Source organism: Cyprinus carpio, chromosome B2, assembly GCF_018340385.1.
Source record: "Cyprinus carpio isolate SPL01 chromosome B2, ASM1834038v1, whole genome shotgun sequence".
NCBI classification, from domain to species: domain Eukaryota; kingdom Metazoa; phylum Chordata; class Actinopteri; order Cypriniformes; family Cyprinidae; genus Cyprinus; species Cyprinus carpio.
In genome coordinates, this window is record NC_056598.1 from 6731988 (window position 1) to 6795545 (window position 63558).

Sequence of the window (63558 nt, forward strand, 5' to 3'; positions counted from 1 at the left end):
ACGGGAATCAAGCCATATGGACACCTAGCCTAGTACAGGGGCTGACCAGAGACCCGGGCTAGCTAACACCAATACTGGTGCTGTGAGCCAACGCATCAGAGGAGGTTACACTCTGTGTTGAGTGAGCCCTCACTCCCCGGGGGTGCCATCCACCATCCCATGGGCCAACATCTGCTTGGAGGCACCCTTCCCTTCCTGCTTACCTCCATAGCAGACACATAATTGCTCAGAGCTTCTGAAGCTCTGGATGCGGTCCACGTATATGTGCAGCTTTCTTACAGGACACAGCAACAGTCAGGAGCGCTGTCTTAGCAGACAGGAATTAAGCTAAATTGAGTCTAATGGCTCAAAGGGATCCCTCTGAAGGTCAGCCAGGATGGTAGAGATATCTCAAGAGGGCACCAGGGGTGGCCTAGGACAGTGGTTCCCAACCACATTCCTGGAGGCCCCCCAACACTACAGGTTTTCCATGTGTCCTTAATCAAACACACCTGATTCAGATCATCAGCTCATTAGTAGAGACACCAAGACCTGAAATGGGTGTGTCAGACAAAGGAGAGATGCAAAATGTGCAGTGTTGGGGGGCCTCCAGGAACGAGGTTGGGAACCACTGGCCTAGGAGGATTAAACCTTCTGGCACCCCTCAGGAACCTGACGATAAGACCATGCTTTCCCAGGGACGGCTGTTCACTGCATCGTTATGTGCTGCAATAGCAGCTACAAAAACTTTCAAGGTGGTGGGTGGCAGCCTACGCACCAACCTTCCTTGCAGGAAAGAAAGCACTACTCCAATCGTGCATCGCGAACAGACTCCACTTCAAGGCAAAAGCTCACCTCGCAGAGAGGGCTCTGGCCTGAGTGATAGTGTCTTCCACGACTGGTGGTAGATCACTTAGGTCTGCTCCGTCGCATGATCTAGATGTGGGTGCCAAGTCTCTAAGAAAGAAGGCTGTTACTCATAGGAATGCGCCAGGGAGGGGCTGTCATGAGGAGCATGAGATCCAAAAACCAGGTCCGGGTGGGCCAATAAGGCGCAACTAGCAGAACCTGTTCTTCCTCCTCCCTGACCTTGCACAGTGTCTGTGCGAAAAGGCTCACTGGGGGAAATGCATACTTGTGTAAAGCCTGAGGCCAGCTGTGTGCCAGTGCATCCAGGCCGTGAGCTGGCAGTGGGAGGACTCGTGGGAAACAAACAGGCCTACCTGAGCTCCCCAAATCGACTCCATATCAGCCGGATCATGTCGGGATGGAGTCCCCATTCTCCGGGGAACGTGAGCTGTCATTAGAGCGCATCAGCTGCATGATAGAGCTCACCCAAGAAGTGGATGGCAGGCAGTGACTTGCACCACGTCTGACTCCAGAGGAGGAGATGGCGAGTGAGTTATAACATGCGACGTGATCGTAGCCAACCCTACCAGCTGATGTACGAAACAGTCGCAGTGTTGTCTGTGCGGACCAACACGTGCTTGCCAAGCAGCAGTCGACAGAACCGCTGCAAGGCTAGTAGCACTGTCAGCAACTTGAGGCAGTTGATGTGCCAAAGCAGTTGAGGTCTTGTCCAGAACCCAGAGGCTGCCTGCCCATTGCATGTAGCGCATGTAGTGCCCATTGCAACAGCCTGCCCTGGAGGCACCCATCGTGACAACATTTGTTCTAAGGGTACTTCAGCCCGTAGAAAGACAAGGTCCGTCCAGGGGTTGAATGAGCATTAACACTGTACCACTAATACTGTACCGCAGCGCCACACCCATCTCGGGACTCTGAAAGTTTAAACAGTGCTGAAGTGGTCTCGTATGTAGCAATCGGAACAGCATGACTGCGGCTGCCTTTGAAGAAACTCAGGCAGTTCAGCACGGACTGGGCACGCTCGTTGGTGAGAAGCGCCACCGTACTCACCGAGTCTAACTCCATACTGAGAAAGTCAAGTCTGCTTTATTGTCAATTCTTCCACATGTACAGTACATACATACAGAGAATTGAAATTGTGTTACTCTCAGACCCTTATATAAACTGACAGAAGAGGTAGTTGAATGAGGTCAGTTAACTGCTGAATGAGGTAGTGAGCAGACCAATGCTGCACAAAGTGACTGGTGCAGGTCCCAGTGTGTAATGGGAGCTGGGGGCGGGGGACTGAGGTTCAGAGTTCAGTGGTGCCTGGGGAAAAAGGGAGGGGGGGTGCAAGTTTGGGAGGGAGTTCAGCTTCCTGACAGCCTGATGAATGAAGCTGTCCTTCAGTCTGCTGGTCCTGGCCTTGAGACTCTGCAGTCTCCTCCCTGATGGCAGCAGACTGAAGAAGCTGTGTGATGGGTGGGTGGGATCACCTGCAATGCAGAGGGCTTTACGGGTGAGAGGTTCCATTAATGTCCTGGAGGGAGGGGAGAGAGACACCAACGATCTTCTCAGCTGCTCTCACTATGCGTTGAAGGGTCTTCCGGCAGGACGCTGTAAACCCCGACACCATCTCGGCTGGAGGGACAGACTCAATTGCGTTCTTCGCCAATAAGACATCAATCTCCTTGCAAAGGACAGGGGCGTCTCGGATTGCCACCAAAGTCTCGAAGATGTCGCTGAACCTGGGGGGGAGGGTGTCGCCTGGCGAACTGAATCACTCAGGCGAGTCAGACTACTACAGACTACCGAGTCAGCCAGTGGGATGGGTTGGGCAGTGTGAGCCACGCTGCCAAACTCTGTGCGAGTGGAACCAAAGGGACAATTGACATACCCACAGTGGTGCAGCGTTGGGAAGTCGTGCTAGATGGCCCAGAAAGCACTGTGTTCTGGCCCATCATGGCAGGACTCCCCGTGTCCCCGGAGGGACCGGCCAGAGATGCGAGGGAAGGCATTGTGTCCCCAAACCGCAATCTCTTGGCCACTGATACTAGGGGGCATCGTGGGCAAGAGTGAGGAGGCAGTGTGTAGCTCACTGTCAACCCACGAGCCTGATGGCCCAGAGGAAAAGGAAACTGCTCTTTCTTTGAGAATGTGGTTACCGCTGGCTCTTAGCCAACAGCAGAACAGAACACATCAAAGATTCTCCAACCGGCCCTTCTCCGGGGAAGAAGTGGTGCTGTTTTCACCATCTCCGAAAGAGAAGCAGTTCCTGGGATCTTCGGGCTATCTGTGTCAGGGCCACCTTGTCGCCTTCCTGGGGGACTTAGGGGCCGCCTGGGAGACGGGTCTCAGCACAGGGTGGAGCAACTGCAGGAGGGCACCCTCGGCGATGGGCAGGCTGAGGTCCCGCAGCAAAATGGTGGCAGGTGGAGGATCACGCCGGGGCAGGATGTGCTGGATAGCCACAGTCTGCCTTTGTACTGCCGGCGGAGTCCTCAACAGGGTCGCTGAATAACCCAGCATGGAAGATGGGAGCGTCAAGAAAGCACGCTTTGTCAAAGTCACTCATCTCAGCAATGCTGAGCCATAGATGCCGCTCTGGCACCACTGATGTGGGAATCACCTTCCCGAGGGACCGCATTGTGACTTTCGTCACCTGGGAAGGCGAAGTCAGTCGCCGAGCACAGTTCCAGCATCAACCTTGGGTCGGTACTACCCTCATGCATTCATTTCAGTGCCTTGGCTTGGTGTACTTGCAGGATAGCCATGGCATTTGGCAGTGAGAGCCGCCGTCAGCTTACAGGCTTTGGACAGGTGATGAGGACAATTCCTCCAAGTGGCAGCATTTTGCGGGCACAGGTTCACCGCAACCACAATCTCCACCTAGGGAATGTCAGTGTACCCCCTAGCCGCCCCGCCATCAAGGGTAGTGAGGATGGAGGAGGCAGACGAGCAGCTTCCGGCCGAAAAAGGGGCCGTCCACGATTTCATCAGCTCCTCATGCACCTCCGCGAAGAAAGGAACCAGGGCAGGGCGTGTTTGCGAGCCACGGCCCATGCCGAGGAACCAATCATTCTGCCGTGATGGCTGGGGACTGGGAGGTATGCACGCCTCCAGCCCGATGCTCATGGTGGCCCAGGAAAGCATCACCATTAACTCTGGTCTGATTCAGCGGTGGCGACAACACCCGAGGGGGCAGCCCAGCCAAATCTTCATACTCAGAGGATACTCAGACTTCCCCCCCATCCCCCGATGCTTCTGTTGACATTTGATACTCTATCAATGCCCCGAATGAAACGCTGGGTACACCGTCTGATGGCACAGCAGAATCACAGGGGAGCTGCACAGAACAGCTGCTGCAGGAACTGGCCCGGTGAAGAGGCTTTTACTGTAGCCTTCAGATCACCCAGAGCACAAGTCGATGGTTCTCTGCTCATGGCAGAGAAGCCGAAAAGGTAGTGACAAAGGGAGCCCCTCCCATCCCCCTGAGTAGAGAGAGGTACGATCGCAGCACTGCCATGGTTATACGCTCACAGTGAATGCATAAATCATCCACAAGCGCAGCTTCAGTGAGGTGGATGCCATAACTCGAAGTGACCGCTTGGTAGGGAACTCAGTTTCCATTTGTATCACTTGGCTTTGTTATATCACTCCGCTTCGTTTTGGGTAAATCTAATAGGCAGTCTTTGGTCTCATTAATCTATTATTTGTTCCAGAGCAAGTAGCTTTGGTGAGGGCAAAATCTAAAGTTAAATTTTACATAACTTTATATTAGAGCACTGCCTTTGTACTTTTGACTGAATTGCCTAGCAACTTGATGATGAAAGTTGTTGTTGTTTATTAAATAATAAAAGTATTTATTAAATAAAAGTATTTCATAGTACATAGTATTTATATATTGAGAAACACATTTGTGATAGTGATTAGTAACATTATTCCACCATTAGATGGTGACAAGAGACTTTTATGAGTAAGTCAGCAGTAAAGAATTTTATATTGAAAGAGGCTGAAGTGGTTACAAACAAGGAAGTTATTTTTACTTTCAACAACACCTTAAGATGTAGCCAACAAATGCACTGAGCAGCTCTGTCATTGGAAATCACTTTTAACAGAGGAAACAGGAAAGGATGGACAAATATATCGCTTTCCATTCTAACTAATGTTTTATTGTAAATATGAAATTGAGGCTGAAGAATGAATGCTGTATCAGATGCAGGTAATTACACTCGCTTGGCCTATCTCTCTCTCTCTCTCTCTCTCTCTCTCTCTCTCTCATTACTCTATACAGTGAGCTTTTAATACAGTAATAAAATAAACTTTCAATACAATGCAAGGTTACTTAGTTACTAGTTCTAAGTGACCTTTTCTAATTAGTAACAGAGGCTTAGATGAACTGTCAAACTGCCCTCACGAAAATTACCCATGGTTTTATTGTAGTAAAAGTGTAGTAACCATGGTCTTTTGGTGTATTGATTTCCATTTGTATAACCAGTGTTTTACTACAAATACCATGGTTAAACTACGGTTAAATATTATATACCTGTGCACATGCAAATTTCCTTAAATGTAGAACTTGTTCAGTAAACACAGATTTTTTGTGTGTAAATATATATGAGTTTTATTGTGAAAAACAGTGAACTATTGTGTGAAAAGATTCTGCACTCTATAATTAAAACCTTCTGTTTCTCAGGTTGAAATCTGGGCTTTTGGACTTCCCCAGAATGGTGCTGACTGTATCTTTTTTTTCTCTCTCTCTGTTTATTTCTGCTCCTGTAAGAGGGTCACTTGCCCCAGCTGCTCATTTTCCCTCAGGATGCATCGTGAAGATGAGGAGGATTGTGTTTTGCTCAGAGGTTAATACTTTGAGGCAGTAATCTTTGAGTTTATGACTGAAGAAAGCGGTAAGTGTCACTTGTGTTTTGAAGGATGTTTCAGTTGGCTCTTTATATGTGATTATGAGATTGTTTCATATGCCCAACAAATCAGGCATGAATGATTGAGTCTGTGCTGGAAATTCCTTTCCATAATACCAATAATTCTGGGTAGTGTTAAGAAAATATCAACATATTTTTTCCTAGAGTTACAAAATATGTTATTGTTAAATGTTAAATAAATATTCCTAGGTAAATTTCTGTTATGCAAACTTTTCATTCAATAATACTCAATAATAAATTCTGGTTTAAAATAATTCAGTAAAACATATAGTTGCTTATACCAGAGAAGAGTTGATTACACATTGTTGTTTATGATTGTAGTAGATGGTTGTGCCCCATAAAGAGTGGCATTCTCTTGGTCACTGTACATACAGTACTGCTCTCCCACAGGCAGCTGACTGGAGCCATACGCAATATAAATAAACACCAGTCACATAGTGGACTTTGTATACAGGGAAAACTTACTGACCTGAGGGCAAATGCACCTACAAGAGCCACTTTGTTCCTCGTCTTTTGGGGTCATGGTGTGGCAAGCTTTTTTTCCCCCTCTTTTTTCGTTTAAGCATTATGAATGTGTTCATTGTAATGCAAATAAATTTTAGTGTCATGTAATATCATTATATGTATGACATTATTAAATTACTATTAGTTATTATTAATAACAACAACAACAATATTAATAATAATAAACATTAACAGATAATTTGTTAAACTACTTTCTTTTTTACAGGAATTAAGGTCATAAAATAAGATGTTCCAAATGAGACAATATCTTATTGTCCTTGTCCTGGTTGGAGCCGTGAAGTCACAGGTCAACCCAGGTAAGAGGAATGAAGCAAAATTAAAATAATTCACAAATCAAATGAGGAACAGCTTTTGATTCTTAATATTATATAGTGCAAATATGTCAAGTAATTTTGTCATATAGCCTTTAAAAGAAGTTGGGTCAGCATTAGGTTCACTGCAGCCTCATTCCAACGTGTGCCTTAAAAATTAATACAAGAGGGGAAAAAGAAATGTAGAATTGTGCAAAGGAAGCGCCAAGTGCAAAACGTTTTTGGGTTTAACAAGAACAAGAGAGAAATGGAGAGTACAAGCAAAGAGTCTTTAATCCAGGAATCATAGGGATAATCCACAGTAGGAGCACACGTAGCAAACAAGTTGACCTGACAAACACAGACTGAACAGACTAGGACCTTTAAACACAAGATAATTGGGGAAACACAGGTGAGTGGAATGATTAATTAAAGGGGACATGGCACACCTGGGGAGGGAAAACACAACACAATGAGTCCAGGGGCATGACAGTAACACACATGACACTAAGTTAATGCAATAAATATTAAATAACAGCATCAAATGTGACATAAACCCCCAATTTACATAACAGATGACAAAAAGTGTAGCTGACAAGAAGCTTAGTTATTTCAATGAAAACCCATGTGAGCTGTCAAATAGATTTTTCATTGCAAATTATAAAATGCTTTTTTCTTTTTCACTTCCAAAACTGTCAATTTAATAGTATCATAACATGAAGTGTCCCATTAGGTCTATTACAGTTTTTCACTGTCCACACTAAGGGAAATCATCAGTAACAAATTAACATCTTTTACTGTTAAAATGGTGATCACTTGAGCAGACAGCTGAAAACAGGCATGTCATTGACACTAGGTAGCGTCAGAGAGGAAACTATGCTGGGGGTCCAGTGTCTGTTTCATCTGCCAAGGCTAACAAATCAAATTTAGAGAGATGGGAAGTATTTATTCACTGGGTGACTGAGACTCAGTTTGTACTCCTCTACAGTGGAGTCTATTTATCCTTGTGCTGCTGTAAAGTTACTGCCAGGGAAAGAAAATTGCAAAAAATTAAAAGACGCCTTTGTCTTTAAAATTTTTTGATTCCCAGAACATTCTGAGATTGATAGTTTATGGAATCTGTTTAGACTCTGTTAACAGAAAACAAGAGTCTATAATGTTAGGAATTGGCTCCAATAAACATTAAAGTTAGGAGAATGTTCTGTTTTTTTTTCTGGTAAATATGTGACAAATAATAATGATGGATCATTCATCAACTTTGCAGCAACTGTTTTTCTACCTACCTTTTAAAGAGAAATAACTTCATAAAGCTGAGAATGTCATTCGGTTCCTGGTGAGCATGTCCTGAAATGAACATAAAAGTCTGTCTGTTTTCTGCTGAGGCCTCACGGATGGGGGTTGAGTGGTATTTTGGGTATTTGCTCATGGGGTGTGGATTCCACCTATTCGCACAACCTCCCTGGAGCAGAAATACAGAGTCTTGCTCCTGCAGCACAATGCCACCTACTGTGTAGTGAATCTTAGTCTGGTGTTTCAGTTTCTGGAGTGGTGGCAGCCTTATGCTTAAACTCTAGGATACAAACACAGATTATCGGTTCAGTCCCAAAAACCTAGAAACCAAGAACCTAGGATCATTTCACCTTCAAGGAAGATCCAGTTTCACTTAGCGAATGTCTGCTATTACATTACTGTGGCAGTAATCTGTCTTTTATGCTCACCAAGGCTGAATTTATTTGATCAAAAATGGTAATGTGAAATATTATTAACATTTAGAACTGTTTTCCATTTTAATATATTCTAAAATGTAATCTATTCCTAACGCTGAATTTTTCACCATCTATCTCCAGTATTCACATGATCCAGATATCATTCTATTATGCTGATTTCTGCTCAAGAAACATTTCTTAATATTATTATCAATGCTGATAGTGTTGCTTAATACTTTTTGTGGAAACCTTTTGGAAAGAAATCTTTTGTTACATCATAAATGTATTTGTTGTCACTTTTGGTAGGTTTAATGCATTCTTGATGAATAAAAGTATTACTTTCTTTCAAATTAAATACATAAATAAATGATTTTATTGACCCCAAACTTTTGAACACTAGTTTGTGTGTGTACTAAAATGTTACACTAGACGTCTTAGGGTCTTTTTATTTATTACTATTTTTTTATTGCATCTTTTTATCATATGGTTTCATTTATAATTATGATATCAAGATTGTTGTATCACCCTGTATCATCTTTTAATCCAGAAATTAAAAACATGTTAATTATAGAAAATTATAAAAAAAAATTATAGAAAATTATTGAAATTAATTCAAGTCATTATATGAATTGAATTTTTTTATGTATTTCTGAATAAATTAATTGATCTAAAAAAAAGGGTCATGTTATTGCTCCATTTGTTAAATGGCAAACGAGTAACATCCATATCCATAATCCTTACAATTTACAGACTCATTAACAGATAATGGATACTCTCACTTTTGTGCAAATGCACATAATTTTAATAAATGTCTGTGCTGCCAATATGTGCCATATAACATTCCTAAATTTCTTCATGTGATAGCTGTGTGTAGGTACCCACTGGGGATGACTGGAGGCCAAATTCAGGATGAAGATATTTCTGCTTCCAGCCAGTGGTCAGAGTCCACCGCAGCTCGATATGGCAGGTACATCTAACACACTGATCACACAACTGATCCTATTTTACTAATAATAAAATTTATTTTCTTCACCATATGCCTCTATTTTTCAGATTGGATTTTGATGATGGAGATGGAGCGTGGTGTCCAGATGTCATGGCTGAACCAGACAATCTAAAGGAATTTCTGCAGATTGACCTTCGCACCCTCCATTTTGTAACTCTTGTTGGCACGCAGGGACGGCACGCAGATGGAGCGGGCAATGAGTTTGCCCAGCGATACAAGGTTAAATACAGCCGGGACGGCACACACTGGGTCTCCTGGCGTGACCGGCAAGGTCGACAGGTGAGATGATGGCAATGTTATTTTTATCAGTTACACTGAGACTGAGATCTTTGTTTTGATTAGTTGATAAGTTTCAATTCTGTCATCATTTTACCATTGTCATGATGTTTCAAACCTGTGCGACTTTCTTTTCAAAAATGTTTCAGTGATTTTTTTTCCATACAATGAAAGTCAATGAGGCTCAATGTCATTTGGACCCCAGCATTCTTCACAATCTCATCTTTTGTGTTATGCAGAAGAAAGAAAGTCAAACAGGTTTGTACTGAGCCCCTGAGGGGACAGGGTGATGGGGAAATAATGAGATCGGAGGAAAAATAAAATTCAGTGCATTTGCATTCCCCCAAGAATCTTTGCGTTCACTCACAAAACTCTTGTGGTATAAATAATATGATTTTGGAAGAAAAAGTTTCTCAAGAAAATGTAGTCATTTTGCAAGAGAACTCAAAAGTTTTGAGAATGACTAGAAAATTTCTTGTGGCCATGCAATACTTTTTTCACATATGTGTCTCCATTTAGGGCCTCCGTTGGCCTCCGAGGGTGAGCAAATGGTGACAGAACTTTAATTTTGGGGGGAACTTTACCTTTAGGCCTCTAAGAATGATGAGGATTGTGAAATGTTAGTTCATTGTTTGTGTGTTCTCATTATTATTCATCTTTTTAGATCATTGAAGGGAACAGTAACACCTATGATGTTGTGCTTAAGGACCTGGAGCCTCCCATTATTGCTCGTTTTGTGCGTTTCATGCCTGTGACTGACACCTCTATGATTGTGTGTATGAGGGTGGAGCTATACGGCTGTGAATGGCTCGGTAAACTATAAAACATATATTTCGTGCTCAAATGTAGACTGCAGCATTAACAAACCTCACTTTACTCAGCCTTATGTCATTTCATTGACTTTGTTTCCTAGATAGACAGATAGATTCATATCGCTAACAAAATGTTCGCATTTTTGGTTGACTTTACCTTTCATCATTGCTGCAGATGGTCTTGTGTCCTACAGCGCCCCTGCTGGCCAGCAGATGACTTTCCGAGGCCAGCAAATCTACTTAAATGACACTGTGTATGATGGAGCCATTAGTTACAGGTAAAGCATCACACACTAAACACTAAAGTAAATCTCACCACCTAATTCACTTAAATGACACAACAAGGTTTTCTCCCAGCATGACAGAAGGCCTTGGACAGCTCACCGATGGAAGCTGGGGTTTAGATGACTTCACCAAAAGCCAAGTGTATGGGGTCTGGCCTGGCTATGACTATGTGGGCTGGACCAATGCTAGTTTCCCTGGTGGCTCGGTGGAGATGACATTCGAGTTTGACCGCATCAGAAATTTCACGTCAATGAAGGTTTGTCTGAAATACATCTGTGTCTACATGTCCCTGTGAAAAAGAAGTGTGCTTAATTGTATTGATTGTGCACTTGTAGTGTTCCTCAAATTTAATATTTTTAATACTTTATTTCCATACTATTTTAAAAAGTTCATTCAATTGTAGGTCTACTACTTTTTTTCACAAGAGTTAACATATATGTTATTATTACAATTATTAATTAATTATTTTGTATTATAACCTTCCATTTCAATAGGTCCACTGTAACAACATGTACACATGGGGAGTAAAAATGTTTCGACTGGCCGTTTGTTACTTCCGTTCGGATTCAGACTGGGAGCCCAATCCTGTGGTTTTCAAGCTGAAATCAGACCACATCAGTCCAAGTGCTCGGTTTGTCACGGTTGCCCTTGGCAACCGCATGGCCAGCACAATTAGGTGCCGTTTTGCATTCAATGACATCTGGATGATGTTCAGTGAAATTGCTTTCCAGTCAGGTAATAGTGGTTTAATCACACTGCATTTTCTTTCTTTCATCTCCAGCGCTCCTTTTCTTATCTGCTCACTTTTTCATGATTCATTTTAGCATATTAATAGCTTACTAAAAATACAGTACCTCTGCAGTTCAAAATGCCTTTCACCCAAATTTACCTTTCAGATACAGCAGTGTACAACACCTCTCTTGTTCCTCGTAAACGTAATCAAACTCCAGGGATTCACCCAGGTGAACATTATATTTGTTTTAGATACAATACAGAATTCTTTGTGAATAATGATCTGCTCTCACACAGTGCCAAATGGTTGCTATACGATTTTACAGTATAAATTTGCAGGCAACAGTGCCACCTGTTGTATATTGCTTCATGCAGAGGCCTTATGAATTTCACAGTTATACAGATAAAATATATATCTTATAGACAATAGATTGGTAGGCTTTTTGAGTTGTATGAAAAACAATAATTCTGCTACAACATGATAAAACGAAAAAAAAACGGGGGTTTGGGGCTGGGCATATATTTGTTATATGAATGGGGAAATCATAACTCTCATTATGGTGACTGCAGTCCCATCCACAGTTAAAAATGCCAGTCACTTTTTTGACAGAAGCATCCCACTGCTAAATGTTGCATTGATAGGATGTAATTTAACAGAAAAAAAATAAATAAAAAAATGATTCTGTAAAAGATAAAAATAGTGTATTGTATTTTCTACTCTAAACTTTCGGCAGGTGATGATCCCACCCACAAAATCGATGACAGCAACACAAGGATCCTGATAGGCTGTTTGGTGGCCATTATTGCAATTCTGTTTGCCATCATAATAATCATACTGTGGCGACAGGTCTGGCAGAAGATGATTGAGAAGGTAAGATTATTACCTTCAACGTCAACTTCAGAGACAACAATTATTAACTCGAGTTAGAGAGCCTGCTCTACTATAAAATGACTATGAATCTTGTGCTATAGAAAGCTGTATAACATGACAGTAAGATTCACCCCATCAGCAAATGTATATATATATATATATATATATATATATATATATATGTGTGTGTGTGTGTGTGTGTGTGTGTGTGTGTGTGTGTGTGTGTGTGTGTGATTTTCATTTGGATTTTAGTTAAAGCTTTAGTCATTTTCTGTAATTTAATTAGTTTTTTTAATGTTAATATAATAAAATGAGAAAATGAAAATGTAAAATGAGAAATGTTGCATTGGTAACTGGCTAATTGAAAGGTTTTTATGTTTTATTTTCAGTTAAAGTTTATTTTATTTAAAGTAACGCAAGTTTTTTTTTATGGTTTTAGTTTTTGTTAACTATAATAACCCTGCTGTCAGTTTGTGGTTATCAATGTAGAATGCTATGTATCACACTTTTTTGAAGGCCTCTCGGCGTATGCTGGATGATGAGCTGACCGTGCGTCTGTCTGTTCAGAGAGAAGCCTTCACCCACCGTCACTCCTCTCTGTCCAGCGATGTTGAGTCCAATTCCACATATGAACGAATTTTCCCCATGGGATCTGACTATCAGGAACCATCACAACTTTTACGGAAACTACCAGAATTTCAGGCTACGGAAAACCTTGGTAGGACCGCTCAATATTTACCCATCCTCATGTCATTCCAAACCCAATTTATAGGCATTTATAGTAACTTCATCTGTCTGAAGAAAATAACAGCAACATAGCCATATGAAATAGCTCTGTTTGATGAACAGCCTGAAATTAAGGGCATTATTCACTGAGAATCTTTTCATCTGCTATAACTTTCATTTCAAATATGTCTCCTTTCAATGAATCACGTGACATTGGATATCAAACTGGAGTTCTGTTTTTTTTTTCAGTCCTATCACCATATTGGTTTTAAAAATTATCATTGAAGAAGATTATCAATGAATAACAGCTTAAATTGTTTTCTCTTTGTCACACAAAGCTATATAAAAAGAGCTGGAGTATGGACTAGTTTTATGCAAACAGCTCGGATAAGATTCTTCAAAAAGGCAGTTTTGAAGGCAGCAACTAAGTAAGATTTTTATTTATTGGAAAAAAATGCATAATTTTAAGCAAGAACATATAAGGTTACAGTAAAGTCACTCAAAAATTCATATTTCAAATAAATGCTCCTATTTAACTTTCAGTTCATCAGAGTTCTGAAAAAAACTTCAGTTTCCACAACTTCGACAGTAATAACAGATTGTTTCTTGAGCACCAAATCAGTGAATTAAAATGATTTCTGATCATGTGATATTGGTGACTAAGGAAAATTTTTATTTGCTATCTGTCACGGAATGCTCTTGAGGCAATATTGAAGATCCAACAGCAACTTTATAGTTTCAAAACTGTAATCCACATCAAGGCAAAAAAGCAGAAAACATCACAGAAGGTAATCCACAAACACAGAACAAGTAAAGTCAAAGTAACAGAAGCAATGCAGCAACCACACAAGTAGAGTAGGCTTAGAAATGGACACCTGGACTGGAATGAGCTCAGGAGTGAACTCAAACTTGAGTGGGCTCTGGAGAGGACTCATAGATGGGAGCCAACTCTGGAATCAACTCATAGACTTAAGTGAGCTCAGGAGTGGATTCATAAACTGAAGCAGGCTCAGGAGTGAACTCATAGACCTGAGCAGACCCTGGAGCGGACTCGTTAACCGGAGCAATCTCTGGAATTAACTTGTAGACTTGAGCGAGCTCCGGAGCAGATTCATAGACTGGAGCAGGTTCTGGAGTGGACTCTGAGGGATCCTGGACTGGAGCGGGCTTTGGATTGGACTCTGAAGACTCCAGGATTGGGGTGGGTTCTGGAGTGGATTCATGGAATGGACCAGTCTCTGTGATAACCAATACTGAGGCCCTTAAGATACCAGCTGCAGGAATGATTCACGATGACTGGGAACACAGGAGTGGCATCCGTGATGGCTAAAGACAGTGGCATGACATCCATGATGGCTGTTGACTCTAGCATGGCGGCCATCTTCTGATGGAACTCTGGGTTGGCGGCCAACCTATGAAGGGACTCTGGAACAGCCGCCTCAAGAGCAGACTCTTGAAATGCTTCCTCTGGGGCAGGTTCTGAATGATCTGGTGTTACACACTGGCTATGAAGACGGAGAAATCTGATGAAACCCCAGAAATCCAGGAACCTAAGTCCCTCCATCTCCCACTGGGGCAGAGGGTCATCCAGGCAGGTATTAAAAAGATCCTTGAGCACTGCCTTATACTCTAGCCCCAAAGCAAAAGCCCAAAAAGTCTGGGCAAAGTCCTCTACCTCCAACACCTGCTGTCGAACCATCAAAGCCCGATGTAGAGCTATCTGCTCCTTCTTAGAAGCAGGAGGAGAAACCCAGATATACATACTGAAAAATGATTAAAAACTGCTGGATATTGAAATGGCTGCAGTATTCTGTCACAGAATGCTCTTGAGGCAGTATTGAAGATCCAACAGCAACTTTATTATAGTATTATAGTAATCCATATCAAGGAAAAAAAGCAGAAAACATTGCACAAGGTTATCCACAAACACAGAACCAGCAAACTCGAAGTAACAGAAGCAATACTCTGGAATGAACTCGTAGACTTAAACAAGCTCGGGAGTGGATTCATAAACTGGAGGAGGCTCAGGAGTGAACTTGTAGACCTGAGCGGACCGTAGAGCGGACTCATAAATCGGAGCAAGCACTGGAATTAACTAGCAAGCTCAGGAGCAGATTCATAGACTGGAGCAGGTTCTGGAGTGGACTCTGAGGGCTCTTGGACTGGAGCAGGCTCTGGATTGGACTCTGAAGACTCCTGGACTGGGGTGGGTTCCGAAGTGGATTCATTGAATGGAACAGTCTCTGTGTCAACCAGTACTTAGACCCTTAAGATACCAACTGCGGGAATGATTCACACAGGAGTGGCATCCGTGACGGCTGAAGACGGTGGCATGACATCCATGATGGCTGGTGACTCTGGCATGGCAGCCATCTTGTGAAGGAAATCTGGGTTGGCGGTGTGGGATTACAAATTTATAAAATGTTAAATCTAGGTTCCAATGTAATAGTATGTACATTGTGTTTTTACATATTGAGGTTAAGATGATGACATTCTGAGATGATCAAGTCAAGCAGCCCAGGTTTCTGAGACATTGACCTTTTGTTTGCTCTTCCTGACCATAAACTCAAGGCAAAGCTGTGCCTTTGTTTCTATGATAATGTGAAGGTATGGGTGATACTTTCAGGCACCTCTGTATTTAAATGACACTGTTATTCTGATGAGATCAAGGCTGGGAAAATGCCAGTGTCTGGCATTTTCCTGATTCCATTTGATTGCTTTGTTTAAATTGTCTCCACCTCTTTGTATCCCTCCCCCTTGAAATGTATACTAACTTCAAAGTATCACTGCTTTGGTTAGACTTTTGAAGACTGCAGTGCTAAGCAGAGCGTTCGCAATAAAGAATTCTGCTTAAGATTACCCAAGAGTCTCCTGGTCTTCGCTTCTGAGTTTCCAACAGCGGTCAACCAATGAAGGGACTCTGGAACAGCCCCCTTAAGAGCAGACTCTGGAACTACTTCCTCTGGGGCAGATTCTGAATGATCTGTAGTTACACACTGGCTATGAAGACGGAGAAATCTGATGAAACCCCAGAAGTCCAGGAACCTAAGTCCCTCCATCTCCCACTGGGGCAGAAGGTCATCCAGGCCGACATTAAAAAGATCCTTGAGCGCTGCCTCATTATACTCCAGCCCCAAAACAAAAGCAAAGTCCTCTACCTCCAACCCCTGATGTCGAACCAACAATGCCAGATGTCAAGCTATCTGCTCCCTCTTAGCGGTAGGAGGAGAAACCCAGATATCCATACTACAGAATGATTCAAAACTTCTGGATCTTGAAATGGCTGCAGTAATCTGTCACAGAATGCTCTTGAAGCAATATTGAAGATTCAATAGCAACTTTATTATAATCCCAAAACAGTAATCCACATCAAGGCAAAAAGCAAAAAACATTGCACAAGGTTAACCACAAACACAAAGTAACAAAAGCAATACTGCAGCAAACAATGACAAAGACCACAGGGTATTAATACAGGTGAGCTGAGTATCTCAAATCACACACAGCTAAGAATAATGAACCAGTAATCAGAGCAAGGGATGATGGGAACTGAAGTCCACAAGCACTGGGCAATGATCTGGGATGAGTGCCCTCAGGTGGTTGTCATGGGTACTCCAGCAGATGACTGTGACACTACCAGAGGAATAAATTACATTAAAAAAAAAACACTGAAATAGAAAAATTATTTTAAATTGTAATATTTCATATTATTACAGTTTTAACTGTATTTTTTATCAAATAAATGCTGTCTTAGTAAGGATAAGAGACATTTAAAACTCTTATCAGCCCAGTGATGTATCCTTCTGTATTTTTCAAGTAAATGCATATTAATAAAAAATAACTGAAATGAAGTTTAGAATGACATGATGATATAATTTTCATTTTTGGGTGAACTATACCTTTAACAACATAACATATCTATGTTAATATGGTTGTGTTACAGCAATGATCGATGCCCCTTCTGAACCCTCTATGACCCACCCTACAGATGAGGCCCCACACTACGCAGAGACAGATATCGTGAGCCAGCAGGAAGCCGCTGGTGCCCACAGTTACCGCGTCACAGTGGTCAACATGCCCCTATCTCCAGGAAGAGACGGAGCTCTGGAGGAATTTCCAAGGGAGAGACTGACTTTCAAAGAGAAACTTGGAGAAGGACAGTTTGGAGAAGTCAGTGAACAAATCTCTTCACTAAAACTTATTCTTGTTCAAGTTATTTGTTATACGTGTTTATTCCTGCCACAGGTTCATCTGTGTGAAGCTGAGGGAATGCAGGAGTTCAAGAAGGACCATTGTGGCGACATCAGCGATGAGCCAATGCTCGTAGCAGTCAAGACACTAAGAGAGGATGCAAACAAAAATGCAAGGTGACACACAGGTGCAGGTGTCCCGCAATCGATGTTATGTGCCTGTTGTTGCTGAGAAGCACTGCTTTTTGCTTTACAGATGCTGTCCAGCCATTTTAGGACAATTTACATTTTCCTCAAGGAAATCTACATTTTCAGGAACGACTTCTTGAAAGAGATCAGGATCATCTCACGATTAAGAGACCCGAACATCATTCGCCTGTTGGCGGTGTGCGTTGAGAGTGATCCGCTGTGCATGATCACGGAGTACATGGAAAATGGAGACCTCAATCAGTTCCTGTCCCGCCATGAGCTGCAGGAAGAAGGGCTTCTGGCTGGCATCTCAGCTACCATCAGGTATATCACAATGAAAAAAAAAAAAAGATACTTTGGAACGACTTTGATATAGCCATTTTTTTTTTCTTAAATTATATTTATGGTTTGATTCAAACATTAAGTTAACTAATTTATTTCATACAAAGTAGTTTATTATTATATTATTATTATAAAAATAATAAATATATTGTATTTTCTTTAGACTCAAGCCGAAATGTTACTTAATGTATTATATTTTGGGGGCTTTTTAAAACTTAACGTCACCTTAAACAAAAGTTACATTAGCAATAATATGAGAGTAGAATTTGTAAAAATAAATATAAAATATTCCTTTATATTTATACAATATAGCAGGGTCAGAAATTAACTTAATTTTTGCTCCCTGGAATTGATTTCCATAATTATGTTTTGTTTGATGAACAGACCAAACTTTAGGATAAAATATTTTTTTTTCTCTGCAGCTACAGAACACTGATCCACATGGCCTCTCAGATTTCCTCGGGAATGAAGTATCTGTCCTCCCTGAATTTTGTTCACCGTGATCTCGCTACACGCAACTGTTTAGTGGGCACAAATAACACCATCAAGATCGCCGACTTCGGCATGAGCCGCAACCTGTATCGTGGAGATTACTACCGCATACAGGGACGAGCAGTGCTCCCCATCCGCTGGATGTCCTGGGAAAGCATCCTACTGGTATGTCTTTCTGGAGTAAAATTTGTGGAGCCACAAACTCACATGCTGCTCTGTCATTCTGACCATCTGTGTTTCTACAGGGCAAGTTCACCATGGCCAGCGATGTGTGGGCATTCGGAGTGACCCTGTGGGAGATTCTGACCCTGTGTAAAGAGCAGCCGTATGCCCAGTTCACAGATGAACAGGTGATCGAAAACACGGGCGAGTTCTTTAGAGACCAAAACAAACAGGTGAGACTTGAGCATGCAACAGTTATAACCCTCATCTCTGCCAGTATCTGTGTAAATCATTTTTACTTTTCAAACTGTACAAGATCTAGGAAATCACCAGAGACCTCCAGAATAAAAAATAAATAAAAAATCTCAGTAACACTATTTTTAATTTACTTATTTAATAGCAATATTTTTCTTTAGTGCTTAAAAATATGTAATTTTACACTTGATTAGATTTTTAATGTTAACTGATGTACTAAATATTTTTTTATTTGTACATTGTAATGGCTAGTTTAAGAACATGTTAATGTACTTATGAACTTTTTACCATCAACCTGCCAGGGACTACAGATGAAAATTAGCCTGTATGGCTAAATCTGGCACATTAACATGATGGTCTTAAGTAGCCATTTTAATTGTGCGTTGTCTTTTTTAAAATAAAAATGGAAAAGATAAAAAAAAAAATTGCATTCGTTATTTTTTTAGTTTAATATTTATTATATTTTGTATTTTATTATGAATTAACATGTTCATTTTAATGCAGTTTTATTATTACTTTTAGTATTTAGATATAAATATAAAATACATTTAATTTTTTTTACATTTAAATTTGACTCCTGTTTTAAAGAGTATTTTTCTGCAGTATTTCAGTATATTTTTTAAACTGACAAATGAATGCTTTTTTCCCCTTGTGCCTAAGAATAGCTGGCACTGCAAGATGAGTCAGGAAAAAATCCATGTAATAACTTGGAAAAAACTAAAGGTGTCAGTGCTGAGCTGTATTTTGAACCCCTCAGGTCTATCTGCCAAAGACGCACTGCTGTCCTGATTCAGTGTACAGCCTCATGCTCAGCTGCTGGAAGAGAAATGCCAAAGAAAGACCCATGTTCCTGGAGATCCACAGCACCCTGATGGAATACCATGACTAACTGAAAATGTAGCTTTTCCCCACACACACATTCAGCAATTCCCAGACATGTAAGGGAAGCCCAGCTAAATATAATAGCAATATCCTTCTTTTTCAGTATAGATTAAAAATAAGAAAATCATAAATGTTGACCTATATAAATATGAAATATTATGTTCTAAAAATTCAATGGATGTTATTTTGTTAATGTTTTGTTAAATATACTCCCTTTTCCTTTTGTATGTTAAGTGATGTACTTTCTGTTCATTTTGCTGTTGTTGTCACTGTTTATTAAATATACATATTTGCTGACTTATTGGAGCAAAATGATTCTTCATTTGGGGAAAAAAAAGAATAATCTTATTGCCAAATATTTGTGTTGTCTTTATGTTGATAAATCTTGAAGGGAATCTGGGAAGTGTCAGAGTACATTGGAATATATTGGAAACTATTTCCATATCTTGTGTCATTTGATCCTTTTACCAATATTTAACTCACATTTAAGCATAATGAATTGCATAAATAAAATAATACATATATGCATACATACATACGTACGTTTTAACATACAAAACTGAGATATAGGTGGGTGAAAAACACTAGACACTAGCACTGCTTTTGTAGATTAAGCCTTCAGCTTTATACTCTATTGAGAAACATGTCACTCAGCCTAGATATGCTGTGACTGTCAATGATAAACAAGCTTGTGCAAGTGACACGAATTCAAATGCACGTTTGTGCGACGAGAAACGGTTTACCTTTAGGCCTGTTGGGTTAAGAATAACCTGCCCTTGACTTCACATGTCTATAATTCACAGTAATTATTTTAAGAGGCACGAGCGGTCACACCGCGAGCCGGAAAACATCCTCTGTGGTGACGTGCCCGTGACGTCGTTCTCCGACAATGATGGCGGCCGTTGGAGCCTCATCCTTAGATGTCGGGCAGAGAAAACCTCTGTCAAGAGCTCCTTCAGCCCTCTAAACTACCGATGCCAGCGTCCCGCAGCACTTGAAAAAACACCTGACGGGATAATGAGGAACACCGGGGACAGCTGTTTGAAAATATCGCAATATTTCCGCTGAAACGGTGTGTCGCGGAGCAGCGAATAACAGCCGTTAATCTGAGGCTGATTTTCAGCTCGCGATGATTCACTGGTAATTTTCCAGCAGCGCGAGACACTCCTCAGACAAAAAGCACCCCGAAATATTCATAAAAATGAAATTTACCGAGCACCTGTCTGCCCACATCACCCCGGAGTGGAGGAAACAATACATTCAATATGAGGTAAGAGCCGAAGAAAAGCAACCTTGAGCTATTTTACCTCAGACAGCTTCGCTTCAGCTCACAAAACCTGTCTAAAACGTCATCTGTCGTTATACTGTAACCTATAAACGAAAGACATTTGTTATCTGTATTTGTGTGATTTAAAATGTCTGTTATATCTGTTCAGAGTTAGTCTGTAACTGAAAGCTAACAGCTGATAGCTTTAAAGCTCTAATGTAAAGAGTCTAATGTAACGTTATGAACATCAGGGATGCAGGTGAATCAGTCCAGATGTTTCGTGCTATAAACATAAGACTAAATTAAAATGTCAAATTCAACATAATGTAACTCAGACGACAGTACCTGTTTCCCCCCTAAATTCCAGGATGCAGTTTAGAGAACAGAAATCTCTAAACAGTCAGTTTGGATATTAAATTCTGCTTCATATCGCGAATACAAGTTGAACAAGTTTATCAGGCTTATAACAATGACCAAAATCAAGCACACTCCTTTTTTCATCTCTAAGTTACTTATTGCTCACATAGAACATTTAGGAGTGGCAGTGCGATAAAATTGTTATTATTTTTGTCCCCACATTGCCATGCAGTTGTTTTCTGCATTGTTTTTCAGGTCTGTAGGGGTCATTCCTTCAAAACAAACATATATGATGGGGATACAGAGCTTCAAAATGCAGTGCTTAGCAGACTACATAATTGTATTATTTCACATGAGCGCATACGAGGCAGTTTTCTTTGTCTTTACACTGGACTGGGTTAGAGTTGACAGGGCTTTAGTGTACTGCAGCTCCTAGAGGGTTTAATGGCCTACACATAATGAGATTATTGCCTTCTCCTTGGACATTTGCTAATTAATTAGTCATCATCTCTTTTTGAGAGTAGTACACAGCGGATTGTGTTTGTAAGGGATTGCTGAATCAAATATAAATGATGTATGTCACACTTCGGCTTTATTATTCCCCCTCACCTGCCTTGAGGAGAGATCCGTTCTGATCTCGAAGATAATTTTTTCCCACTCTCTTTGGTAGCACATTTATTTTTGCCCGCTGTGACTGGGCACTATGAATGTGTTGATTTGTTATGTTCCTCGACCTTTCTTTTGTGTCACACAGTCTTGACAAAGCTGATGTCAGCTTATTTAGAGATATGAGCGTTTCTGCTGATTTTTGTGTTCTGAGTGAGCTATCACATGATCCCTGACGCTCGGAAAGAGAAGAAAAATGTTTCACTGTCTCAAAAAAAGCATGCTGAAGTCAAGACTAAAGGCAAGGCTGACTCAGAGTCTAAGACCTTTTTCTTAGTCATGGGAATGTGGTGTTTGCTGGCCGGGGTGTAGAACTGTGCAGGCCTGCTGCTAGAACAAGTAAACATCCTTGATGCAGCTGTCAAGGCAACGTTCCCTCTGAGCTCATGTTTTCTTACGTGATTCTGTTTTTGCAACAGGCTTCTTCAGAATCTGTGTTGTACTGTACTGCAGAACTGTATTTGCTTGTGAAATTGTCATCACTTGTTGCGATATTTGACCAGTCAAAGCATTCTGTAGTAGTTTTTTTCCAGCTCCACTCTAGGTATTTCATTTTCTTTTCTTCACTTAGGATGTGTTTAGTTCGGTTCTTTTGGTCCGGACAAAAAATTAAATCGTACATTTAGTCCTGATACGCTTAGCATTCACACTGTCATTTTTAACACCTGTCCTAAAAATAGAACACAGAAGGCACAAGGATACACTTTAAATACCCAGATGATGCACTTAACTAACTTAAAAATAAAAATAGATATTTATTTTTTATATCATGATCTTCCATCTTCTGGAAGAGGATAAAGAGTGTATTGCCCATCTTTAGATTTGTCTTCGTGAAAGGAATGAAAATATTTGTTACATGAGATGTGTTTGTTTTGTTTTTTCTTTGTGATGATATTTTACACTGACATCTAATAGCATTTAACAATAAAATGCTTTTAATCTGGCGCCCTTTCAGAGTGATCTTGGAGTGAGAGAATACTCTGACATTTCTCACATGCTCTGATTACAATGCTGTAGTTCAGGAGTAGCGTTAAGGTTCATGCTGAGGTCAGTGTCAAATACTGTGCTGAACATGGAATTTCAGTGTGTTTCTGCACTTAAAATTGTTCACATTTCATCTCTTTTATCATTTACTTTTTATTCAAACAACATTAAAAAAAAAATACTCAGTGCAGTTATAATACAATGAACTGTCTATGACTATGAGTTTAATTTAGCCCAGCTTGTCTAATTTTCTTATTCTTTATTTTATTGGCTCTGTTTAATTTGGAGGTCAGGTGATTTTTGTGTTGTCTTTCTCTATGATGTAACAGTGAGGCATGATAACTGATAGAGGGCAAGCAAAATATTGATGGGTTGTTATTGATTTGAGTTCCACAGTCAAAGTTCCTGCCTCTCTCACTCCTCACTGCTTCTTCACTGGATGTGTATGACCTTTCACCTAGTGTGATGCATAAAAGCGAGTAAAATACCCCTCTTTCCACAATATCATTGCAGTTTTTCATTTTAAATTAAATATAAATATTAATGCAAAGCATACTACCGAATAAAGCTAATTTTTGTCATAGTAAGTTAACATGCTTTTTAAAATAGCCTTATACGTTTTCTAGTGATTATGCACTTTTGTGCTAAGATGTGGCTAGACGATTGTCATAATTACTAGTGGTGCACCAATCAGGAAATTTGATGCTGACACCGCAATGACTGAGCTCAGCCCGATGCTACTTTTAAAAGCTATATGTAAAAAAAAAAAATACAAAACATGGCTCTATAAAGCTGTATATTACAAAAATTTACATTTTGTGAAATATGACTATTTATACATATGTAGAAAACTGTTATGAGTAGTTTTGTTATCACTGCCAAAGACCTTGAGTGATAACAAAAAACAGAGATACAATGTAAACAAGGGATTCATCATGTAGTGTAGAAGGCTACAATTATTATAATTGGAGTTTTCGTGATAAAACAGACATCACTGAGCTCATTCTTTTCTCACTTTGGTCACTTTCTGCTTGTCATCTATTCTGAATATTATATTTTGGATGCTGGAAAGAGCCCAGCATCCACATAGACACTGCAACGTTTTCTGAGTGAAAACCACATCTAAATGCAGTTGTGAATCCCATAAATTATAGTTCCATATAACACCATGAGTCACTCCTAAAATTGCGACAGTTAACAGTGATAACAATGGCAACGTCACTGTCTTGATTTATTGACGCATAAAATGGCAATAAATGTATTCACAAATCGTTCTCAGTTTGTGTTGGATTTGTAGCTACGTGAAGAATATGACATGACATTTCCCAAATTTTTTACGCTCAGTTTTTTTTTAAATTAGAATTATATTTCTAATTATGTAAATCTAATTAAATCTATCTATTTTAATTCTGTTAACCAACATTAATAATAGTAATTACAATATCAAGGGAAATAATCATCAATTATGTTTTTAAAATGATTTTTCAGTTTCTTTTATTTTCTCAGCCTCTATCTGTGCAGTTATTATTCTTGAAAATGTGCACATTACAGTTCACACACATTTAATATATATATATATATGTTATGTATGTAATGCATTTAGTAGGGATGAACTGATGTATCGGCCGCCGATATTTATTGGCCGATTTTTGATTATTTTAAAGCCATCGGCATATCGGAAATTGCATGAAAATGGCCGATAAAGATGGTTTATTAAGTATGGTTAATGGTTAATTAACTGCTTGGAGACAATGAGTTGCATTTCTGTCCCATAATCCAATGTTTTTCTCTGGGCAAAATAATTAAATACTTCCCAAAACACAATAAAATCTGTACAAAATATAGTTTGTCAGACAGCATAGTACGGCCTGTGCTAATGTGACGCTGGTGCATCCAACCAGTGAAACGCCCGCGCTCAGCTGTAAATTCATCATAGGTAACATTAAGTGTCAATGGCAATGCCCCGGAGTTAGTTTATCTGAGGATATGTCATGAACCGCCAATTAAGCATTAGGCCTACATTTAAGTGAAAAGTGTAGAACACGGATTCACACAAGTTCACATCACACACCTGCAGCGTTTCTGTGAACAGAAAAAATTTAATAAAACTATATAGGCCTATATATGAAATATATTTCACTTAAATCATTAACAGATTAATGAAACGAAAGAAAAATTGTGCTGAAAAAATGGAAGTGAAGAACAAAGCCTATAGTTTACATAATAAATAATATTTTAGCATCCAGATACATTGTGAATATGGAAACATTTGGATTCGTGCAGAATGAGAGAGGTAGGCTTCAGTTTCGGTTTTAAATTAATTTGTTTTGGCTTACAACTTTAGAGGATTTGTTGTGGAGAGAAGGGAACTAAAAATAACCTAATTGTGTTTGTAATGTTTGTAAATATTTTGCTTTATTTACCACTGTGTTAGAGCCTACATTATTTCTGAATGATAATGATAATATATTAATAATAAAATGTGACGTACAGCCTACTAATTTTGGCTGTTTTTTCCTCTCGAAATGCTTATAGGAGTAATGTTTTTTTTTTTTATCCATGCTGCAAACATTTTTAAATATCTTGAAAAAAGTAGGCCTACTTTAATGTATTTAAAACATTAACAGTATTTTCTTTTGTTTAATACATTTGGTCAAAATCTAGAAAAGATGATGCTGTATTGGCTATGACTAAGCGCAAGATAGGCTACCAGATCAAGACCCTCGTGGTTTTTTCTTTTTTAATAAAGAAAAAAGCTGTACTTCATTATTATTATTATTATTATTATTATTATAGGCAAAGAAAAAGTTTTAAAAATAACTTTATTAAGCAGTATTTTTTCTACTCAAACCTGTTTCAGAACGGTAATAATACCGTTTTCAAAGGTTTTTTTTTTTCATTTTCAACCCCTGCTTTATGCAATTGACCAATATCGGTATCGGTAAAATCGGTAATGTATCGGCCAAAAAAATTCCTATCGGTGCATCCCTAGCATTTACTAGAGTTGGAGTGCACATGTATGTGCAATTGTGTTATAATTTAAAGCATCAGTCACAGGTTTAAAATTAATATTGGCCAGTCGAATGGTGCATCCCTATGGAAATGCTGCAAAGTCTCCTATGCTTGTATCTATTGTAACCTATGCTTTGTCCTCGTTTTTTTTTTTATTCAAAGACACCTCTTATAGAGGGGATATCCAATTCTAGATTTGGACAAAGTTAAAACAGTCATTTCCGCTATGTTTCTTTTAGTTTTAGTACTTCCTGTTCTGTAGTCAAGAACTCATGTCTTTCTGTCTCAGTACATCTGCATCCTGGCAGGGCTTCCCTTGTCAGATAGAACAGGCACAGTGCCAGTCACATGCTGCTGTGTAATATGAAAGCCAATTGTCTGACCTCTGGAAATGGTGTTTCATGTTCTTTTCTTCTCCACAGGCTTTTAAGGAAATGTTGTACTCGGCCCAGGATCAGGCCCCATCAGTCGAAGGTAAATACATGAAATACATAAATACATGCAAACATACTCTGAAAATCAGCCCATAAAAATACAGTATAAATACCAGTTTACTGTTCGTTTTAAATAAATCAAGTAATTTAAAGTGGAAAATTTGGGGTTTTGTTGTCAAAGTAGTTAAAACCCTTTGTTTTCTCTAGGGATGGGCATTTTGGAAAATTTCTCATTTTGATCATCGTTAGGTTGCAAAAATGAGCACTTGAGTACTCGGGGGCTGGGCATGTCTGTAATGGAGATAATGAAAATATCTGAAGACTGTTATGAAAATGAATGTTAAAAATAAAGATATGACACAAAAACTAGGGATGCACGATATAGGATTTTTGCCGATATCCGATATGCCGATATTTTTCAACTCATTTTGGCTGATAGCCAATACCGATACCAATATATATGCTTTTGTTTGGAAACAACACCAAGTCTCTTCTATGTGGAAATTATAAGCAAATTATTTTTCATATAACATATTACACTTTAATGAATAAATCAGTGTATATAAAGATAAAAAAGGCCTAAACCAATGGGCATTAGGACCCTGGGGAGGCTGCCGCTACACATACTAATACTGTTTACTCTATCATACACAGAGCATCATTCTGTACATGAATTCTCAGTTTAAATGCAGCGATCCAAAACAGTGAATCTAATTACCATTCAGACAAACTTTTGCTTCAAGAATGAGCCACACTGCTGATGTTGTCTAATCGCTAGCACACCCTGAGCAGATGTGAGTTAACGTATTCCTCTTATCGGCATCATTTTTCATATCAGGCTGATGCTGATATTTACATTTAAAGCCATTATCTGCTGATTCAGATAATGGTCCAATAATATCGTGCATCCCTAATGAAAACCTTTCTATGAAAACATAAACACATGATTAGAACACTGTTAGATTATGATGCAGCAATGTTATTAAAAAAGGAGCATCTAAAAAGGAATAGCTGCCTGGGTTGAAGCTGTGTGACTTTATGCCAATAAACCGAAACCTGTTCTGACACATCCTATGATATTAATCAGATAACTTAAATACATAAAATACATATAGACGTAACATCACAACTTTTATCTGCACAAAACGATGCAAATGTCAGTGAACTTTTAAGTTACGCACTATAGTGAGAGAGTGAGAGAGAGAGCTCCGTAATGCGCTTTCATGGCAGCACGCTGAAACACAGACAAGGAAAGCATACAGAATTTACTATATATTTCACATTCTATAAATTTCTCATTATAATCCTATGTTTATGAAATGCAGTGAACTTTAAGTTACGCGCTATAGCGCGAGAGAGTGCTCCCACCATGATGTGCTTTCATGATGCGCTGAAACACGGGCAAGTAAAGAAGACAATTTACTATAGATTTCTCAAGAAGTCCTCATTATAATGCTATGTTTATGGAATGCCAGTGAACTTGTTACGCACTATAGCGAGAGAGAGAGAGAGCTCCAGCCATGATGCGCTTTAATAACAGCGTGCTGAAACACAGACAAGGACAGAATTTACTATAGATTTCTATAAAGTTCTCATTGTAATGCTATGTTTATGGCAGATTTGTGCTATATTTTCATCTACATTATCAAGTGATTTCTGAAATAGCCTGCACGTTTTCAAAGCCATTAAGTACAAAACAATTTGAAGTATGCCTACTGTTGAACAAATATGATGAAAAAAGCACTGCTGCATTATTAAAACATCAGTATTTTTTAAAAAGAAACATCAAAAAGCACGATGACCGTCTCAAATAACTCAATCTATCATGCATTGCATTTGAATATGAAACTAAACACCGGTAATATGCAGGGCATTCAGCATGTTAATAAATGTTACTATCCCAATGCATCCTATATTAAAATATTTAGATATGTATTTAGCTAACTCATACATCAGTATGTGACTTCAAAGCCATGTTTCTCTTTCTTCTCTCGTCTGTACTTTGGACCGTTTGCTGTGGCAAGCTAAACAATCAGAGCTCAGGGTGCCACCCAAAGTGCTGCTATAACAATCAGAATTTTTTTTTTCCATGATCATCGTTTTCATGATCGATCGTTGCTGTTGCGGCTGAGTACTTGAATACTCGATCGCTGTTGCACAGCCCTAGTTTGATCATAGAAGATCTTAGAAATATCATATACCTATTCTCCAGGGCTGTAGACTGTGACCAAAGTAGTTGCATATGCAAAAATTTTTTGAGAATGTGTGAGTTCAAATTTGATGTTGTCACATGGTCTCCTCTGCTCCAAAGTGTTTGCTCTGCTCCACACAGCGCATGCTGCAGAGCTGCAGCAAGAGTCAGATTTCACTGATCGTGTAAAGAGACTGAGAGGCGCTTTCAGTGCAGGTGAAATCTGAATAAAGATTTATGCTTTGTATACTTTAATTCGCTTCGTACATTCGCTGATTATGTAATTATTTTGTTTTTATTCATACAGTACGCTAACTGCAAATGTTTTAATGATTTTGATAACAACAGTCATTTTGAAATAGGTAATGATTTAAATGTTAGTTAAATTAATAATTAATTCAACATATAGCCTATGCATAAAATTTTTATTCTATGGAAATGATATTGCTAGTAAAACGCCACAGAATTTGTGCCATCTTGAAGAGTCTAAAAATAGATGTTGCTCCATCAGGACATAAAACAATACACGCATCATAAGTTATTTAAAGAAATCACTCTACGTATGGTATGGACTTAAAGACATGAATCTTGATTTTCAAACAATATTAACAGATTTCCAGCAATATTAATAGTCTTATATTGTAATATTTATTGTATATCCCAATCAGTTTCTGATACTAATATCATAGACATGTTTATGTTTAATATTTTCTGCATAATTATGTACATAAAGAACTATATTTTGTGTTGGATCAGTTACCTGTGTCAGCAAGTGTGCAGCAGACACACCCACCTTAACAATTTCAATATATCTCTTATCCTGCCCCAAAAGGCCATAAACATTGCAGATAACATCTAAAGTAACAATTAAGTTGCTTACACATAATATAAAAATTAATCCTTTGTGACTGATACAGTTCAAATTAGGTGATTTAAGGTCAGTGTTTTGGCTGTCAGTCAATGATGCTCTCTGCCGGTAAGGAATAGTATGATAGCGGCTCGAACACTTCCGGTGGCTTCACCGTAGAATGGCAGTTTAGAATGCAATGAGCAGTCCAGTCATATAGATAAGTGGTCTAGATCCCTGATATCTTACGTATATATAGAGTTCAATTGCAAAAACAGATTGCTCAGTTTTTAACGATTTTCAGAAATCGTGTTTTTTCATTGTGCATTCCAGTTAATGTCAATCAAACTGCAGTTGGGTTATTTTGATTAGGTAAAAAATAACTAATAAATACTAGCAAACTAACACAAAAAACAATAAAAACATAACATAATAAAAAACATGATTTTTGAAAAATTTTAAAAACTGATTTATGTTTTTGCAAAAACTCTTCATATTTATTTATTTGTTTGTTAGAATTAGTTGATTTTATCGAAAACTCTTTCAACAGGGTGTACTCGGTAAAAGAGGAAGGGCAACATTTCACCTCAGGTTTTGCAATATATTTGACATAGGTCACATCAGATCACAACAGAGCACAGAGATGAGTTTGCATTTGCATCTCTGATTAACACAGGAAACATTTTACAATAAGGTTCAGCAGTAACATTAGTTAATACATTAGGAATCATGCACTTACAATGAAAGAAATATTTTACAGTATTTAATAATACAGGTTAATATTGATTTATATAAGTAGTATATTTAAAAATATGTGGTATGTTTATATTACCAACAGTTATATTTAAAAATGACCCTGAATAAATGATGTAACACATTGTTGACCATTGTCCATACTCACATAAACTTCATTGTAAAGCCTCATTGTTGTCAGTTCAAGTTCCTTCAAGCTGCTTTTTTTTCATGTGTATGAAATTTACAATCCATCAGCCATTAATTTCTGAAATAGCTTTGCTTGCAATTCTCTGGTATTTGTACAAAAAAACCCACCTAAGGCTGTGACGGTCACCGTGACAGCCGTGTCACCGCAGTGGTCAGTTGCCACCACAGTTGTCTACTGCCACCAGCGGTAGTGCACGTGACGTCCGGCACTTTATAACAAGCATAATACAAAGTTTTTATACAAGTGTAATAACAGTAATAGTGAAAATTATTTTATTTAGATCATAAGTCTATGGAAATTCACAAATTACCTCAAACGCCATACACAGCGTTTCTTTTAGATTGGCAGTAGGGCTGTGCAAAAAATCGAATACGATTTTCATGCGCATCTCTTCAGTAAAGACGCTCCTGTGATTAGTAGTATATCTCCAGCACGTGCGTTAAGATCAGGGTTGTCAGGTTTTCACAACAAATCCTGCCCAGTTGCTTCTCAAAACTAGTCCAAAACTAGCCCAATCGCGTTTCCAGGAGGTTCCCCGATAAAAATTGCATCCCGGGGTTAAAATATAAGTTTTTTGTCAGGGTTGCCCTGGTAATATTCACATTTTAGGGGCTAAATATCACGTTATTGGTACTGGGGTCGCTTCAACCCGCAGACATGAAAAACAACCGCAGACTTGGCAACACTGGTTGGCATTTACTACACAGAGCCGTAATTCACTGACAATCTACACAAAATCGATTTTAAAATCGCAGGCGATTCTTTGTCGATTTTGAAAGCGATTTTGTGTAGCTTGTCGGTGGACTACGGCTCTGTGTAGTAAATGCTGCTCCACCTGAACCAGTGTTGCCAAGTCTGCGGTTGTTTTTCATGTCCGCGGGTTGAAGCGACCCCAATACCAATAACGTGATATTTAGCCCCTAAAATGCGAATATTACCAGGGCAACCCTGCCAAAAACGTATATTTTAACCCCGGGATGCAATTTTTATCGGGGAACCTCTTGGAAACGCGACTGGGCTAGTTTTGGACTAGTTTTGAGAAGCAACTGGGCAGGATTTGTTGTGAAAACCTGGCAACCCTGATCTTAACGCACGTGCTGGAGATATACTACTAATCACAGGAGCGTCTTTACTGAAGAGATGTGCATGAAAATCGTATTCGATTTTTTGCACAGCCCTAATTGGCAGATTTGAGCGCAGGAAAATACAGTTAATGCATTCAGTAAATTAATTTTGTGTTGGGCGATGGACCTTGTTGGGAAACCAAATACTACATCACTGATCTGGAGCCATCTCCATTCATGTCACCCATACGCGTTTGTACAAGTGTCTTCAAGTCCCCGCGATCACAAATGCCTGTCTGGTCAGGTTTGGTGAGGCTTTCTCCAAACTTTCCAAATACAAACAAGACCGCTATAAATGAAAGATGTTAACAAGAAATGTGGCAACGATTCCTATTTCAAAGAGAGGGCATGCCGACGAGGAGTTAATGCTTCTGCTTGCTTGGCTGCGGAACAGTGAATCGTGTCTACACAAGACATTTGAACTCTGTGTCGGTACCTCATAAATAGAACAAGGCAGTTTACTGTCAGGATTTGTCATGTCGTATTGTGCCGCATCACTGATTATAATGAGTTCTACAGTATTTTGTTGTGTCGTGCCGCTCGCATCCGGTAGACAGGGTGTATTTAACTTTCTTATTTAGGCTACTTTCTTGTTTAACTGTATTTCTTTTATATTTATTTTAGTGATTTGCAGGGTGCGTATAAACTGACGGAAGTGCTAAAATAAACACGCATGTTTGTAAATAGATGATTGAGCCTCATTTATTATTATTTGTTTCAAATATTTTTATATAAAATATTATAGATATATATATATATATATATATATATATATATATATATATATATATATATATATATATAATATAGTTAGTGTCTCTGCTACTTCTATGCTTGACCTCACCCACGTTTTCAGAAAAAAAGCTGTTTGGGTGCAGCTTGTGTAGTTTCTGCTACAACATGTTTTTCGATGTGGTGATAATTTGCTTTCTTTTTCTTACATGTCAGTAATAAACCCTGAAGAGTAGATCTAAAACAGAGCAGTTAAAATGTATTTGTAGTGTATACATCTTAAAAGAAGTGCAGAAAAAATATATCTCACAATGCAGTGTCTCTACAGCATGATATTGAATTACAAATGAAGTGGGCTGAAAATAGAATACTACTGTACATTTATAGGCATTATGTAAACAATACGGCATGTTACTGTTTTATAAAAATACAGTATAATACTGTTAGAATGTACCTGTATATTTACAGTAACACTTTACATTGTAGATACAAATGCTTACTAGCGCCTGGTGTTCTCTATAGGTAGCAGATTCAACTTTCAGATTAGAGATTTAATAAAAAAAAAAGTGTCTGTAAACAACAGTAAAACTCCCAGTGACATCAGAACATGCCATTGGATCTTCAGTACCATTATTAGGGTTGGGTATCGAAAACCGGTTCCAAATTTCTAAGAACCGGGTATTCGATAAGAAATGTGCATTTCGATTTTACTTAACGATTCCAGCGTTCACATTTTAATGTGATTTAAAATGATTTAATTGCAGTAATGGAAAGAACTTGCACCGTGTTTGCGTGCAGCGCACATGAACCGCAAGCACATGCACAGAGAGCACCTTTGTGGGTTTCTGGATTATGTCCGTTCTTGGACCGTTCTGTGTATTTCAGCTGTAGAAAACAGTGGTGTAGTCCTGAAGTGGTTTACTTTTCAGAGCGATGAGCTTTGTAAAAATCGATGTGTTTCAGAAGGCAGGGCATAGAGGAGAAACAATAATGTACAGTATGTGGAAAATAATGTGTTTTTTTAACCTTAAATACTTATTATGTGATTCCTGGCATTTTTCTCACACAGCATAGATGGCTCTTTATACATATAAAAAATATAGCCAATTTTATTTATTTTAAATTTTTACTATGTAGCGTGAAAAACAAGTTTTATACTAATAGGTCTATATGGATAACATAAATTACATATAGCCTACATAAAGTGTGCAAAGAAAGCTCCCTAAAATCCTGTCACTCGTCTTAGCTGATCGCGATCTCACAAAGTTCCGTTATAGTCAATGAATCTCTCTGTACTGCACAATTAATCTTTATTTGCATCATAATAATAAGATGGTTCTCAAGGTTGCAGAACTAAACACTGGACAAAAACTCTGGAGTTTATGGGTTCGAACTCTAACACCTCTGATTGGTCATTGCGTTCAATAAATCAACAGGTATGTATGTGATTGGCTACATTGCTGAACGCTGTAAAAATGTAAATGGACACTTGTTACGCTCTCCGGAGCATAAGCACAAATGCGCACTAGATAGCTTTCACTATCATATCCCCTTAAAACCAGGCCTGAACGGACTGGGACACAATTTAAGGCTGGGAAATCTCACACTCATCCAGGCCATCCTATACACCCACAACAAATTCTGAAACCTCTGACTATTTTTCACAAAGGTCTAAATCCTTATAGGCTGGAGCCGTGCAAAATAATTTAAGGTTCTTGAACTGTACCTTCACTTCCATTGTCCTTTTCTTCATTTTCCCCAATATCTCTGTCCATCCCTTGCGTATATGTATGTGTTTTTTTTTTTCTTGTACCTGTCACTTCTTCACCAGCAGGTCTACTGTTATGAACAGAACTGGGTCCACCTTGTTACAAAACAACTACCTCAATGTAATTTGTTAACACAGAATGTTGTTATTTATCTTAAAATGACTTAAATACCAAAGATTTAACAAACTTATATTTCATACAAATCTATAGAAAAAAATTGTGTTTAAAGTGCCTATTTATTAAAGTTAGTAGGGCTACAATACCTTTGAAAAATCCTAATACAGAACACACTACTGCATTACATATTTTTGTGTTCCTGACTGCTCTCCTTCCCTACCTAAACTATAAATCCACGTAAATATCTGACTGCTAAATAAATGTATTAATGTAACTTTACAATAAATGATGTCCTTTAGCATACAGTATTCTGACTTGTGATAATAATGGGGTGCTCCTGATAGCCTAACAGTTGCTAGCAGTTTAATACTCTGCTAAATTAACAGACAAAACTATAAGGGATTATATTTGGGGATCCGTGGCATTTATTGTTGGACAGCATGTTCTCTCTCTTAAACACACAAAGACTTTATCAGTAAAATAGTTTTGGGAAAGCCGGTCATTCTGTTCTCTCTCTCTTCAGTAACTGCATAGTCTACGGATCTCCATTTAAATCCATGCACACACTATATTTCCTTATGGCGTGTGTCCGCTGTTGCAGCACAAGAACTGTGTTCAGTGCCGCTTAAAACACCGAGCGCGATCGGCAATGAGCAGAGTTTTCTCGCTGCAGTGAGCAGACTCAGTCGATGATGGGCAGGAAAAGGTAGAATGACAGAAGTTATAATGCACCAATTACAAATAATCAAGAATTTCGTACAACAGAATGGGACATCATTAAAGGGGAAGACACATGACAATAGATTACAGACTTGCGAAGCAACAAAACAAGTGGGTATACCGAGGGTATACGCAAATATTGATCCTTAGAATTCGTAATACGCAAACAGCCTGGGAAAAAAGTAAGCATACGCCATATACTTGCCTATGGCCCCGACTACACCACTGGTAGAAAAGGTTGTTATGGGCCAAAACTGACTTTTCATATTTATCGACAAGTATGCAGAAAACTACGTAAGTATATCATAATAAACACAGGCATTTTTGTCTTGGTTTTTTTTTATTAGGTGAGAAGTAAATAGATGCATGTACAGTTTAGCGCTGTTTGCGTTCAGTGTTAAAGAGGCAGCAGCCTAATAAACGTGCTGCCTGTCATTAATGTTATTAAAAGAACAAAAGAAAATCATTCACTGATCTTGACAGAATATCCTTAATAACTTTAATTAATAATCTATATTTTATTTATAAAGAAAATAAATCTATGCACTGTTTTTAAACTTTTAATTAGTTTCTGTGCCTGAAATTTGGTTCATTTGTATTTATTTTATGCTATTGCTAATTGATTTGTTTGTTCTTATTTTATTACTGACTGTTTACTTGTCTGTAACACTTTAATATTTTAAATTTATATTAATCTAGTGTTTTTGCTGTAGTAGTATTTTTTTTTAAGCATAGGCAAAATTCCTTTTGCAGTGTTCTGTAGGCTGCTGATTTTTGCTCATGTTATTCAGCTCCAACAGAATGCTTTGTAAAAAGACACAGAATAAATGTTTGACATCTAAATGTTTGACTTGATTTTTATTTTTTATATATATGTTGGATTTTTTTATCTTATTGGATTTGAAACTAGGAATCAATAAGAATCGGAATAGATAAGCCGAATCGGAATCAATAAAATTCAGACGATACCCAGTCTTACCCATTATACTGGAATACCATCTGCCAGTTTTCACATTCACAGTCCACAGTACTTGTCAAAGAATAAAAATGTCTTTGTGTCTTTTTTGGTTTGTTCCATCCTGCCTTAATGGCAGTAACTGGAAATGACAAATCCTGACCTAAAATCAGAGTAAGGTTACCTCATCACAGTGAACATGTGAAGTGTAGTTATCCTTAGCATAGTGTGTAATTGCTTCGTCAGATTATAATGTCTAAACGTGGGTGATAAGGAAAACCTTTGTCTCGGTTGTAATGTCATGCTATCTGTTAGATCCCGGGGTTCAGCACGACCCACGGCTGATGAAAGCTTATGTAGGACGGCTCTAGCGCTCAGATAAGCAGTGATTTGCATCCAAAGGTTACAGCGCATGCAAACACACACATACAAACACATGTCTAAATGCACATTTTTTCCTACAACACTGCTAAAATTCCCAGAGAGCCATAAACCTGCATACTGAGTGTTTTTCTAAGCTGTGGGATGATGGTAGTTGTGATTATCCAGAAATAACTGTAATCTTCGGTCAAAGTTTGTGGTTTTTATGGGTGGTGATAAGTGTAGCTAATGGGATTGTTTAAGTAAAGCTATTATTTTGGAAGGGAACCTGCGTGACGAGGGTTTTTCGTTAATAAGATGCTTGATGACAGATATCGGAAAGGGCTGATGGTGCAGGTGTTTGAAGTCATAAACCTCTAATTTTAAGTGTTTGCGTACAAAGTTACATGAGTGATTATGACCGTCTTTACTTGGCAGTGCATCACAGTCTTAAGAATGAGATCATAGTCCCCAGATTTCTTAATGGAGATTTCGTCCAGGTATGCAGTTCTTTCAAAGCTGTGTAATATCTAAGTGCATTTTACCTAAAGCTGCAACTAACAATTAATTCAGTGTCAACTGTATTGTCATTTTAGCACAATGCATGGCAATGGATTAAAAGCAAAACACGGTTCCTTCAGGAAACTACACTGACGTATATATACTGACAGTCAGGAGGACTAAAGACAACAATAAAGACAGACAGTACTAGAACAAGGTATAGAGTAAAAGAGAGTTGACAATGATAAAGTGACAGGTCTGTTGATTTTATTATATATATATATTATATATATATATATATATATATATATATATATATATATATATATATATATATATATAATATTTTTCCTGACTTTATTAAAGAAATCATGATTCTGCATACTGCTCAGTGTTCTCCTCAAAAAAAATATTTTTGAAAGCTATAAAAAATTATAATATAATAATAAAATAAATAAATGTACCCTAATATATTGTGGATGTGTATATCTTTTGTAACCTTTTAAATGTCTTTAGTGTCACCTTTGATCAGTTTGTTGAAGGTGTTATTGTTGCATAAAAGTATTACTAACCCCCAAATTTTGAACAGCTGTGTATACATATCATGTATGCTATACTTCACATTTTTATTCCATAACAGTTACTGTTCCTATAAAAATATCCATGCTTACAATATGGTCAGTTTCAAACCTAAATATAAAAAATGTTTCATCAATGTATTTTGGAAAAATTTCTGGACCCTTGCACTGTTGCTCTGCATCTTTTTTTGTTGTTGTTTTTTGTTGTTGTTTTTTTTTTGTAGAAATGCATTTTTTACTACTGTAAAGTTTTTTTAATTGAAAAAGATTCTACATGCACAGGGCACACACCCAACTAATTAATAGTGACATTTGTTGTCAATTTTATTGATTAGCTGTTGCAGCCATAGTTTTGTGTGAATTTAATCACTGACGTGGAATGACAAAAGAAGCTGATACGAGCTTTTCAGTGACCGATGCAAAGGAGATACTGTTATTGGCCAGTAATGTAAAAATGACCAGGTAGCTGATACATTGATCAATCAGTGGTCAAAAGTACAAAAAGCAGCAAGAACTGTTGTGTGTTAGGTTTAAATAAACACAGAGGGTTCCTCTGTAAGGTCATGCATTCCCTGGAAGATTTCAGTTCACAAGTTCTCAAGTAGTTTATTTTCTCTCTCAGGAGCTTCAGCTAAGAGAGAGAGCTGTGTATGTTCATCCCTGCCAAGCTGATATGAAACTGAGCTGTATGCTTTCATAGCAGGCCAGACACATTGACCCAGCTGAAGGTCTCACTGGGGAGGGTTACCTAAACCAATGCAGAGAGGGACTCCCTGCTGTAGAGCTGGAGTAATCCAGTATTAACACAGGATCAGATCAGATCAAACAGTTTATCGTGAGAATAACCCAGAATCATCTTAACCCTTTCACTGTGAAGTGTTTTTAAAGAATAATGAACTCACTGAACCTCAAATGGCCATCATAACCCAAAATATTTCTTACATGTTTACTTGCGGGTTTTATAGTAACTGATATGTGACTTATCATGTGATAAGTCAACTGCTTACTCAGAGAGATTTTTGACCCATAAGGGATTTTTGAACTCTCTGTTGGTGACAGCTGTGGTTTAGTACTTTGATCAAGGAAGCAGTTCCTTATAATTCTTATGTACCTAATAGAACTTGCACATTAATGATTCTTGGCAGATTTAAACATGTGGCTAATTTATGAACAAAGCCGAATAGACTAACAGTGTTTGTTGTGGAAGTGTAGGATTGTGGGTTGTTTTATGAGTCTGGTGTTTCAAGGATCACAGCTGAGAGTCTTGTTTTAGTTTCGTCAGATGACACATGTTTTTCAACCACATACAGACCACATTACTTAAGCTTTGGTAGATGAAATATGAATAATAAGTTATAATGTGCGTTAATTAAACCTCCCTCTATTTCCTCCTTTTTCATTCTGGATTCCACACACTCATGTAAAAGTATTCTCCTCTCTGGCCTCTTTGTTTTAAGAGTTACTCTTAAATGCTTCTACTGTATATGCCAATGTGAAACTCCTAATTTAGGAGGCAATGCTCTTAAAATGTTCTTAGGATAAAGTGATGCAGGTATTTCAAGGCATGAGTCATTTTCCCAAGTCTGAGAGTCCTGAGATAGTGATTCATTGTCTGTCTGTCTGGACAGTATCAGCCAGACTTACTGTCATTGCGCTCTGTGTTTTTTTCCTCAGAGGGGAATATCATGCAGTTACGTCTCTATGGTGTCAAAAGTATTTACAGTCAACAGAAACTTCACATGCCCCCTAACTGTAAATGTTTGAAGTCACGACCTGTGAACTGTTATGATTATTGTGATTTAAGACCATGCTGACTTAATTAGTCTTGACTCTTGGTTCTCAGACTAAGGATCTTGGAAAGACGTGACGCAGAATAATTATACAGGGATTCCTTAAAGTGATACTTCAGCCAAAAACGAAAATTTTGTCGTCATTTACTTGCCCTCATGTCATTCCAAACTTGTCCGGCCGTCATTCTTGTGCAGAATGCTAAAAAGATACACTACTGTTCAAAGTTTTAATTAATACTTTTATTCAACAAGGACACATTAAACTGATTGTTAGAAAAAAAAAATCTTATTTGAATAAATTGTTCTGTTTTACTTTCTATTCATCAAAGAATCCTGAAAAAAGCATCAGTTTCCAAAAAATAAAAATTAAATAGTTAACTGTTTTGAGCATTGGTAATAAGAAATATTTCCTTAACACCACATCATTATATAGGAATGATTTCTGAAGGATCATGTGACACTAATGACTGCCGAAAATTCAGCTTTGCCATCACACTACTTTTTAACATGTATTAAAGTTGAGAACTGATAAAACTATTTAATTTGTAGTAATAATTCTCAGTATTACTATTTTTACTGCAAATACATAAATGCAAAAGATTTTAGAACATTTATATGGGTCTCTCCAATTCTGCAGAAATCTGTGGAGTTTTATGTGGAGCTCTGCTAGTGCAGATTCTGTGTGGACCTAATAACGATGATTCCTTTGCAGTTGAGACCACTGTTTCCTTGTGCAATTAATGCAACAAGATTATCAGATTAACTGATTATTGGTCCAAAAGGTGTCCTCAGTTGCCTCAATAGAGTGTGTTCCATTTTCAAACTTGATGGACTTATTCATGCTGTTTTTGACCCTTATTTTAATCAGATTTTACTTGCAAAAATGTTCATTTGAATCTTCTCAAAATTCTTGTAATGACTTTTTCTTGAGATATCCAAACTCCAATCCTTGAAATTTCTTTACAGAAATAAACAAGACTGATATTTTCTGTGGGCAGTGTGTGAACCTGCTACTTTTTAGCTAGTGATGTTTCAGACCCAGAGGTCATATTTACAAGCTCCAACAAATGAATCTGATGCACTGCTCTGCAGAAAGACCTTCACTGCTTTTTTATCTTTCCCACAAATATACACACAACCTCAGGCCTTTGTGAGAGAGAACAAAGTTTTCTACAAGTTTCTTTTCATTTTCTGTTCAGTATATTTCCCGTCTCCTCATTTTGTTTGTGTGTGTGTGCATTTGTTTGTGTGTGTTGTGTGATATCATTTGGTCAGTATAAATGTGTGTTTGTGTGTGTTTTCCTGAATAACTTTTTCACGCTTGCTTCATCCTTTAGTCACAGATGAAGACACTGTCAAGAGATACTATGCCAAGTTTGAGGAGAAGTTCTTCCAAACATGTGAGAAGGAGCTGGCCAAAATCAACACATTCTATTCAGGTAAGTGTGAACATTATACTTGTTTATTGTGAAGCTCACAGTTTCTGTCTGCTTTAGTATTTAGTTTCAGATTACCCAACACACAGAGATTTAACTTTGTAAGCGAAAACAGACATTAAAGCTCCTGAGCCAAAGCCAGGACTGGCATTAAACCAGGACTGCTGTTATTTTTTATATCCCAATAAATAACCACCTGCTTTCTCTTTCTCTCACTCACACGGTTCTGTTACTTTCATTTTGGCCCATGACCACTTGTTTATTGTCTAACCAATGGCTCATAGATTACTCAAATTCTTAATCAATTATGATTCTTTTTTTTAAAGTTAACATAAAATAGGGCTTTGTGGGTTAGCTTGATAACCATACCACAACAGTGATACAGCAAAACATTTTTGCACATATGAATGTTTTTGACATGAATATTTGGACTTGAGTAAAGGACAAGGCTTTGTTTACAAAATAGAAAAATAGTTAGCTGTCAGGTGTTACATTGTGGCCATGGAAACATTTGGATTCATGCCGAATGAGAGAGTTGTTTGATCCCATAAATTGGAATTAAGTCATATGCGTTTTTGTGGGCTGGTTACGCAGATTGTTACAGAAAGCTTTGTAATATAACTTTTTTCATTTAGTAAATGTCATTGATTTGTTGACAACTTAGACATTACTGGTCATGCTGTGTGCAGGAGAAATATTTCATCTGTGTGCAGGTTTCAGTCTTTTTTGAACATCAAATTCAATATTATCACAGTTTGTGCTTGTTAGACAAGGTAACACATATAAAGTTAATTTGTACGGAGCCCTGGACATGAAATTACATTCACAATTATACCAGAAATATGCATTCCATCTTTCCAGCTGCATCACATACTGATGATGTTTCCATTCTTTTGTGACACAGAGAAGCTTGCTGAAGCACAGCGGCGATTCGCCACACTGCAGAATGAGCTGCAGTCTTCTCTGGATGCACAGCGAGAGAGCAGTCGAGCCACGGATCTGCGCCGCCGTCGCACTGTCTTCCACCTGTCACAGCAGGAGCGCTGTAAACATCGCAACATCAAAGACCTGCAGCTGGCCTTCAGCGAGTTCTACCTCAGCCTCATCCTGCTGCAGAACTACCAGGTCTGAAAGCATGCAAAACACTTTTAGGCTACGGTTTACAAGCCTTAAGGCCCCAATATACTTCAAACAAAGTTGGTTTTCGTTCTTCGTTTGGGGTCAAAAAGAACTTTGAAAAGGCTGAGCAACGGTATATTGTTTCTGAACTTTCCAACACCCCTGTGCTGCCGGAGGCGGGGTGTAGATTAATGTAAACAAGTGACGCGACGCTCGGGCGTATCCCCTAAACACAACAACGATGAAATGAAGAAGTGTAGGCAATCTAGGTGTGAGACGGGCCCCAATGGTAAGAACATTATAGGCAAAAGAATAATGATTAGCAGCAGTTCAGAGTCAAGTATCATGTTTGCAATACAAAAGAACCATTCTATTTCCATAATCAGTCCGTTATGGGAAGTGTGAATGGCTCATAGTCTCAAAAATTTAGCCTGATGTGGAAAAAAATATTGGAGTCAGTTTGTTACTTTATTTTATTAGTTTTCATTTATTTTATTAAACTGGATAAATTGTTACACCTTTTCATATTTTATGCGGTGTCATGATTTACTTTTGATAAAAACAGCAGCATGGTGTAACATTTATTTGAAACACATGTATTTGGTACTTGCTACCTTATATCTTTACCTGTTTCCTTTCATTCTTTTCGTGGCTTTAGAAAACTTGTCTCGGATGCTTCTCTACGTCGCTTTTTGCATAACTCTGGGTTGTCGACACCAAGCTTTGTTGCAATTTCTTTCTAGGAATTAAATGCTTTCTCTGAATCTTTAATGTCACTCTGCGAGCGATCATACAGGTGCAGATATATTTGTGCCAGCTCAGCTATTCTGCACTCCAGTGTATTCAGGAGATGTTGTTCTATGCTCGGACCTCCGTAGAATGAGAAACAAACCTGGGGGGAGAAATCACACGTCAAAGAAGGTGGAGTTTCAGAACACACCCACCGAACTCCCCCAGAAAGTTTGCTTTGGTGAGCTGTTTCGAACTGCCGCAACAAACTCAAAATGAACTTCATTTCAGCCTGATTTTGTTAGAAATTATGTCATATCAGTTTGTTCTTCGATTTCGTTTGAAGTATATCGGGGCATTTAGTGCTCAGTTCTGATATTCAAATAGTTTTTTTTTTTTTTTTTTTTTTAAGAAATTGATTTGGCCCACTTTTACCTCCAGTCTGAATGTAGCTTTAGATGTTTTAAAAGGGTTTGAATATTGAAAATTGTCATGACATTTGCTGGATTGGACATGTGCACATGATAACTTTCTTATTCCCCTGGTTGTTGCTTTTTTATTAATTTCCATTTGATTATGATCCAGCTAAAATCTGTTTTTTTTTTTATATTCATTCCCAGTTGGCTGTTCTTTGAGATCAAACTTATTTAAAGTGTAAATGCTTTCTCTCTGTCAGAACCTAAACTTCACAGGCTTTCGGAAGATTTTAAAGAAACATGACAAGATTTTTGAGACAGCACGTGGTGCTGATTGGCGTGTGGCCCATGTTGAAGTGGCTCCTTTTTACACCTGTAAGAAGATCACTCAGCTCATCTCTGAAACCGAGGTACCATACACTCAAATGACTATTACCACTTTAAGTATAAAAAATTCAAAAAAGAACAATTGAATTGTAATTGTCTGGTCAAACCAGCACAGTGGTTAGTTATTCTGACAGTATGTTCTCAAACCCCCAGGCCCTTGTTACCACAGAGTTGGAAGGAGGAGACCGACAGAAAGCCATGAAGAGGCTCCGAGTGCCCCCATTGGGAGCAGCACAAGTAGGACACTCTGTGACTTTTACTAAAATACCTTTCATTTGTACTGTTTAAAGGACATGAACATCTCACCATCCTGTGCTCTTTGTCTTAGCCTGCACCAGCATGGACCACTTTTAGAGTAGGACTCTACTGTGGTGTCTTTGTTGCTTTAACAGTCACAGTCATCATCACAGGTATATAACCTCTCGTATGCCTTTTCGAAAACTGCTATTTTAATTAAGCTTTTAGTTACTTTGTAAGGTCTAATATTTCACCTGTGTCTAAAGTTAATTTACCAAATCAAAGATATATAACAACGTTAATGTAACCCTGCGATCAGAATCTTTATTAAGGATTTGGTTATTTTGACAATTATTTGTTTTGCTCAACTGCAGGTGTGGTTAAACTTGTTAGCAGAGAGGAGAAGAATGTTTGGCCCCTAGTGAGAATTTATCGCGGTGGTTTCCTGCTCATCGAGTTCCTTTTTTTATTGGGCATCAACACGTATGGATGGAGGCAGGCTGGAGTTAACCATGTCTTAATATTTGAGCTCAACCCCCGCAATAACCTGTCCCACCAGCATCTCTTTGAGGTAATTAGAAATCTGTGACTGAGGTTCTGGACACAATAAAATGAATGTTCCTTTTTATTTTAATTCAAGTTTTTTTTATTTGGTTAAAGATTATTTGTATGGAGTTTTTTAAGTTAAAAGTGGTTAATAAGCAACTTTACAGAAAATTAAGTTTCTACAATATTTAGTAGTAGCTTATCAGTGGTGATTGTCAGTTCATGTGCATATAGCAGAAATGTTCAGAAAAATCAATAAGAAGACGTAAACAAACAGACGATTAACACTATTAACAGCAATTATGCAATCAAACTTATAGCAAAATTTTTTAATTCCATAAAAGATAATTTCACAACTGCAAGAGATGGTTAAATATCATACTGTTGCTTCATTTTTTTAGTCCTTGATTCCATTTGACTTTTTGTATTTACAGATTTTTTTTTTTTTAAGATTTTGAAAAAAGAACAACTGTATGAGTGTTTAAAATAATCACAGATCCCTCTTTATTTTGACAGCTACTTCATACATTTAGAGATTTAGCAGTGCAGAGCTCCTGTCAAATTTCCTGCCAGGCTAAAAACAATATAAAATAAAAAGAACCAGATTTATACATGCATTTCTCTCTGTTTTTGTGCAGATTGCTGGTTTTCTTGGAGTTCTTTGGTGTGTTAGTATTCTGTCCTGCCTCTTCGCTCCGTACACAATGATCCCTATACAAGTGAACCCTCTAGCTCTTTATGGGTTCTTCTTCTTCTTCCTTATCAACCCTTTCAAAACATGCTACTACAAATCTCGCTTCTGGCTACTCAAATTACTGGTAAGAGCCAGGAGAATTTCATAACACACGAGCATTTGTCACACTTTTATGATACATTAATATTTCATTTGTATGTCGTTGATTAAGTTAGTCATCTCCTCTTTTCTCCTGCTTTAATGTCCACCTTTTTGTTTTCATAGTTTCGAGTGGTCACAGCGCCATTTCACAGAGTGGGGTTTGCTGATTTCTGGCTGGCGGACCAGCTCAACTCTCTAGTTGTGGTTCTGATGGACCTGGAGTACATGATCTGCTTCTACAGCATGGAATTGAACTGGTTCAAATCTGAGGGGGAGCTGTTGATTAAAGAGGGTATGCAGATGCACATTATTGTCTTTGCAGATATAAAATGTTTTTTATGGGGCAGTTATTGATGACAAGTTGTTTTTTATTTATTTTTTTCTTTCAAATCAGGTGGAGGGATATGTAACTCATATTCATATGGAGTACGAGCTGTAATCCAGTGTTTGCCTGCCTGGTTCCGGTTTGTGCAGTGCCTGAGACGTTATAGGGACTCAAAGCGTGCCTTCCCTCACCTGGCCAATGCTGGCAAATACTCCACTACCTTCTTTGTGGTCATCTTCTCTGCGCTCTATAAGACGCATGAAAGTAAGTACATGAGCTGTTACATTCTTTAACTAAACATCAGATGCTTTGGTTACTGTTTGAAATTCTTTGTTTAGCCAACATGACATTTTTTGTTTCCACTCAAAACAAGTCTAAAAGACATTCTTTGTCTGGTAGAATGTGGTTGATGATGTTTTTTACAAAGTAAAAGCGGACCGCACACCTTGAGGAGCACCATGCAGCTAAGCTTACAGTCCTGTGTTTTCAATTATCTCTAATGTTCTCTTATGTCACTTCCTCTCTGTTATCATTAGAACTTCAAGAAGGTCAGGTTTTCTTTTACCTGCTAATTGCCTGCAAGATCGTTAACTCATGCTACACCTTATTGTGGGACCTGAAGATGGATTGGGGTCTTTTTGACCGTAATGCAGGGGAGAACACCCTCCTCAGAGAAGAGATTGTATATCCACAGAAAGTAAGAATATACACACTGTTGGTTTTCACGTTTTATATTTTAAATGTTTTTTAAAGGAACAGTCCACTTCACGGCATTTACACTGTCATTGTGTTGATTTGTGTGCTCTCTTTGAACAGGCTTACTACTACTGTGCCATAATTGAAGATGTGATCTTACGCTTTGCATGGACCATTCCACTTTCTCTTGGGGTTGTGACTTCATTCCCAAACATTTCTGATATTTTAGCAACTGTCCTTGCACCACTGGAGGTCTTCAGGCAAGCACATCAACATATATCCATATATATGAATTTTCAGCAGGAAACGGTAAAGTAACCCATCCTTATAATCTGTTGTCTGTTTTAGGCGCTTTGTTTGGAACTTCTTCCGTCTGGAAAACGAGCATCTGAATAACTGTGGTGAGTTCAGAGCTGTGCGGGACATCTCCGTAGCACCTCTAAATGCTGATGACCAGACGCTGCTGGAGCAAATGATGGACCAGGAGGATGGTGTCAGGAACAGACAGGGAAAGAAGAACTGGAAGAGAAGCTACAGCATGTCCTTGAGAAGACCACTCCTCTCCTCCCAGTAAGCTCAGCCTCACAGACACAAATCCAGACATAGAATACATAAGAATGAGATTTGTTCAGAAAGATTGATTTAGTGCTTCTCATTCTTTTTGAACCCCCCCCCACCCCCTTTGTCCATAAAAATATTCATTGGCCGACATGCCTAGTTTCTGTTACATTTACATTTCAGGAGTCCAGACGTTTTAGGAAATTAAGGTTTTTTTTTTTTTTTTTTTTTTAGGAAACCTAGTCTTTATTCATCTGGCTTTTCCAGTTACGTACTGGATAAGAATTAAGAACAAGAAAAAAATATTTTTACTCATTCCTGTTTGATAAAATAGGTGATAAGTAAAAAGTTAATAAGATTTAATAGTTTAGTAGTTCTCTCTTTATTAAAAAGACAATTTTTAATCAAGGGTTTATGCCTTTATTAAAAAGTAACAGGACATTAGGGGCCTTGTTTGTGAAAAGTGCCTTTTAAGCCTCCAAGTGCAATCATACAAATGTCCACATGAGATTTCATTGAGTTTGAAGAAACTCAACAATTTATTTTCTTTTTTTTTATTTTCAGGTCGAAGGTCCGAGACACCAAAGTCCTGATAGAGGACACCGATGATGACACCTGACCCTTGCGTCCACAGTGGCTTGAGAAATTGTTTTTTACAGGACCATAGACCTCAGTGAGCCTCGACTTCAGAAGCTATCCAATCAATCCATCACAAAGCTGCCTGACTACACACACACACACACACACACACAAACACACACATTTCACACCGAGACCTCACTGACTCACACACGCAACAGGAGCAGCCACTTCTTAGTTACTGTACTTTTTATGATTCTTTTGTTACTGCCTTGTTCATTTTTGTGAAGATCCATTATGTGGAAAAAAACAAAAATTGAATTCAATGGACGGTGTATATATACGTCAGTTCACTAACTGCTTGATGGGACCGCACTCATATAAACCATGGACAAGTCATCGCAGCAGTCATGATTAATCAATCAGTTTGGATATTTTGTCTTTAAAGACTTTTATGATGAGGGTATGAAGACATTCATGTAGCAGACATATGGACTGGTTTACCCTCATTCATGAAAATGGCAATTTATACTTTTTTTTTTTTTTGAATGTACATTTCATTGTTATTTATGTGAAGGAGAGATGCCTTGAACGTTGCTTTAAAGGAAATCTTTTAAATATAGTAAGGATTTACCTTGGACCTTTACCCAGGACCTCTGCATGCTTTTGACCGACCCTCAGGTGGCTCTGAAGAAAAAATACTGATTTGAGTAATATTTGTTGAAATACTTTGCCACTTGGTTTAAACACAAACCACCAATGTAGTTACCTGCTCTAAAATGCCAAATGAGAGTGTCTACCTATGTTTGTTTCTTCTGTCTTAATGTAGATCCAGGTTGAAGAGGTGCTGCATTGTGGTACCAGATAGAGAGAAGAAAACCGCCCTTTGCTTTAACAGCAAGCCAAATATCAGAAGCATTCCTTGAGAACTTCAACTTAGCTGTCATTTTGCTTCCTTCAATCATCCTGAAAGCTTGTTTTGTTGTATCTTAAAGCTTGTTAAACACACACAAATCTTACTCAGCAATCACATTCCACTGAAGTAGCATTCCATTTCTGCGGTCTTGTTTTCATGTTTAATTTTTAGCCAGTGTCTTCCAGAGTTTGACTAATTCTTAGACCACCTGAGGGTTTTCAGAGGTTCTGGGAGAAACGACACCTTCCTTTTCTTTTCAGCTGAATCTTGGGCTGACACACGAGCACAATGAGTTTCTGTGTGAATCATTCGTAGAACTTGTTGCATAAGTCATCACATTCAATTCAGTGTGATAAATTATGTAAAGATGGGTTTCTGAACGATTATGCCTAGGTTGTTCACATATGATGGTTTATAATCCATTCCAGTCAAAAATCTGTATTTGTAGCTCTGAAAGCCTAGCTGTCTGTGAATGAGATGGATGTAAGACAGGAGGTACTGCAGTCGCACATTCATGCAATACTCAAAAGACTCACCGGCTACACCTCACATACTATGTTATGTACTACTGTCCCAAGTAAATGCTTGGACCAAAACAACAAAAGGTTTCTATGTTGATGTTTTGTCATGGCATTTGTACTCATTTTTGACTGGCATTTAAGATTTATATTTCTAAATCAGAAAAATTCATTCCTCAGTTAACTTGTTACAGCTTTTGCAGTGCAATATCAAACTTAAAAGCTCTTTGATTTCAGCTGAACGCTGGATATATCAGTTGTGATTCTGAATGGGATAGTTCACCTTCAGAAATTAAATCAGCTCATTTCCACACATTTGGGAACGTCCCTTGAGTAAATGAAAGATTTACAGTTATCAGGTTGACTAATTCTTCTGATAGCTCTTTCAACATGCATGTATTCATCCCAATGACAGCTCTTGCTCAAGATGGCCTGAGGGATCTATTTAATCACATCTGACTCCGTGATAGATTCTATGTTGAAAGCTGATTCTGTCTAACTTGACAAAAAGTGTTCTTATACTCAGGAGTAAAATACTTAATATTTTCTACTGAATCAATTAAATAATTATTGAGAACATCAGCTTCCGATTAATTTCACACACCTTGCAGTCTTAGTTGTATCCAGGAGTGGTAAGTGTGCGTTTGTATCCTGCATGGTCGCGTTTCTTCAGCAGCTTCACTCGAGACGCACGATCAACAAAACTACAAACTCGTGATTTTAAACTATGCTGCTATATTGTAAAGTATACTGTAACCAATGGTTAAATGCATAGTAGTTAAAGGGATATTTCAACCAAAAATCAAAATTGTCATTTACTTACCCTCAAGTTGTTGTTTCTTCTGCTGAACACAAAAGATAATATTTTGAAGAATGTAGGTAACTAAACTAATGGTTGACCATTATTGTTTTTTGACAACTGATGCCGATATCTTACAGAGCAGGGTGGCCAGTGGCCGATCTAAAAGCCTAGACAGAGATAGATAGATAGATAGATAGATAGAACATAGTCTTGTTAGGTATTTAATGTTAGTACCTAGTACTTTAAGACCACCTAATATAAAGTGTGACCAAGATGTCTCTCCATTGAAAGTCTTTTCCACCAAAACTTTGAATCTACAAAAACTTCATGAAGAGATCATAAAACTAATCCATACTTAATCCAGGCCTTCTGAAGAGACATGTTCGCTTTTCATGATAAACAGTTTTCATTTAAGCATTTATGTATGAACTTTGATCAAATTGAATAAACTGAAGCTTAAACATGCTCAGGCATGTTTCATGTAATTGTTTGTCAAGATCTTGCATCTCAAAAGCCTAAATGAAATCTGTTCATCATATTAAGCAATTGCGTCTTTCAGTATTTAATGAATTTTACTATGCAAAAAACAATACAGCTTGTCATAAAACCTTTATTCCCCTCACATTTTAGTAATCTATACATGTGGTCCATTTGTTCTTTTAACAGTTATGATGGTCCTTTCTTCAGACACATTGGCACACAAGCGGTTTTAGATGAAGTGGCTGTCTGTCAGCTCAACAGAGGCTTGTGTGAATGAAGTCTCAGAGAAAGTCAGCAGACAATGAGATGTCTGTCCAAGAGCCAATCAGTGTCAGCCTCAGTCCTCTATAAACAAGGCATCAGAAAAACCTACATGTGATTTCAGACCATGCATGATGCAGAGCAAGACAAAAAATTGAAATGTGCAGCGCCTGCTCCTTAAAAGCATTTTCAATAACATAAGATGAATGTTTTGCAATGTCAAGTTACATTTAATCTGAAATAAGGCAACTAGAGAAAGAACTTATAAGTTGTTTTTCCTCACGAATGAATGTGAAAGCAGAAACTTGAGTGTTCACATGATAGACACAACACTGTTTTGCAGCTATGAGTAACCTAAAGACACTCCAAGAAGTAACAGAGAGTGTGATCTGATTTCCAGAGACGTGTTCATTTGAGGTCTAGGACCATGGAAGCTGGGTTCTCCAGGTAAGAGCGCCACAGGTTGGAGAAGCGGGACATGGTGGCACCGTCAATGATGCGATGATCGGCAGACCAGCTGACATTCATGATGTACGCCTTCATGACCTTGTCACAGGAGTTAAATCTGGGCAGCACCTGCGATAAAGCAGAGAAATGGCTTTTAGCTTAAAGGTGAAGCAAAAAAGGTCCATTGTTTACTGTCAAGAGTGTAGCAATGTACGAAGCACAGCTCACACAGAAGTCACTCACAAACAAAGCTGCTTGCTGTTGATTAAAACTTTGACAACCACATGGAGTCCTAATGAAATCCTACTGAAATTTGTTGAACAACGGTAAAGAAAAAGGTGATTTAAAAAAAAAAAGAAGTTCTTAAACTCATGAACTGTATTTATGTTGGTTTCATACAGTTCTGGTAAACTTTTACACTATTACAAGAGATGTGGCTATTTAATGATTCTAAAATGTCCTGTGGTGTAACCGTGAAGTAAAAAATAAATACATATTTTAATAAAACCTTAAATACACGGTAGTGTACATATCGTAGTCAAAAAAAAAAATATATTTCAAATTTTAAATGCATTTATTAGTAGTGTTTTTAGGGAGTCGCACCAAATGACATTTTACAACTTGAGCTAATCTCGCCTTGTCATAAAATGATCAATTTATCGGATATTTTAAGAGACTTTTTGACCTTAAAGTCCACTCTATGATATAATTTTCTGTTTGGGTGTTCATTTATGCATGATGGTTGAATCACATGACTTTAATTTATTGGAAAAAAAATATTTATATATATATATATATATATATATATATATATATATATATATATATTATTATAATATTAAAATGCTGCAAAGCCACATTGTAACTGAAAGAATAAAATAAATAATAATGATAATAATAATATAATTTATTATACAGATTATGCCAAACTAACCTTTTTTTCATGACATCAGGACAGTTGCATCACCCTGACATTTTTTTAGTGTGAGTTTTTTACGAGTTTATGCCCAGTCAAAAGATACTGTTGATATGCTGGGCATCATTTAGGCATATATGCGTTTTTATAATGACAGTCTACACTAAAGAATACATAAAATCAACTTAATTTTTGAAGATCCAATAATTCAATATAAATCACCTCCTTAAATACAAATACATTTTTATTAACAAGCAGCTCACCTGGATCTTTCCCAAAGCTCCGATGGCCACCTCCGGGGGCAGAATCACCGGCTTGGCATACGTCCCTCCAATCTAAACAAAAAATGACTGTTTTAATTCCCTTATGATGAGAGATCTGATCATCGCTAGATAGCAAACAGAAGCCCATTGAAAGCCTGCTGTTGATCGAGTGCTTCGCTCATAAAAGAAGCTCTTAGACTCTCATATATAACCTTCAACACTGACAGCATAATGATCATGAGGCCCAAAACAAGGTGATACAGCGTTCCAGACCAAATACAGTGTAATTTATGCACCTCTAGTGGCGTGAAAAAGAACTGCAATCTGTTCAAGCATCAAATGACGTTATGAAATACAGAGATTTTTCAGAAACCTGTTTAATCACAGTTATTGTCACAATTCAGTTTGGTGGCACTAGAGCTGTAAAAACTGCACACTTGGGAATCTGCATCCAAAGTCTAAAACCAGGCGGGTGGAGTCTCACCGAGCCGATGTTGGAGAGGGTGAAAGTTCCTCCAGTGAGGTCAGCGGTGCCCAGCTGTCCGGCTGAACCCAGAGCCTGCAGACGGTTGAGCTCCACAGCAATGTCAAAAACACTGAGGGCCTGAACGCTCTTCACATTGGGCACCAGGAGGCCCTGAGGAGTGTCCATCGCCAAGCCGATGTTATGAGACGCCTGACAACAATGAAAATGTTACTCATGTTGGGCTGTTTAGGACTTTTAAGCAAACTGTGGCCTCAAAATAAAAGGCTGTGATGTGACTGAAGTGTTTTGGGGCTGGTCTTGCCTTGAATGTGATGTTCTGGCAGCCTTCATCCACAGAGGCATTGAGAATAGGAAACTGCAAGAGCCCGAGTGACGCGGCCTGAACAAAACAGTAAAAATACAAACTATAATTATAATCTGACCTCAAACACCTGGAGTTAAAAGGAATAGTTCACCAAAAAAAGAAAACCGTGTCATCATTTACTCACCCTCGGGTTGGTCCAAACCTGTATGTGTTTCTTACTTCTGTCGAACGTAAAAGAAGAAATTTTGAAGAATGTTGGCCACTGGTCCCCATTCACTCCTATGGTATGTTTGAAAAAAAACACTATGGAAGTCAATGGGTACCAGAAACTGTTTGGTTGCATTCGTCAAAATATCTTCTTCAACGGAAGAAACAAACTCCAAACAGGTTTGGAACAACTTGAAGGCGAGTACATCATGACAGAATTATCATTTTTGGGTGAACTACCCCTTTAATAATTCACTTAGTTAAAGCAAGTGTACACATTTAATATCTCTCGCTCCCTGACATTTCTTACCTTTCGTGGAAATATTTTATTTGAATATTATTTGAATTATATATTTGAATTATACTGACTGCCCAAGTAAAGAGCCATTCCGTTTAAAATTTTTTTTTTTTTTCTGCATTCCAATCAATATCAATTAAACTTATACACACACACACACACACACACACACACACATATATATATATATATATATATATATATATATATATATATATATATATATAAAGTAGTTTTAGTTTAATCATATTTTAATTTCATTTTATTAATTACTTTATTTAGATTTCCATGTCTGGAAAAGTATTTGATCTGATAGCGTGATGGTCCTTGAATGTTTAATGTGTCTGAACAGAAACAGGTGGCAGTGGTGGAAGGTAACGGGAGAGCACCTTGATGAAGAAAGGCATGTAGCTGAGTTTGACACCGCGAGACTCCGCCAGGTCCTTCAGCTCTGAGCGTAACCGCACTAGCTGCGTCAGGTCGACCTCATCACAGTAACCGAAGTGAGGAATCTTCAGAGCAGCAGTCATGGTCTTCACCATGGCCTTCTGGAAACCTGTGTTCATGACCATGTGGAAGAGACAGCCAATCAATGACACATAAGAGTGTCACCATTTAAAAACGGGAGATATATTTTTAAAGTTGAGCTAAAAACATGCAGCAAATTCTTAAGGCCCATTCGCACCAAGGCTGATAATTGTAACTATTAAGTTTTAATATTCCTTCTAATTCTGTGAGAATAGTGACATCAACACCACAATTATGACAATAAAAACACAGAGAAACAACAACACTGGAATCATTTTCAGAATGATTTTTTTTCTGTTTGATGAACAATAAAAAACACTGACAGTCAATCAGAATACACCTGGCTTTCAAGAGCTTGAGTATTTGAAGATGACAGAACCGCAGCACACAATTATATAAACTGAGCATTATTTTGCTTTGCTGTGAATTAATAATTAAGCATTATAGTTATCATTCTTGGTGTGAACGGGTCTTAAATATCTTAAATGTATACTCCACCTCAAAATGAAAATTTTGTCATTAATCACTTACCCCCATGTCGTTCCAAACCCATAAAAGCTTTGTTTTCCGAAGACGAACAAAGCTTTTATGGGTTTGGAACGACATGGGGGTAACTGATTAATGACAACATTTTCATTTTTGGGTGGAGTATCCCTTTAAGCATTTAAGGCAGATGATGGCAAAACTGAAACGCATACATGAACATTTGAGCATTGCTGTGGAGAGTAATATAGTTATTGATATATTTATCTTAGAATTATCCTTTATACAGATACTTTTTGTATTCATGTTTGTTTCATATGGACTCTGAAAATGTCATATGGAGCAACCCAGTAAAAACATTTTCCTCACATCGAATATATGTAAGTGTACACATTATCTTTTGTAAAATAGTTTATTAATATATTTTTCAAAGTATTGAAAATCATGAATGATTAATTCCTAAATATCATTGCATTTTTGGGGGAGTCGCACCACATGACATTTAAGAAATAATAGTAGATAATAAAGGAAGATTGACTTTTTTAATACCTACCCACATAAAATTTCAATATTAAAAAAAAATAAAACCAGAAATTAAAAATATGCTAATCAAAGACGAGGCGTTTTAAATTATTGTATGCATGACCCATGTGCAACAACATAAACACTCACCGTTCAGAGGCTCTGTCCTGTCTTTCCAGGTGAAGACGGGTCTCGGGATCGCCGGAGGAGCCATGATGGGGGTCTTTTCTTTGGGTGGGGTATCTTCAGTGGGTGATGGGGTTTTCTGGACTTCATACGGGAGGATAGCTCCTGTCTGCTTGGCTAAGAAACTGATAATGTCCTCTTTCAAAATACGGCCGTCTTTTCCTGTCCCGACGACCTCACTTAGTTTAATCTAGTAGAGGACAGATTTAGAGATCAGAAATGACCAAGAACACGATAAAGCCACAATGACAGGGTGTTGTAGGTGGTTACAGCCTGATGCAATTCAAAATTACATTGTTCTCCATGGCCAGACGGCGCACCGCTGGTGTCGCCTGGGTTTTTTGGCCCTCGATTTCCTGATGTGATTGCTCATGGGATATTGCTGGAGTCTCTACCACATCTTCCTCTGGGGCGCCCTCTGCAGGACAACAGGACAAACAATTTTAATACACAATGACAGAACTGGAAGGACATTTCAAAGTCAGTATCAAGAATACGATCCACAGCAGTGACTGACCCAGAGCTTTGTCTGTTTCGATGTCCACAAGAGGTGAACCAACATGTGCGATAGCATCTACATCATAATACAGTTTACGGATGATGCCGTCATAACGGCTCGTGATGGTGACAGATGCTTTGTCGCTCTGGACTTCACAAATGCTGTCAAACTGGGAGACTCTGTCCCCTTCTTTGACATACCTGCAGAAAGACAGAGAAGCAAAACAACAGCATACATTTTTTTGGAATATTTATTCAGTATATAATATGGGTCAATCAGTAAAATTAACATTTACTACTATTTTGCACCTATAATGTTTAGGCTGCAACACTATAACAAAGCTGAAACTAGTTTTTTATGCGATGAAAATGCGAGTGCTGACAATGCTGGTGTGTTTAAGTCAGCATGAAATGAAAATTCACCCTATGTATTTTATAAAAGCAAAGTTATAGATCTTGTTATATAGAATTGTAAACAATTCATCTGTTTTATTATGTCTTAGTTATTTTATACTAAACAAAAAAGAGAAATGTTGTCTTTGCAATTAGCTGAAATAACTGATTATGGTTTTAGTTAACAGTAATAAACCTCTCACAAAATGTCACAAAAATCTGTTGCTACTTCCATTTCATTGTGACTTTAAAAATGTGCAAAAATATTATTATATCATAATATTATGTAATATTTAGTGCTGTCAAACAATTAATCGCATCAAAAATAAAAGTTTTTGTTTACATAATGTGTATACTGTGTATATTTATTATATGTATATTAATACAAACACATGCATGTATATATTTCAGAAAAAGTTATGTTTATATATTAAATATATTTATTTATAATATAAATTATATGAATATAAATATAGACATGTAAATAATTTTCAAAATATATACATGCATGTATACAGGTGCTGGTCATATAATTAGAATATCATCAAAAAGTTGATTTATTTCACTAATTCCATTCAAAAAGTGAAACTTGTATATTATATTCATTCATTACACACAGACTGATATATTTCAAATGTTTATTTTTTAATTTTGATGATTATAACTGACAACTAAGGAAAATCCCAAATTCAGTATCTCAGAAAATTAGAATATTACTTAAGACTAATACAAAGAAAGGATTTTTAGAAATCTTGAGCAACTGAAAAGTATGGACATGCATGTACAGCACTCAATACTTAGTTGGGGCTCCTTTTGCCTGAATTACTGCAGCAATGCGGCGTGGCATGGAGTCGATCAGTCTGTGGCACTGCTCAGGTGTTATGAGAGCCCAGGTTGCTCTGATAGTGGCCTTCAGCTCTTCTGCATTCTTGGGTCTGGCATATCGCATCTTCCTCTTCACAGTACCCCCATAGATTTTCTATGGGGTTAAGGTCAGGCGAGTTTGCTGGCCAATTAAGAACAGGGATACCATGGTCCTTAACCAGGTACTGGAAGCTTTGGCACTGTGTGCAGGTGCCAAGTCCTGTTGGAAAATGAAATCTGCATCTCCATAAAGTTGGTCAGCAGCAGGAAGCTTGAAGTGCTCTAAAACTTCCTGGTATACGGCTGCGTTGACCTTAGACCTCAGAAAACACAGTGGACCAACACCAGCAGATGACATGGCACCCCAAACCATCACTGACTGTGGAAACTTTACACTGGACCTCAAGAACGTGGATTGTGTGCCTCTCCTCTCTTCCTCCAGACTCTGGGACCCTGATTTCCAAAGGAAATTAAAAATTTACTTTCATCAGAGCACATAACTTTGGACCACTCAGCAGCAGTCCAGTCCTTTTTGTCTTTAGCCCAGGCGAGATGCTTCTGACGCTGTCTGTTGTTCAAGAGTGGCTTGACACAAGGAATGTGACAGCTGAAACCCATGTCTTGCATACGTCTGTGTGTAGTGGTTCTTGAAGCACTGGCTCCAGCTGCAGTCCACTCTTTGTGAATCTACCCCACATTTTTGAATGGGTTTTGTTTCACAATCCTCTCCAGGGTGCGGTTATCCCTATTGCTTGTACACTTTTTCTTCTACCACATCTTTTCCTTCCCTTCACCTCTCTATTAATGTGCTTGGACACAGAGCTCTGTGAACAGCCAGCCTCTTTTGCAATGACCTTTTGTGTCTTGCCCTCCTTGTGCAAGGTGTCAATGGTCGTCTTTTGGACAACTGTCAAGTTAGCAGTCTACCCCATGATTGTGTAGCCTACAGAACGAGACTGAGAGACCATTTAAAGGCCTTTGCAGGTGTTTTGAGTTAATTAGCTGATTAGAGTGTGGCACCAGGTGTCTTCAATATTGAACCTTTTCACAATATTCTAATTTTCTGAGATACTGAATTTGTTATTTTCCTTAGTTGTCAGTTATAATCATCAAAATTAAAAGAAATAAACATTTGAAATATATCAGTCTGTGTGTAATGATTGAATGTAATATACAAGTTTCACTTTTTGAATGGAATTAGTGAAATAAATCAACTTTTTGATAATATTCTAATTATATGACCAGCTCATTTTTGTTTTTACTCTGGAATATATATTATATATATATATAATATATATATATATATATATACACACAGATACACAGAACACACGCATATATTATTCAAACGAAAGCTTTTATTTTGGATGTGATTAATCGTTTGACAGCACTAATATATATGAATATCAATGGGACATGAAACTACTGGCTTATCAACATTCTTCTTTTGTTTTCATTAGTAGAAACAAACGACATAAGGGTAAAGTAAAAATAAAAAAAAATTCAATTCCGGGTGAACTACCCCTTTAAAATCTGTTGCAGCATTTTACAAGACAAATGACACCAGCTTACCACTCTTTTACTGTCACTTCCATTATGCCCTCTCCGATGTCTGAGAGTCTGAACGACAGCACCTGTCCAGAGGCCACTGAAAGTATAAACAAATGTATACTGCAGCCGTCCAGTTTATTAAGACAGCAATTACATACAGAAAAATCAGGGCTGCTAATGTGTCGTACAAGCCAATATGCCTGTTTGAACATTTCATGCTTGCAGCACATACCATAGCTGCATCTGAAGCCTCTCCAGTGGACTGAAGTGAAGGGTGTGGAGATGTGAAATACAGGGGTCGGTCCAAGAGCCTGGAGCCTGGGGCACTGCTGGAGGCGATGGGATACAACCCGCGGCTGTGATGCACACAAGACAATTAAAACTTTCTGCTCATGCCAATTAATGCTTTAACAAATACATTATAACCCAGGGTTTCAACCTGAGATAAGTGAAAGAAAAAAATAATTAAATAAAAAAATCAATGTATATATTATATATATATATATATATATATATACAGAGCTGGGTAGTAACGGATTACATGTAATCTGGATTACGTAATCAAATTCCAAATCTCAAGTACTTGTAATTAGAGTAAACTACTTTTTAAAATACTCGTAATCAGACTACAGTTACTTTTTATGGATTACATGATTACATATTATTTACACAATGGTAATAAGTTGTTAAAAATTAATTGATTCTCCTAAATTTCCTTTTTTTAACGTTTATATTTTGTCCTAATAATACCTGCCGCTTATATACGTTCGTGATTCTTCTTTCCGGCGGAGAGGGGGAGGGGTGTCAGAATCACGCTCAGAAGAAATCAGCAACAAGATAATGGAAAATAGCGGGTAAAGCAGCCTTTAATCACTGGATGCACAGACATAATTTCATTTTTAAAGAAAGACACGGGAAAAATGTCACTGTTCAGTGTAAGAGCTGCCTACCACGGATTAATTTGCTGTCCACGGAAATCTTTGTCCTAGCAAAGTTATTGCTGTGGGATTTCATGTTCTTTAATATATTTTTGTTATGTTGATTTTTCTTCATTGTTCATTGTTCACGTCTCGCCCCTAGTCAAACACTGCTACGTCACGTAAGAGCAACACAAAACATGAACAAACACTGAACAATTGTTTTTATTAATTAACATTAACACAAATTAATTAATGTATTGTTCAATGTTCGTTTGTATACCGAGCGCAAGGTTTATGCGCATAGGTCATTTCTCCCATTCTTAGTGTGTCTCTGTGGCAGAATTTCAGTGCCTCATGCTGGTCTGGCATGTGTACTACATCGTTTTGTGTCTTTTCCTCATTAGTACTATGCACTTAAAATGTCAGGGGGAGATGGATAGAAATGTCATTGCTGTGTGAATTTGTCTTTTTCCAGAATGTATGTTGGGAATGTTAGCTATTGTTTGATGTTTTTCATTGATACAGTCAATACACTTCTAGTGTTTTTTTTTTTTTTTAAATTTAATATTTGACCTATCAGGGATATTGCTGTAAATTTCATGTTTTTCAATATTGTTTTTTGTAATGTAGCTGTTTTATAATTTACTTAATTCTTAAGTTAATATGCTTTAAAATCATAAGATGTGATTTTGTTTTATTAAGTGTTACTAGCAAACACTGACAGCAAGGTACATTAGTGTTAGTTTTTTTTAAGAATTAACTTTCCATACATTGCACTTGAAAAAGAAGCTATTGTGGCTCTTGTTGGTGAATTAAATATATTTTTTGGAATATATATATATTTTTTTATCTGTCAAAATAGCACAAGATTAGGCTAAATCAGTATATGTGATATCAAATAAGGGTTAGCACAAATGTAATCTAAATGTAATCCAAAAGTAATCAGATTACGTTACCAAAAATGTGTAATCTAAGAGATTATATTACTGACTACAAATTTTGTCATGTAATCTGTAATCAGTAACTGATTACAATTCATAAGTAATCTACCCAGCTCTGTATATAGCCATATATATTATATATATATATATATATATATATATATATATATATATATATATATATATATATATAAATTACATAACATTTCATGACATTCATGACACTAGGTCTGTTTTGTTTGAATAGTGCACGCAGTAACGTAAGTGACTTTAACAGAGGACTGAGGACGGGACTGAGCACCTCAGCAGTTCATTATTATGTTATAAGTTGTGCATGCTCGCTAAAATGATTTGACAGGGTAACTCTGACACTCTGTGCGTTGTATATGTGATACACTTTTAAAGAAAGCATCATTGTTTATAAACTCACCAGACGTCTCAGTATTGTCAGAGAACACCGCACTGGTGTCACCGCCGCCATGTTTGCCCAAGACTCTCACAGAGATGATAAACGCGGGAGATCTCTCGCTTCAAATCAACATCCTAGAACCCCGCGATATCATTAACCAGCTCACTGAGCACATAACAACAGTGTGTAATACAAAAACAACCATACTGTAATGCTTCAACCACTTATTATTTAATAGAAAATGTTTTCGTGGAGAAAAACTGAAGCATGACTTCCTGCATTCGCGAACCCGAGGTGATGTTGAGTTGATCATCTCTCATCTTTGAATTCTCTTGTTTGCTTACGCTCTGTTGACGTCATGCTCACGCCTACCTTGACCAGCCAATAGGCGTTTAGTTCTCTGAAGCATATAAATATGGTTTGGCCGTATCTTAAAATGATTTTAAATTAAAAATGAAATATTGTGTGCTGTCATTACAATGTAAACGACATACGATTTTCATGTTTTTTGTTATTGTTATTTAACTACCTTAATCTCCAAAGCTTTAAATGTGTATTTTTGTTGCAGAACGAAACGTGAAACTCAGTAACGTGTTTACAGACTCTTGTGACAAAGTACACTTTAGTATATTTTAAAAGAGAATACTTCGAAAGAATATACTGTGCGAACTAACTAACTTGACAACATTCCAAAGCACATTTTAAAAGCATACCTGTGTTAACAAACATAGTTATAAAAGTGTACTCTCGTTAGTGGCATTTTAGTTCATAAGTGTTATATTATTCGCAAGTACAGTTTTTTTTTTTTTTAATATAGGCCTACTTTTAAGATTTGAAGTACACTACAAGTGCATATTCAGTACAATAATAAAGCTCAAGGGTTAAAACCTGTTAAAAACAGGAAATTCATGATGGAACCCACAGTGATTTATGGGTTTATGTCATATTTGAAATAATTAAAAATTAATTGTTTTATACCAATTTGAGTTCTGTCACTCACTGAACATATCACTCCGTCTCTGTCCCTCACAGTTCAGCAGTCATTCCTCTGATGGTAAGATTAGTACAGTGCCTTGACCCTGAACTTCTTTTCCACAAAACCTTTAAGCTGCTGCTTAATTGGCTGATTCAAATGAATGGGTTAAGACGACAATAGATGATGAGGTCTGACTGTGTGAGATGAAGTGTTTGTGGATATTCACTCATGCGTTGTGTTTGGTTTGGATGCTTAGAACATTGTTTGACCCATTACTCATTTAATATCACTCCTCTGATGCATTTCTTCTGTGCAATGACATTTTGCCTAAAGGACACATAAGTAATTAGAGTACTTAATTATTAGATCATCATTATTTTTATAACAACTTAATAGCACTTATCACGTCATTTGTTTTAGTACATTTTGACTAACTTTCTAATTATGCAAATTATGCAGTTAAAATGCTGATCAAATCTTACATATTAATCTACTGATAAATAATTTGATGATTAGAACGTATGATAATGATTTTGCATCACGTTTTAGTATAAGAATAATATGACACATTTTATTTGAAAAATAGTCTGTCACATTATATGGAAAAAAGTTAAGGCAGTTGGATATTCAGAAACAAATATTATAAACAAAAAAAATAGTAAAATGTTAGGGATAATGTACAGCTGTTACATCACAAAAAAAACCACAAAAATGCACTCAGTTATTGGGTTTATTTTGCGATAATAACCAGGAACACTGTCAGCTTATTGGACTTATTAATAATTACAGGTGCATCTCAGTAAATTAGAATGTCGTGGAAAAGTTCATTTATTTCAGTAATTCAACTCAAAACTCATGTATTAAATAAATTCAATGCACACATTTTAAGTCTTTGGTTCTTTTAATTATGCTGATTTTGAGATTTTTCACATTTAACAAAAACCAACCAATCTCAACAAATTAGAATACTTCATAAGACCAATAAAAAAACATTTTTAGTGAATTGTTGGCCTTCTGGAAAGTATGTTCATTTACTGTACATGTACTCAATACAGTAGGGGCTCCTTTTGCTTTAATTACTGCCTCAATTCGGTGTGGCATGGAGGTGATCAGTTTGTGGCACTGCTGAGGTGGTATGGAAGCCCAGGTTTCTTTGACAGTGGCCTTCAGCTCATCTGCATTTTTTTGGTCTCTTGTTTCTCATTTTCCTCTTTACAATACCTAATAGATTTTCTCTGGGGTTCAGGTCTGGTGAGTTTGCTGGCCAGTCAAGCACACCAACACCATGGTCATTTAACCAACTTTTGGTGCTTTTGGCAGTGTGGGCATGTGCCAAATCCTGCTGGAAAATGAAATCAGCATCTTCAAAAAGCTGGTCAGCAGAAGGAAGCATGAAGTGCTCCAGAATTAACACTGGACTTCAAGCAACTTGGGCTATGAGCTTCTCCACCCTTCCTCCAGACTCTAGGACCTTGGTTTCCAATCGAAATAAAAAACTTGCTCTCATCTGAAAAGAGGACTTTGGACCAGTGGGCAACAGTCCAGTTCTTCTTCTCTTTAGCCCAGGTAAGATGACTCTGACGTTGTCTGTGGTTCAGGAGTGGCTTAACAAGAGGAATACGACAACTGTAGCCAAATTCCTTGACACATCTGTGTATGGTGGCTCTTGATGCCTTGACCCCAGCCTCAGTCCATTCCTTGTGAAGTTCACTCAAATTCTTGAATCGATTTTGCTTGACAATCCTCATATGTCTGCGGTTCTCTCGGTTGGTTCTGCATCTTTATCTTCCACACTTTTTCCTTCCACTCAACTTTCTGTTAACATGCTTGGATACAGCACTCTGTGAACAGCCAGCTTCTTTGGCAATGAATGTTTGTGGCTTACCCTCCTTGTGAAGGGTGTCAATGATTGTCTTCTGGACAACTGTCAGATCAGCATTCTTCCCCATGATTGTGTAGCCTAGTGAACCAAACTGAGAGACCATTTTGAAGACTCAGGAAACCTTTCGCAGGTGTTTTGAGTTGATTAGCTGATTGACATGTACACCATATTCTAATTTGTTGAGATGAATTGGTGGGTTTTTGGTTAAATGTGAGCAAAAATCATCACAATTAAAAGAACCAAAGACTTAAACTACTTCAGTCTGTGTGCACTGAATTTATTTAATACACGAGTTTCACAATTTGAGTTGAATTACTGAAATAAATGAACTTTTCCACAACATTCTAATTTTTTGAGATGCACCTGTACATGTTAAATTATTTCATTATGTGAGAAGAAAACGACCACACTAATGGAAACTGATGGAGTGTTATTTTAATATTATTTATGTAATTACCTTTTTTTTCTGTTCTGTTTTTCTGAAAATAGTTTTATATTTTACTTTTAGTATACTTTTTTGTAATTTTGATCTGCTGTTTTTTATTTATATTTAGCTTTAATTTATTTTAATTCAGTTTTATGTTTAGTAAGATCAACATCTTTTGAATTTCAAGATTTTTAAGTTTACGGTTTTGGCATCTAATATTTATATTTGATTTTACTTCAGCTTTATTTTAATTAACAGAAATAATTGTTTAATAGTTTAACTTTGGTTAATAATGACAACTGGAAATGCATGGGGCAATGGTCAAAAATAGAGTTTAGCAGTCATACAGAAATATTTGTGTGATTG

General features: G+C 37.7%; 3 protein-coding genes across 5 annotated transcripts; 2 read left to right on the top strand and 1 right to left on the bottom strand.

Moving 5' to 3' along the window:
* Window positions 1-5589: 5589 nt before the first annotated feature.
* ddr2b (discoidin domain receptor tyrosine kinase 2b) lies at window positions 5590-19814 on the top strand. Of its 3 annotated transcripts, none has more exons than XM_042717892.1 (17): window positions 5590-5732; window positions 6496-6586; window positions 9151-9253; window positions 9340-9571; window positions 10233-10380; window positions 10556-10658; window positions 10738-10921; window positions 11160-11400; window positions 11562-11627; window positions 12132-12268; window positions 12836-12986; window positions 16935-17161; window positions 17237-17358; window positions 17497-17694; window positions 18135-18369; window positions 18450-18599; window positions 19379-19814. In XM_042717892.1, exons 2-17 carry the CDS (start codon window positions 6517-6519, stop codon window positions 19508-19510), a joined length of 2499 nt encoding a protein of 832 aa, XP_042573826.1. In that variant the 5' UTR covers window positions 5590-5732; window positions 6496-6516; the 3' UTR covers window positions 19511-19814. The 3 variants fall into 3 exon arrangements, with proteins under 3 accessions (XP_042573826.1, XP_042573825.1, XP_042573824.1); XM_042717891.1 differs by having other exon boundaries at window positions 5591-5732; window positions 12785-12986; window positions 16980-17161; XM_042717890.1 differs by having other exon boundaries at window positions 5592-5732; window positions 12785-12986; window positions 19379-19813.
* A 482-nt stretch (window positions 19815-20296) lies between these two features.
* Window positions 20297-48724, top strand: xpr1b (xenotropic and polytropic retrovirus receptor 1b). Its single transcript, XM_042717893.1, has 15 exons — window positions 20297-20773; window positions 26212-26263; window positions 40188-40289; window positions 41191-41411; window positions 42811-42960; window positions 43091-43174; window positions 43266-43347; window positions 43549-43745; window positions 44359-44538; window positions 44679-44847; window positions 44950-45144; window positions 45417-45577; window positions 45697-45836; window positions 45925-46146; window positions 46699-48724. The coding sequence occupies exons 1-15, from the start codon at window positions 20705-20707 to the stop codon at window positions 46751-46753; spliced, it is 2079 nt and encodes a 692-aa protein (XP_042573827.1). The 5' UTR covers window positions 20297-20704; the 3' UTR covers window positions 46754-48724.
* A 418-nt stretch (window positions 48725-49142) lies between these two features.
* On the bottom strand, window positions 49143-60220 carry LOC109047615 (lipoamide acyltransferase component of branched-chain alpha-keto acid dehydrogenase complex, mitochondrial-like). The gene is made up of 11 exons (XM_042717894.1): window positions 59929-60220; window positions 57870-57993; window positions 57659-57734; window positions 54849-55030; window positions 54625-54749; window positions 54296-54521; window positions 53002-53168; window positions 52105-52182; window positions 51801-51992; window positions 51317-51388; window positions 49143-50266 (listed from the first exon to the last, which is right to left on the bottom strand). Exons 1-11 carry the CDS (start codon window positions 59977-59979, stop codon window positions 50099-50101), a joined length of 1461 nt encoding a protein of 486 aa, XP_042573828.1. The 5' UTR covers window positions 59980-60220; the 3' UTR covers window positions 49143-50098.
* Window positions 60221-63558: the final 3338 nt, after the last annotated feature.

What these genes read in the sequence shown, in the direction of transcription:
- LOC109047615 (XM_042717894.1), bottom strand. Translation starts at nt 59,979, where the DNA reads ATGGCGGCGGTGACACCAGTGCGGTGTTCTCTGACAATACTGAGACGT. An exon ending in AGGCTTCAGATGCAGCTATG is followed by an intron (nt 57,735 to 57,869) that starts GTATGTGCTGCA and finishes TTATACTTTCAG; the next exon opens with TGGCCTCTGGACAGGTGCTG. An exon ending in GTCTGGCCATGGAGAACAAT is followed by an intron (nt 54,522 to 54,624) that starts GTAATTTTGAAT and finishes GTCCTCTACTAG; the next exon opens with ATTAAACTAAGTGAGGTCGT.
- xpr1b (XM_042717893.1), top strand. Translation starts at nt 20,705, where the DNA reads ATGAAATTTACCGAGCACCTGTCTGCCCACATCACCCCGGAGTGGAGG. An exon ending in AGTCACAGTCATCATCACAG is followed by an intron (nt 43,348 to 43,548) that starts GTATATAACCTC and finishes GCTCAACTGCAG; the next exon opens with GTGTGGTTAAACTTGTTAGC. An exon ending in AGATTGTATATCCACAGAAA is followed by an intron (nt 45,578 to 45,696) that starts GTAAGAATATAC and finishes CTCTTTGAACAG; the next exon opens with GCTTACTACTACTGTGCCAT.
- ddr2b (XM_042717890.1), top strand. Translation starts at nt 6,517, where the DNA reads ATGTTCCAAATGAGACAATATCTTATTGTCCTTGTCCTGGTTGGAGCC. An exon ending in ACCGCAGCTCGATATGGCAG is followed by an intron (nt 9,254 to 9,339) that starts GTACATCTAACA and finishes TCTATTTTTCAG; the next exon opens with ATTGGATTTTGATGATGGAG. An exon ending in GGCAGAAGATGATTGAGAAG is followed by an intron (nt 12,269 to 12,784) that starts GTAAGATTATTA and finishes ACTTTTTTGAAG; the next exon opens with GCCTCTCGGCGTATGCTGGA.